The sequence below is a fragment of the Micromys minutus genome (assembly GCF_963924665.1).
Source record: "Micromys minutus genome assembly, chromosome: 27".
Classification (NCBI taxonomy): Eukaryota; Metazoa; Chordata; class Mammalia; order Rodentia; family Muridae; genus Micromys; species Micromys minutus.
The window spans coordinates 19,386,289-19,456,395 of NC_137962.1; the positions used below are offsets into that span (position 1 = coordinate 19,386,289).

A 70,107-nucleotide genomic window follows, 5' to 3' on the forward strand; every position below is an offset into this window, starting at 1 on the left:
ATACATGCATACACACATGCATGCACACATGTAGATGCACGTCTGTACATACACATACACAGGCACATACATGTATGTATGCACATGTGCTCATACATACTCATACATGTGCACACATGCACACATGTATGAAGGCAAGTGCACAGATGCATGCATGTAGTACATATACACATGCAGGCATGTATGTAAGTACTCATGCTCAATCACATGTCTCATGTAGAGGATGCTTCTCTGCACAGGAGGGTTGGTCGGGCCTGGGGACAGAGCTGGCAGTTGGCAGAGGCTGAAAGATAAACAGAAGCTACAAAGTGAGGCCCCGCTGGGGTTACTTTCGTCATCAAATCTTTACTGAGCCCCTGCTAGATAGACACCAGCTGCTGTTCTAAGTGCAGAGGGCAGAAGGGAGCTGCGGGTAAATCCCGGTGGCGCTCAGGGTCTCATATCGGGACGCTGAGAAGCAGACTGAGTCTGTTTGACAGTCGGCATGGTAGGGAGTGGGAAGAACACAGGAAATGGCCGAGGATGGACGGGCACCTGCCACCATTTTGCTTGAGGCTGTGCAGCCAAGTAAGGATGTCCTTGAACACAGGCCTGAAGTCAGCAAGGGATCTGTATGGCCATCTTGGGAGGGCCCATCCAGGAAGGGGAATAGAAAGCGTAAAGGTCTTCAGACAGTGTTTCTGGTGTATTCCAGAGTAAACTAGGGGATGACCTGGCCCAGGCCTTTTTTCATGTTCTGTTCTTTCCTATTCACATCATAACTGTACCTAAAGGCTTGTCTAATTACCTCCTTCATGTCTGTTTCTCTATCAGACTCCTCATACTGGGGCTTTGGTCTCAGCTAAATTCTCAGCACAGGGCTTGGCACACAGTAGGTACCCTGTAATGATTGCTGAATGAATCCATGACAACTGGGAAAAATAAAACAACAACAACAACAATAACAACTAACCCAGCAATTACATCAAACCAACCCCAGTGCCTGGCCTAGAGCAAGGGCGGCAGAGGACAGATGTCACACCACCTGCGTGTGGCCACACTGCTGGGCTGTGCTGGGCGCCAGGGTCCAGTTTGGTGATCCCAGCCAGTTTCCATTCTGATGCTGGTGACCAGGAGCTCCCTCTGCGCCTCCCTCTGCCTACAAACACCATGGTCTTAGTTTTCTCCTTTTGACCTTTTCACACAGGAATATAATGGATTTTGATCATTTCAACCCCAATACCCTCACCTGTTCCCTTCTCACACCTACAGGTCTCTTCTCTCTTTCAACTGGTCTCCCTTCCCACCTTCGTGTCTTTTTGGTGGCGTTCCTACCCACCCCCTAACTTTTCCTGCCACTGTGTACCCTGGACAGTGCCTGGTCTTTAAACAAAAGTTGATTATGTGTGTATGTGTTCGTGTGTGTATACATATATGTGTGCAAGCATGTATATGTGTCTGTGTGTCTGTGTGTACTGGTGGAGGTTGGGAAATAGCTTGTGGGAGTCAGTTTTTTCCTATGGGTTTCAAGAAAAGAACTAAAATTTTTAGGCTTTTGGGAAAGCCTGTACATAAAGTTCTGTCTAATAATCTGTTTAATGTCTGCATCTCTCTCAGACTCTATCTGTTGAGCCATCTTGGTGGGCTTGTATTATTTTATAAATGACTTCACATTTGTCACTGGGGGATTCTAGAGGATCCCCGGTGTGATTGTCAATGATCAAAACTTGCCATGCTGGGTGGTGTAGGCTGGTAATCTGGGCTACTCCACACACTGAGGTAGGACGATTGCCAAGTCCAGAGCCTGCATCTGGGCTACAGAATTCATTCAAGGTAAGCTCAGGCAACTGAAGGAGACTCTGTTTCAAGATAAAATAAGAAGAGGAATTAGGCTGTAACCTAGAGGTAGAATGCTTGCCTCACATTCACAAAAGTTAAGTGTCCCTGGTATAACACACACAGGCACACACACACACAGGCACACACACACACACTCACACACACTCACAGACACACACACTCACAGACACACAGACACACAGACACACACACACAGACACACACACACAGACACACACATGTACACAGACCACAGACACACATACACACACACAGACAGAAACACACACATACTCACACACACAGAGACACACATACATATACACAGACACACACATATACACAGACACAGATACACACACAGACAAATACAGACACACAGACACACACACAGACACACACTCACACACATAGACACACACACTCATATACAGACACTCACACACACAGACACACACATATACATAGACACACAGGCACATACACAGACACACAGACACACACACATACATACACTCACACACAGACACAGACACAGACACAGACACACACACACACACACACACACACACACACACACACACTTCAACTCTTCAGACAAATACTGCTGGATTCCTAGTGAATGCTGCACGTCCGCTGGCTGGAGGCAGCCCAGCACACATTTCATAGTGACAGGATCTTTGAGGGTTTAGTTTGCTTCATGAGGCAGAGGTAGAGGCTCACTTGGGAAGTTTGGAGGCTCCTGGGGTGAGGTGAGAAGGTGCGCTGGCTTCATTCCGTGTGCTCTCTGTGTGGGTGTTGTTGGTTAAGTCCCTTAGATCCTAAAGTGAGTCCCAGAGCAGACATCATGAGTTCAGCTGGTGCAATCTCTGGTTACTAAGGAAGCACGGCCTATGGCTGCCCCACACCCTCGGCAGCTTGAGCAGGTTCAAGTGCCAAACAAAGAGATCCTTTGACCTAGCAGCTTCCTGTGGACCTCATGCTGCAGAGCATGACAGGCACGGGCAGCATCACAGATTTGACCCCACACTTGGTGTGACATCTGTCCTCCTTCAACACAGTGAGAAAAGGAAGTCTGATCTCAGTCCCCGTGGGACCCCAGAGATGTACTTAAGTAAGGCCCACTGAGGCAGCAGGCAGGGAGGCCCCAACTCCTCTTTTCCTCTTTAAAACAATTTAATATCGCTGGGCGTAGTGACACATACCTTTATTCCCAGCAGAGGCAGGTGGAGCTCTGAGTGTGAGGCTAGCCTGGTCTACAGGGTGAGTTCCAGGACAGCCAGGTCTACACAGAGAAACTCTGTCTCAAAAAACCAGAAAAGGGTTGTTTTATGTTTTTTAGTTTTTTAAAAATTCATACAAGAACACTGCATATACATAGTTTTTGCCCCCTCAACTCCCCTCCAACTCCTCCCACATCACCTCCCCACATTTACGATCTCTTCTTTAATTGTTATTGTTACTGAGTCTATTTAGCTCTGCTGTGTATACATGTGTTCAGGGCCAACCACTTGGGACTGGACAGACTGTGTTTTTGGAGGAGAACAAGTCTCCCCCTTTTTGACAGGCATCGACGACCTGTAGCTCTTCATCTAGGGGTGGGACCGCGTGGAGTTTTTCCTGCCCACACTGTCAACTGATATTGTCACCATGCTGGTCTTTGTTCAGGCAACTGCACGGGTGAGAGTCACCGTGAAGCATCCTTGTCAGATAGAGAAGATGCCCCCTCCTGGCAGATGAACTGGTCCCCCGGCTCTCACAGTATTTCTGCCCCCTTTCATGATTCTCTCCAAGCCTTGGGAATTGTGTGGCAGATGTTATCAGTTAGGGTTGGCCTCTTCTTCTCTGCGTTTTGACCCCCCTAGTGGACCCCTGTAATAGTTTTCACCTCTTGCTAAAAAAAAGCCACCTTGAGTGTAAGCTTTGAGTATAAGCATAAGTATTCAGAATACAGTTAGAATTAAATCGGCTTAGAAACTGGCAATGCGGCCTCCCCAGCCATGGGTAGTTGGCCAGGTTTACAATTCCAGGTACACATTTCCTCCTGTTGAGTGGACTTTATGCCCAATTAGACAGTATTGGTCACCCTAAGATAAAGGTATCCCTATTGCTCCATCGTGGGGATCTTTCTGGCCCAGTCATTGTGATTGGAGGTTTTACACCTGGGTAGGCCTGTTGGTTGCTTTCCCCTTGATGGCATGCATGGAACCTGTCACCACAGGAACATGCAGGAAGTTCCTCCGGGTCCCGTGTCCTAAGTGTGTGAGTGTGCGATGTCTTCATCAATAGGGTCTTACCTTATTTATTGCCTCCTGGGAGGCACCACGGGGCAATGCCAACAGCCGGTATTGTGTTGAGAGTCTCTTGAAGTGCCCTGAACAAAAACTCAAAGGGAGGTTTCCCATGTTTGGCACCATTGTTTCCCTCCAGATAGTCTGTGGCTCTCAAAAAGAGCAATATCCTCACGAGCATCATAATTCCGTCAAATTGTTTATGTATGTATACACACGCACTGATGTGTTTTTAATAAACGTGAAATAGTGTTTTTAATAAACATGAATAGCCTTCTGTTATCAGTTAGGGTAAGCCTTCTCAACCATCCTTGGTGTTTTCTCTCTGTCTTCTCTTCCCCTCTCTTGTTGTTTCTTCCCTCTCCCAGATGAAGTCCCCCACCCCATTTCCCACTTCATAGAACTGGTGTCCAACTATCTCCCTCACTACAGCCTCCCCTTCCCCTGTCCCATCATGGGTCCTTTTGATTTTCCTGGCTCCTGTGGTTACTCCAGGTTATGTACATGTAAAGATTCGGAGCTAGACTCCATAGTCAGAGAGAGAACATGGTGTTTGTCTGACTGGGTCTGGGTTACCTCAGTTGGTAGGAAGTGTTCCAGTTCCATCCGTTTGCTCGGAAAGTTCATGGCTCCGGTTTTCTTTCCTGCTGTGTAGTATTCCACTGTGTCTGTGCACACACACACCACCATTTGTTGTCAGTTGTCTCCTCGATCTTAGCCATTCTGGTTGGGGAAGGAGAGACTCAAGGTAATTTTCACATTTCATCTGTCTGTCTATCCATCCATCCATCCATATATCATCTATTATCTATCTGTGTGTCTTTCTGCATGCCTGTCTGTGTCTCCTACCTACCTACTCACCTATCCATCTATCTATCTATCTATCTATCTATCTATCTATCTATCTATCTATCATCTATCTATCTATCCATCTATCATCTATCTATCTATCATCTATCTACCTATCTATCTATCTATCTATCTATCTATCTATCTATCTATTCATCTATCATTCATCTACCCACCTACCTATTAATCTAGTCATCTCTCCATTTATCTATCAACCTGCCTACCTACCTACCTACCCATCTATCATCTATTTATCAATCTATCATCTATCTGTCTGTCTGTCTGTCTATCTATCTATCTATCTATACATCTATTATCTATCTGTCATCCATCTATTTATCATCTATCTACTTATCCAACCATTTATCCATTTATCTATCTACCTGCCTATCCATTCATCACCTATCTATCTATCTATCTATCATCTATCTATATGTGTATGTGAATATGTGTATGTGTAGATTTATGTTAAGTTGATACATGATTGGACATTGGAGAGGTAGGTGGGGAAAAGGCTAGGAAAATAGGAGAGGAGGAGATTCTGGAAAAATATCAAGATGGAGCTGGAGAGAGCAGACCTAGATCCTGGTGGCCATAATTGATGATAGGTAGATATAAGTGTTTTAAGAGGTTCTATAAGGGCAGTTTGTATCTTTGTCTATTGGTTATAAGACTATTGTGTAGAGGGTTTGTGGATTGAGAAGTTAACATATAAAACAACCATGAAAAGCTATCGGGATTAAGAGTCATGTTTGTGCTGGGCAATGGGGTGAAGAAACACTCTGGGGCAGAAGCAGTAGGGCGGGTGGAGTGACCCACCTGGGAAGAGAATCCCCTAGAGGGTGGCCTGAGGACCAAGGGATGGAGTTCGTGTGCTCGGCTCCCTGCTAGAGCGGCGTCCACTGAGTGAGATTGTGGGGGCCGATAAAGAGATAAACCATGCCCTTACAGAACCCCTTAAAATATTCCTATCTACCTAGCGCCAATTATGGCCACCAGGATCTGCTCTCTCTAGCTCCATCTTCATTTTTTCTGAAATCTCCTCCTCTTCCATTTTCCTAGCCCTTCCCTCACCTACCTCTCCACTGTCCAATCATGTATCAACTTAACACAAATCTACATGTATGTATGAATGTGTGTGTGTGTGTGTGTGTGTGTGTGTGTAGCATGCACCTATGGAGGTAGAGGACACTTGAGAGAGTTGTTCCCCCTGCAACCACGTGGGTCCCAGCAATTGAACTCAGGTCCTAGGGCTTACCAGCAAGTGCCTTTCCCTCTGAGCCATCTCACCGGCCCCTCAAAATGGTTTTAATTTGCATTTCTCTAATTGCTAAGGGTGCTGAACACTTTGAGATATTTATTAAACATTTTATCTCTTCTGTTTGGAAACATAGCCTACTTTTATGTTTTTAACGGGTCATTTGTTTTCCTGTTCTTTGGTTCTTTATTTAATATAGTCTTGGTATTAACTCTCGGTCAGATGTATGGCTGGTAAAGATTCTCCCCCTCCTCGCTCAGTTGATTCTTTCCTCTCCTGTACAACAGAGGCTCTTCAGTTTTGTGAGGTCATCTTTGTCAGCTTCTGGCCTTAATTCCTGAATGAATGGGTCTCATCTAGAAAGGCCTTTTCTATACTTGTATCTGATAGCTATGGCTCCAGTCTCACTCTCCCACACCTGGGCAAAGCTTTCTTTTACAGTGCCTCTGCCTGTGGTGGGATATTTTGGAGCTGAGGTTTTAGTGGGATCCCAGTAGATTCCAGGCAGCTCAGTGTGCCTTCCATTCCTGTTGACCAAGCAGCTTTCTCTGGGGTCTCTTCTCTCCCCTCCTCTGCCTTCCCTGACCCCTCATACCTTGCTTAAATTTCTTTGCTACCTCTGCCTCCTCAAAGGCTTCTTCATGTCCCTCGAGGCGATGTTAGTGGCTGGGGGAAGGAAGAAGGGGATTTCATTCCTGGAGGGAGCAGAACTGTGCTTGTGCATGGTTGTCTGGCCTGGGTGGAGTGTTTGTGGGGTTGTGCTAATTGCCAAGAATGACTTCCTCATAGCATCTCTTCAGCCTTTGGTGAGTTTCTGTTTGTTCTTGTTTTGAGTAGCATCCTCAAAGACCCCAAATACCCACCCTCAGTGGTGCTTGGAGAACTGGAACAGGTCCTCGGTTGTCCCACTAAACACAACTCCATGAATCAGAGACGAGAGGCTCAGAAATCCTTAGAGAGCAACTGGATCATCTGCAGGATGAGGAGACCCTGCCTCAGGCTGGAGGTTGGACCACAGTTTAGGTGAACACTAATGTTAGGAAACATCCCTGCTAGACCATCCTGGGACAAACCCAGCCCCCCTGTTTCTGCTCTCAGTCTTCCAGACGTTGGAGTGGGTGCCATTCATTTATCCGATAGAGGGGCTTTGGCTGGCCCCAGCTGGAGGGTCCGGGTGGTTTGTTGGGAGGAATGGGGCCACAGGATTGGCTGCTGCTCTACAGATCCTGGCTAACAATACCTGCTTGGTGTATCTTGGGCAGGTGCTGTTTCTTGAATGATTTTTGGGTTGGGCCGAAGGAGGAACTGGGTGCCCTGCTTTTCTGTGCATTTCTACATCGTGGAGTGTCCTTGCCGCACCTCCTCCGCCAGTCTCTTTGCTCAGGGTCTGTGCTGCATCTGTGAGGTTGGATCTCGCTTTGGGAGCCGCGGCCTCCCTTGTCCTGCTGCCCCATGTTACCCTCTCCTCTGTACAAACTCTTCTCACTCCTTCTCCAGGAAGCCTTCCTTGAATACCTCCAGTGATGCTGATGCCTAGAACTGGGGCTCAGGTCTTGAGATGCTTGCTTGACTTTGGCTTCTAGGGCAGGGACTGGGTCTCCTACCTCAGGCTCTGCACGTGCCATGCACCTATTCCCCAGGTGTGTCAGAGCAGGTCAGCCGCAGCAAGTGGCAGACACAGTCAGACTGAGAACATCTTGCTCTCCAAGACCCAGCCCAAGGACGGGGAGGGGATAAAAGTCTCGTGCCAGGGCCCCAGGGCAGAAGCACACACACCGTGACCTTCTCCAGTTTGTCTGAAGCTGTGGGCCAGTTTGCCTCTGCCATGTCTCTCTCTCCATGCCGGGCCCAGAGGGGCTTCAGCGCTCGCTCAGCAAGTTCTACCTTCTCAGGGGCTCGAGGCAGGACTGGCTTCAGCAGCAGGAGCCTCAGCTCCTCCAGGAGATGCAGAGGAAGCTCTTGTGGGAGGGCCTGGGGGGCAGAGACCAGGCAAGGGGAACGGTTTGGGCAGGGACTTTCCCAGTGCCCTCCTGGGGGCATCCAAGCAGTGACCGTTGACCAGAGTCTGCTGACTCCACTGAGGATCGAGGTTGACCCCCAGTTCCAGGTGGTGAAGACTCAGGAGACCCGAGAGATCAGAACCCTCAACAATCAGTTCGCCTCCTTCATTGACAAGGTAAGAGTAAACAGCCCAGCCCCTGCCTCTGGGCCTCCCACAGACAAGATGAACTAGACTGAAGAAATCCACCTCTTCTGACACTTTTCCTAATCACTTCAGTGGCAAGGATGTCCTCCCAGGGTCTAGCTAGAGGCTTTCTGGTTTGCCGACGCCTTGCTATTCCATGGCTGGGGCTCAGGGACACAGAGAAGCTGGCTAGCGATGAGAAGTCTGATCTCTTGTTCTATCCAATCATGGATATGCTTAGGTTTTTATGGGAGGGACTTTAGGCTCCTTTGTACATGCAGGGGTGGAAGGCAAGGAAAAGGGGCCCATGAGAGGGTCTCTGAGGCTTCCCTTTCCAGAGGCTGTGCCAGGGGAGTCCTGGGAATCTCAGGACCCTGTGTCTGGCTGTAGGTGCGGTTCCTGGAGCAGCAGAACAAGGTCCTGGAGACCAAGTGGGCGCTGTTGCAGCAGCTGCAGGGGAACCAGAGCCCTCAGGGCCTGGAGTGCATCTTCGAAGCCTGCCTGGCTCGGCTCAGGCAGCAGCTGGAGGAGCTGCAGAGGGAGAAAAGGGCTCTGGACTCTGAGCTGAAGACCTATGAGGACCAGGAGGATGAATACAAGTCCAAGTAGGGCAGTTTCTGTGTGGTTGAGGGGTGGTCTGTGGACGTGCTCTGCCAGTCTGAGGGTCTCCTGAATGTCCAGCACCCAGTGCTGCGTGACTTACCTTCATTCTGGCTCTTGACTTTCTCTCTCCTCATTCACAAGGGTCACCCTATGTAATACGCAGAGGAGACCCCCTACTCCAGGCACAGAGAGACCGCCGGGGAAAATGTTGAGGACCCTCTTCAGAGGGTCGAGGCCTAGCCTCAAAGGTCCATGGGTCTGGTCAGGACTGGGAAGGGCTTATTTAAACAACGTCTTGATAGCTTTCTCGAGAAATTCCTGTTTAGCAGGCTGTGGGGCTGACGTGACTCAGGCGTGCTCTGGTCTTGGGCGGAGGACAGTCACTTTAGTATATTCATCCCCAGGTCCATGGTGTGATTCACAGCTGGTAGAGAGTTCTAGGCTCTCTACCTTAGCAGCCTGGTGGGGCAGATAGCCCTGGTCTGAGGGGAGTTGGGGTCTGGAGAGCGAGGGCAGTCCTGTTTCTCCCAGCCGTGGTGGTTTCTACTGCATTCTGGGAAAGGTCACATCCTTTTGTGGTCTTCAGGGTTGGTAGGGAAGCAGCAGAGGGGGGCCAGTGGGAGAGGAAGAGGCATCCAATGCTTCAGATCTGTGGAGTGTCCTGTTCCCATGATGAAATGCCTTTCTCCCTGCCCAGAGACTGCTTGGGAACAGAACACGTGGCCCGCTGCCCTCTGGAACGCAGACTGAGAATCTGACAAAGATAGGATGTACAAACTCTCTGGCAGAAAATGAGAGAAAGCTCAGTGGTGGCTCTTAACTTGAGGCCTCTAACGACAAGGACAGGGGGTGCAGAATGCAGGGGTGGGCTCTGACCTGTGCCTGACTCCCCCTTTTCCATTCACAGGTATGACCAGGAAGCGTACAAGCATGCCTCGGTGCAGAATGACTTTGTGGTCCTTAAGAAGGTGGGAGGGGCTCAAACACTCAGGAAGCCCCCACACTATGCCCTAAACCCACCTAGGCTGGGAGGCCAGAGGGTGGAGATGGTGACCGAGGACACGCTGACAGTATGCATGTGGTCACCCTCTGCCAGGATGGGATATTCACCTGGACACAGGGACTTAGAGGCAAGATCTGACTGAAGTGTTGTCTGCAGAGGCAGGGCCGGAAGTGAAGGCGGCACAGAGGGCTGGGGTTAACTAGGGATAGCATCCTGCAGATAGTGCTGACTGAGCGGGGTGGATGGGGAGAAGAAAGGGGTCTTCAGACAAACAGCACGGGTATCATGAGAGGAAGTGGGGGATGCACGGTTTCTGACTCTTGTCCCCAGGACGTGGATGAGGTTTTCCAGAGCAAGATGGATTTGGAAGGCAACCTGGAGTCTCTGAGAGAACACATCTGTTTTTTGACACGTCTGTATGAAGAAGTAAGGACTTGAGAAGAACGGGGAGAAATAAGGAAGGGGTCAGGATGGACAGGTTCCCTGTGGCCAGGAAGGGAACCACCAGGAGGGGAAATCTGTCAGAATAGCTTTGGTTTGTGGCCGCTCATCATTTTAAAATACCTACCCAACGTCAGTGTGAGAATCCCTCAATGCGGAGCCAGATGAAATCGTCATGGAACTTCCGTCAGAAGGCCGATGGGGGCAGCAGTCTCAGGAAATAGAAATCCCGTCCTGGGCTAGAAGATGGTAGAAGTGAGGGAGGGCAGGGAGGGCTGGAAATACGGACAGGTGAGCAACCAGTGAAAATGGGGTGGGAGGATTGTGGCAAGGGAGGTGATGAGGGCTGAGAGGGTTTTAGGGACAGGTGACCTGAGGCCTTGTGGGTATTTTTTCTTTACTATCCACACTTCAAAAGTCACCAAAGACTACCTCAGTGGTCTTTACTCTGCAAATCTGACCACCACTGGGTGAAGGGCAAGTGGATAGACATTCAGACCCTTCTCCCCTCAGGGAGACAGAGGACAGGGATCCATGGTGGTGGACACTGAGCTTGCCTCTCCCACAGGAACTGGGACAGCTGCAGACCCAGGCAAACGACATGTCTGTGGTGCTGTCTATGGATAATAACCGCTGTTTGGACTTCAGTGACATCATTGCTGAGGTCCGTGCCCGTTATGAGGAGATCACACAGACCAGCAAGGCCGAGGCTGAGGCTGTGTTCCAGACCAAGGTGCCGTGGCCCAGAGAGCAAGCTGGGAAGTGTGGGGTGGTCCTATTGGGAGACAGGCTTGGATCTCTGCAGGCATGTCTAGCATGTCCAGAGCTCAAGCAGTTGATTGGCACTGGGGAAACGCAGACATCAGGAGGCATCTCTCAGTGTGGGAAGACAGTGTGTCCCCGATTGTGGGGTCAGAGGTAGCTGCGACTCAACCAGCGTGCTACCTTTGTGCCCTCAGTACCAGGAACTCCAGGCATCAGCTCAGCTTCAAGGGACCAGCATGAAGGAGGTGCAGGTGCAGATCTCCCAGCTCCGGCAGGCCATACAGAGGCTGCAGAGTCAGATTGGGAGCCTCAGGAAGCAGGTACGGTTTCAGTCTCTATTGCTGCTCGGTGGGTGTCTTGTCTGCCACCAATTGTCTGCTTCCCAGTTGGGCTTAGACGGGGATGTGTGTGTGTGTGTGTGTGTGTGTGTGTGTGTGTGTGTGCGCGCGCGCGCGTGTGCATCTGGATAAAGGGTTGGGGCTCCAGATCATTTTGTGGCAGGGGGGTTGGAGACAGATCTTCAGGTCGTTTCTAAAAGGCTCATTCTCTGAGAACCCCTGTCCCCTGTGCTGTCCACTGTAAAGAGAACCTTCATATACTGTCCATATGTAGGCGGACATCTTGCTTTTGCCTTTCTTGGGGAGAGAATTATTTTAACTCTTGGCTCATCTCTTCTGACTCTTCCTACACAAGCACACGGGAGTGTAAGGTCAAACACTTTTCTGGTTCCCCTTTGGGACAGGCATGTGTGAGAGATGGTGGGAGCCTGAGAACAGGAGACGGGTTATGTATGTATAGAGCCTTCTCAGGAGATCTCAGAAGGTGGAGGTCTGAGGCGGCCTGCCCTTCCCGAGAGTGCCCTGACCTCTCAGAGGGGAACGGTGATGACTTACTAGCTGTCAAGTTTGTGTTTATGTTTTTCGAAGCAGAAGATTGGATTTGAGACCCACAGTGGGTGGTGAGCATAGAGTAGTCAGGTAAATATACGGGGCATGTATAAGATGCTCAGTGGTTACGTGGGTGGTCGTGGTGTCTGGACTCCCATCCTAATGATTTTACAGCAGGTCCTCCTATGCTCTGGGCCATCTCCACAGCCTCCCCTAAACATGCTCTTCATTTAAAATTAATTTAACTTGTATGGGTATTTTGCCTATAAGTATGTCTGCATATCACGTGTGTGCCTAGTACCTGTGAAGGCCCAAAGAGGGTGTTGAATTCTCTGGAGCCGTAGTTACAAACATTGCAAGCCACCACATGGGTGCTGGGAATTGACCCTGGGAGAGCAGCCAGAGCTCTTAACCATAGGACCATCTCTCTACCCTGCTGCCTGTTATTTTTAATCATCTATTTATTTTTGTCATTGCTTTTGTTTTTTTATGCATTTTGGTGTTTTGCTTGCATGTATTCCGCATACCCACTTTTAAAAGTAAACAACACACCAGGGCCAGCCCCGAGGAGCTGTAGCCTTTTACCTCTATATTTCTTTTTCCTGGAGAGCCCATCCCTTTTTCTGTACAGGCCCGAGAGACGGATATCGGCTCAGGGTTCTGGGTTCCCACTCAGCCACCTATCACCTTTCTGAAACACAGAGAGAAGATCTTGTTTCTTTTCTTTGGAGGCTTTCTTCCTTCCTGAATCTGAGCTGATTCTGAGTCTTCCATCCCTACCTCTGCTTCTGCCTTCATACTTTTCATAGACTATCAGCATCCAGGGACCGGATACAGGACTCACACTAAGTACCATGTGCTATCACGAGACGGTTAACTGAGTATTCCAGCCTTGCTTCCAAAAAGCTCATGTTCTGAGATTCTGGGTAGACATGAAGATGTTGGGGGACCCTACTCCATGGGCCCTCTGCCACAGGAAAAGACACTGTTAGGCAATGTTTTCCCTTAGGATGGGGGGGGCAGGCATGGGTGGTCATGCATAATTTTGAGTGCATGAAATTAGGATCTATCCGGGTATTTAAATTACACCCATGGTGGGTGTTTTGAGAGGCCCTGTTAGGTTTACGACCCCTCTCTCCCTCATTTGTACTCTCCTTCAGAATGACAGTCTGCAGTCGGCCATTGGCGATGCTGAGCAGGAAGGGGAGATGGCTTTGAGGGATGCCCAGGCCAAGCTGGATGAGCTGGAGGGAGCTCTGAGAACAGCCAAGCAGGACATGGCGCAGATGTTACGTGACTACCAGGAACTGATGGGCACAAAGTTGTCCCTGGATGTGGAGATCGCCACATACCGGAGGCTGCTGGAGAGCGAGGAGTGCAGGTGGGGGAGCCAGGGAAGCCTCTCTGCTGGAGGGGATTCTGAGAGATTTCCTGACTCTGTCAGTCCCTAAGGGCAACCAACCCTGCCGGGAGGAATCTAAAATGGGGAATTATGGTCTTTACAGCCTTTCTTAGCATTTCTCTCTTGTTCCTCCTCTTCCAGGATATCCAAGGAGCACACCACCCAGGTCACGGTCTGTGAGTATGAGGGGATTTGAGAATAGGGTTCCCTTGTGGTGGTGAGGACCGTGCTGTGACACCAGTGCATTTTCTTGGCAGCCATAGCAGAAGGCAGCATTGTGCCTGGGAGAACTTGTGGAGGCCAAGTGGTCATACCTGGGAGAACTTGTGGAAGCCAAGCCATGCCTGGAAGACAATATGGAGGCCAAGTGACCGTTCCTGGAAGACAATATGGGGGTCAAGTGACCGTTCCTGGAAGAGAATATGGGGGTCAAGTGACCGTTCCTGGAAGAGAATATGGGGGTCAAGTTACCGTTCCTGGAAGAGAATATGGGGGTCAAGTAACCGTTCCTGGAAGAGAATATGGGGGTCAAGTGACCATTCCTGGAAGAGAATATGGGGGTCAAGTGACCATTCCTGGAAGAGAATATGGGGGTCAAGTGACCGTTCCTGGAAGAGAATGTGAGGGTCAAGTGACCCCACCTGGAAGAGAATGTGGGGGTCAAGTAAACGTTCCTGGAAGAGAATATGGGGGTCAAGTGACTGTTCCTGGAAGAGAATATGAGGGTCAAGTAAACGTTCCTGGAAGAGAATGTGGGGGTCAAGTGACCCCACCTGGAAGAGAATGTGGGGGTCAAGTTACCATTCCTGGAAGAGAATGTGGGGGTCAAGTGACCCCACCTGGAAGAGAATGTGGGGGTCAAGTGATGGTTCCTGGAAGAGAATATGGAGGCCAAGTGACCGATCCTGGAAGAGAATATGGGGGTCAAGTGACCATTCCTGGAAGAGAATATGGGGGTCAAGTGACCATTTCTGGAAGAGAATGTGGAGGTCAAGTGATCCCACCTGGAAGAGAATATGGGGGTCAAGTGACTGATCCTGGAAGAGAATGTGAGGGTCAAGTTACCATTCCTGGAAGAGAATATGGGGGTCAAGTAAACGTTCCTGGAAGAGAATGTGGGGGTCAAGTGATGGTTCCTGGAAGAGAATATGGGGGTCAAGTGACTGCTCCTGGAAGAGAATGTGGAGGTCAAGTGACCGTTCCTGGAAGAGAATATGGGGGTCAAGTGCCCGTTCCTGGAAGAGAATATGGGGGTCAAGTGACTGATCCTGGAAGAGAATGTGGGGGTCAAGTTACCATTCCTGGAAGAGAATATGGGGGTCAAGTGACTGCTCCTGGAAGAGAATGTGGGGGTCAAGTGACCCCACCTGGAAGAGAATGTGGGGGTCAAATGACCCGACCTGGAAGAGAATGTGGGGGTCAAGTGACCACACCTGGAAGAGAATATGGGGGTCAAATGACCCGACCTGGAAGAGAATGTGGGGGTCAAGTGACTCCACCTGGAAGAGAATGTGGGGGCCAAGTAGACACTTGTGGCCGCAGAGGCTGGAAAGGCAGTTTTGGGTCTGGAGGCTGCTCTAGCATTGTGACTGGTGGCTTTGATATACCCCAGGGATCTGAGTACAGCCCCATCATGGGTTCCTGTTCTGTGTCTGGCTCAGGCTTCAGTTCTAGTTCTGGCTCCAGCTGCCGCACCATCCTGAAGAAGACAGTCGAATCAAGTCGGAAGACATCTGTCATTTGTTGAATAACCAGGCAGTCACATCCCTTCTGAGCCCAGCAGCCTTGCTCTGAGCCCATCCCCCATGTCCATTAGTATCTACAACCCAAGGCAACCCACTGAGTACTGGAAAAATCAATAAAGTCTGGCCTGCCTGCTGTTCTAAGTGCTCAGGGGCAGGTCCTGCTTTGCATACTCATTTGCATCTCATTTACATCTCATTTGTGTGTGTGTGTGTGTGTGTGTGTGTGTGTGCGCTTGTTATGTGTCCCTCGTGGTGCATAGACTCTACTCTCCAGCCAGAGTTTTTATGGCCTTGTCCATGGTCTTCAGGCTGGAAGACTAGGCTTTGGCAAGACTCAATCACTAGTTCAAACATGTTTCTGTAGGAGGGAGTGTCTAAAGGCCACTAACTAGCTGGAGACTGGAACTCAGGAGCCTACTTGGTCCCATCCTCTACTCACCTGCCTGTTTCTCTGCCTTGTGAAGTGTTACAGCACACAGTCCCCATCATCTTCTTCCCCTCCTCCCAAACTATGTTCAGAGCCACAGTCTGACTGGCTCTTTGACCGTGGCTCCTCTGACAAGCACTGGGCTTTCCACAGCTCTCCTGTTCTGTCCACTTCGGCCACCCCCAGCCCCGTCCCTCCCACCTGCGAGTCTGGGCTTCTTTCCAGCAATGAGTTCAGATCTCCTGTGTTACGAATGGGGGTTTGAGGGAGGTTGCTTTTTGTCCTGTCCCCCTTTCTGTGGCTCAGTGTTACCCAGGGCAGCCAGCCTGCTTCCTGAAACCCCGCTCACTACCACTTCAGAGCCTTGAACTGCCTGAGGCACTCCTGGCCAGGAACATCCCAGCAGGTGCAGTCCAGCCTGGATGCTTGGCGACATCTTTGAAATGGGTTCCAAGGGCATTCAGAGGGGAGGTCGTAGGTCAGAGACCATGGTTTCCCACGGTGAGCATAGATTCTATGCCATGTTCACCAGCAATTCAACTCTGCCCCGGCTTGCACACCTTACCAGGAAAACATAGGCTGTGAATCTCTCCAGCCCATTCTCCTTGGAAGGAAGGAAGCCTGTGACTATCTACAGTGTCAAGTCTGCCCTATGGCACCTTCCTGGGCATCACAGCCATTGAGTCAAGGAAGCCCCCTAGGGCTCTGGTGTGCCCTCAATATGTCCCTTGAACACACTACTACATTTCCCATGTCCCCGTGATGTCTGGTGGCTCTGGTCCTGACTTTAGCTGGTTCTCTCCGTCTTCCCAAGTCTGCATCAAGTTTTTTTTTCCCCCTCCTAGAAACCTTCTCTACTGTCTTAGGTAGGGTTTTACTGCTGTGAACAGACACCATGACCAAGGAAACTCTTATAAGCACAACATTTAACTGGGGCTGGCTTATAGTTTCAGAGGTTCAGTCCATTATCATCATGGCAGAAGCATGGCAGCATCCAGGCAAGCATGGTGCAGGAGGAGCTGAGAGTTCTACATCTTCATCTGAAGGCTGCTGGTGGAAGACTGACTTCCAGGCAGCTAGGATGAGGGTCTTAAGCCTACACCCACAGTGACACACCTACTCCAACAAGGCCACACCTCCTACTAGTGCTGCTCCTGGGCCGAGCATAGACGAACCATCACACCTACTGTCCCAAGTCTGAGCCGCTGGACCCTTCCTGTGTCCCACACATTCTGGTTGCTCTGTTGTAGTCCCTGGCCATATATTTGGTTTGGATGGGGGACCCTATTAGCCTGTGTCTCTATTAGCCTGGCACCACTTGGCTGTTTTTTTTTTTTTTTTTGTCCCCATGAAAAAGAAAAGGAATCTCATGAGGATTTGAAATGGTGTCACTAACCCCAGTGGATCCCTGAACCTATCTGAACTTGAGCCTAGAAATGTCTTCCTTCACTACCACCTCTCGTGGCACAGCCCCAGAGGGAGTAATTCAGCCGAGTCCCAGTGATGATGTTTCATTCTCCCTCTCCACTCCAGGGCAATTTTCTTTACCATAAAGGACTCAGCTTCTTGCACATGCTTTGGTGAGGGTCTTAGGGAGGGACCCACAGTCTAAATCAGCTGGGGGTGTTTGTTTTGGAGGTGAGTTCTTGAATGCCCCCTGAAAAGCATGTCACAGAAGCTAGCTCTGGAATACCCTTGACTTCTGGGGCCCCTACTGTACTTCCAATGGGGGACTTTTTAAAAAATTTCTTTAAATAAATAATTAATCTTGAGCCTACAGGGTCTTACTCTGAAGAACTGTCTTGGAACTACATAAACCAGGCTGTTCTCAAATGACCATCCTACCTTAGGTTTCAATAGTGTGATTACAGACATGAGCCATCACACCAACGAGATGGAGTTAAAAAACATTTTTTACTTTACTATTACTATTATTATTATTATTATTATTATTATTATTATTATTATTTGTGTGTGTGTGTGTGTGTGTGTGTGTGTGTGTGTGTGTGTGTGTAGGATGGTACACACTCATGTACTATGGTGTATGTGTGTGTGTGTATGTGTGTTTATGTGTGTGTGTGCATGTTAGGTCAGGTGATAACTTTTAGGACTTGATTTTCTCCTTCTCCAGTGTGTGGGAAGGGGATAAAACTTCAATCTCTAGGTTTATGTTGTAAAGTGCTTTTATTCACTGAGCCATCTCCCTGCCCCCAGATGAGAAACTTCTTAATGGCCTTGTTCTGGTGCACATAGTAGGTCCAGCCCATGCAGTGAAGCACACTCAACCTTCACGTATTTCCCACCCCTGATTCCTTTGTGTGTTGAGATCTGAAGTGGGTTATTTCCTGAGGCTTAACAAGGACCAGGAGGCCAGGGACTCAAAATGGCAAGAAGCTGGGACACAGCCGCCAGCTCCGCCTATGAGTGGGTTAACTATTTCAGTTCACCTGGGACCAAGGCGACTGTCAGTGTTAAATCAGACAGGCCAAGGAGGAGCAGGGCATCAGCTGCCCTGCCTAGAGTTGAGGAGACTCGAGACTTGGCATGGGCAGAGAGTCGTTTCTGGAACAGTTCGAGGGACCCCAGGGAGAAGTGTGACGCTGGGGGGTGGGGGTTAGCAAGAATCCGCATTGCTCTCTGCATCGATCTCCTCTTCCTCTGTTATCCTCTTTGGAGGAAGGAAACCAGAGCAGGGCCCAGCTGTGAGGAAGGTGGGGTGGCTCTGAGATAGGACGGAGACAAGGGAGCACAACCAGAGCTGGGGGAAGGTGTGCCAAGCCTACCTGTAAGGTGCTCAGAGCACACTGGGTCACACGGCTGGCTCTCGGGATGCTCCGAGACAACAGAGAGTCTTACTAGACTGGAAAGTCCTACTTGGGAGGCACCTTTCCCTGAGTCTTCCAAGCAGTTCAGCATCCAAGCTGTCAGGCATTAGGGACACAAGTTGCCATTATCAGCTGTCCTCACCCGCGCTTTTGGAGGCAGTAGCACCGAGTCCTCCATGCTCTTGTCTCCTGACAGCTGGGGAAATGCTGGAAGGTGAGTCTCCAGAGTTGGGGGCCCTTGGTGCTGGCAGTTGAAGAAACAGTAGGCTGTAGTTCTTCCTTTGGAAACCCCCTCCCTGGACCTTCCTCCACAATGTTTGTGGGAGGCTGCAGAAGTGGGTCAAGCTTAGGCACTTGGCCAAACCTGGGCAGGAGGCTCACCTCCTTAATACCCTGCAGCCATCAAATCGCCTAACTGCTCTTCCATTTCCTGGACCCACTGTGGCATCCTGGTATTAGCAGGAGACCTCGGCTGGTGACTTGATCCATGAACCTTTACATTCTTTACTCCTGTTTTGTTTACAGTTATTTCTATAGACCCCACTAGTTAAAAAGGCATGGGGTTTCCTCTGGGGAGACTCAAAAAGCCAGGTGGGGTGTCACTCAATGCCCTGGGACCGGGAGTTTAACGTTATCCTTGGCTACACAGAGAGGGTAAGGTTAGTCTGGTCTACATAAAACCAGGGTAGGCGTGTGCTCTGCAAAAAGACTTCCGAAGAACATCTGAAAGCAGCCACAGAGCTACAAGCTACGAATGGCAGAGGAGGCAAAATCGACCTCACAGGACCCCGCCCGAGGTGATCTGACTGGCTGGGAAGGGAAGGCTCTGTGTGAATCTCCCAAGAGTGCACCAGGGCTTCATAGGCATCTGTCACCAGCTCCCTGGTTCCCAGTGCAAAGCCTGGCACAGAACATTCTCAGTAGATAGGTACAAGAGTTGCATGCCTGAATGCTAGTCTTTGAGGCGGGGTATGTTTATATTTACAGCCTGACTCCCACCAGCCCAACCACACAGTGAGTCATAGCACTGTCTGACATCACCTTCCTGCCCAGAGGACCACGGCAGCAGCCTGGAGGCTAGGCCTCACTCACAGCTATCTCTTCTCCCACGCTGCCAGGGAGAGATAAGGAAGCCTGAGAAAGTGTTCTCAGCCGGGGGAAAGGAGATGGAGATTGGTTGGGGGGAGACAATGGCTCATTCCAAGGGTGTTGTTTTCCCAAGGGGCTGCTATGGTGGGTAATGCTTAGATGAGGTTCGGAGAGGTGGAGAGTATCCCAAAGGTACACAGGACAGTGAGAACTGGTCTTTCAGCCAGTTGGTGTCCTAACTCCAAGCAGGGAAGGCAGTCTTGTAGGTGGCGTTGAGGGGCTAGTTCTGTGGCTCTCCATGACCGGTAGAAGCTAGGTTCAATGCTTCAAGTGAATGGGGGGTGCACTTGGATATCCCAGTGGCCTTAGGGAAAGATCCCCAGCTTCCTTTGGAGCCTAGAAGCCACCATCCTTACTGGGGTCCTCTGTGTCTCTGTTGGGATCCCAGCTCTCACCTGGTAGATTCAACGCTGCCCCATTTTCACCTCAACCCGGCCTCTGCCCTTTCGCCCTCTGCTTGCCAGTCTCAAGGTCCGCTCCCACTGCATGTGATCCTGTATCTGACGTCTCTCCGGCTCGGCTTGTGCTGTGCTTAGTTCTAGAAGCCTGACTGGGAAGAGAATGGAGGGTGGTGTGAAGTACTGGGAGTATCCCTGTTCTTCTGAACTGAGCAGGTGGAGTCCTTGTGGACGGGGAAGAAGAACGTTGAAGGGGACACAGCACAAGCCATTTGGGGCTTCTTGGATGTGTGTGCATCTTTAGGTATTCCAAAATGGCTGTGCCCCACTGGGAAGGCTCCACCAAGGAAATGCTTAGGGCCTGTCACAGTTCCTTGCCTCCCTCCAGCCTCAGGAAAAGCAGTTGGGGTCCTAAGCTCCAAAACCCTGCCTGTGGAGACTAGGCATTTCTTTTCTTTCTTTTTCTTCCTTCCTTCCTTCCTTCCTTCCTTCCTTCCTTCCTTCTTTTCTTCCTTCCTTCCTTCCTTCCTTCCTTTCTTCCTTTCTTTTTTGGTTTATTTTCTTTTACTTTTTTGTTTTTGAGACAGGGTGGCCTTGAACTTTTGACCCCCCCCCCTAGAATGCTGAGATATAGGTGTGCAAAACCATGCCTAGTTAGAGCCAGAGTCATCCAACCCACATTGTGTGCCCAACCAGGCCTATGGCTGGGCAGGGACCCTCCTTTCGTCCTTGGATCGTCTTTGCCCACACAGGGTTCTCACCCAGTAGACACCTGCCAGCGTAGACATCTGCCCCACCCCTGCACTGTCACCTGTGCCCCCCACGCTGGACCTGCCAAGAGACAGGAGGCTGTGGGCTGAGAGGGTGGGACTGGAGCAGGCCTGGGCACTCTCTCTACAACCCATTGCCCAATGCACAATTCCCTTGCCACCTGCACAGTGCTGGGCCCTGGGGCCTTGGCTTACCACAAGGCCCTGGGACAAACCCCACAAAACAGAGCCCCATTGACAGCAGGCCATCAGGGCTGCGTAGGAGGAGACCAAGTCAGCCACTGGGTGGTGAGGGTAACTGTAGGAGCCCTATCATCCCGTTCCAAGTGAGAAGAACTTACAGGGTGGGGTGGGGTGGGGGTGGGGGGAGTGGGGGTGGGGTGCTTCCCACCTCGAGAGCAGCTCTTCAGTCTCAGTGATGGCTGGGTGAGGCCCTCCCACATCCGGGGTGGGGGGAAGGGGTTCCCCCGGGGCCCCTCCCTCTCACCTGTGGTAATCATAGCTGCAGTGTGTGGAACCCAGGGCCAGCCCAGCTGGGAAAAGATAAAAAGGCCTTTGGTGGCTCAGCAGCTCACCACAGCTGGCTTTCTCTTGCTCTCAGTTGCTTTCTCACTGACAATCATGAGGTCCTCTCTGTCCAGGCAGACTTTCTCCACTAAAGGAGGCTTCAGCTCTAACTCAGCCAGTGGAGGTGGCGGGAGTCGGATGCGAACTAGTTACAGCTCGGTGACTATGTCCAGGAGCGGCGGCGTTGGCAGCGGGGTCCGCTCTGGGTCCAGCTCTGGGGGCTTTGGTAGCCGGAGCCTCTACAACTTGGGTGGCAAGAATATCTCCGTCAGTGTGGCTGGTGGGGCCTCCTGTGGCCGGGCACTAGGAGGCTTTGGGAGTGGAGCCTATGTGGGCTTTGGGGCTGGTAGGCAGACCTTTGGGCCAGTCTGTCCTCCCGGGGGGATCCAGGAAGTCACTGTCAACCAGAGCCTGCTGACACCCCTCAATGTGGAGATCGACCCCGAGATACAGCGGGTTCGCACCCAGGAGCGCGAGCAGATCAAGACCCTCAACAACAAGTTTGCCTCCTTCATTGATAAGGTGGGTGGAAGCCGAACCTCTAATGGGGGTTGTCTGGGCAAAGGCAGTTTTTACTATATGCCAAAGGTGGGCTGGGTGGGGTGAGCGTGACTTCTGCTTACTAGAGGTTGGGGCTAAAACCTGGTGGCTGGGGTTTCTTCTATTAATGAGGGGTTCAGTTCCCACCCCACCCCCGTGTTGGAGGCTTCCCTATTATGTCATTAATACCGTTAAGCAAAAGACTTACTCCATTATTAAAAGACGTGCGGTCCCCAGTGTTTCTGTTAGGGAGGTGGCCTGTGATGAGATGTGTCATTTTATAGCTGTGGGCAGCCATGCATGGCTTAGGAATCCTACAAATCATCCAAGGCTGGATGGAGCCGTGGAATCCTGTTCTCTCAAGCTGAAGAAGCCTCGGGGTCAGATACAATGAGAGCATGGAGGGCAAGAGGAAGCCCTTTGCCCTCCCTTACCTGGCTCCCTGTCCCAGACAAGACACTCAGTTTGAGGTGGATCACAAGGAGGGTGGCCACTATACAGTCCGAATATTCCACTCTGGGAGTGTTCTGTCTCCCTGTCTCACCTCCAGGGTGACAGGGTCACTCTGGTGACACCTCTAGCATTTCTTGCTCTATTCCTTCAGCACTGTGTACCTTGGCTCTGAGCCTAGGCTGTGGAGTCAGGCTGGGGGATAACCCCGTGATTCGAGCTTTTAACACAGAAGGGCCCTATCCCCTTTTCTCATGTGCCGCCCTCAGGGTTCCACGAGGAGTCAGGGTAGGTGAGGCTTTGCCCATTTTTACAGCATGAAAACCGAGGCTTAGAGTGGTCCTGAGACTTGCCCAGGGTCACACAGGTATATGGAGGCAGGGGCATGATGGTGAAGAAGGTTGCAGAGTGCCACATTCCTGGGCACCAAGGTGTGTCTGCTACAGGGCTCCTGGCCAAGTGACAAGGCCTGGGGTGCTGTGGAGGTGGGACTTGTAGGGACCAGGCAACAGAGGGTAAGGGAAGCTGTGCCACCCACCTTTCAGCCTTTCCCCTGGTGACTTTTGGTTCTTTCAGGAGCTTCTGTGTGGGTGCTGGAAATTAAATCTGGATCCCATGGAAGAGCAGCCAGTACTCTTAACTAATGATCCACCTCCAGCTCTGTGTCTCTGAGACTGTTTATCCATTTATCTTTATTTTATTTATTTTTATTTACATGTGCACATATGTCTGTGTGAGGGTGTCGAATCCTTGGCAGCCAGAGCTACAGACAGTTGTGAACTGCTGTGTGGGCGGTTGGATTTGAGCCATATATATATAATGATTTTTTTTTTTTTTTTTGGAAGCAGGGTTTCTCTGTGTAGTCCTGGCTTTCCCAAAACTTGCTGGCCTCAGAGACTGGCCTGCCTCTGCCTCCCGAGTGCTGGGATTAGAGGCGTGTGGCATCACTGCCAGACCTCTGGTGCAGAATTGGTCTCATGGACACTGGCCTCATCCAGTTTCATCCGGGACAAGTGGGAAAGTGAGACAGAGCAGACTGAGGAGCTCAGCTGGCCAGCACAGATTTGTTAACCCTTTCGTGTCCTCTGTCTGTCTGGGCAGGACCACTTTCTCCCAGTGAGATGTAGGATGCTGCACCACCTCAGTAATGCTGGCCTGTGGTGTGCCTGGACGCCGCTCCCCAGCTGATGTCCACCCATCCTTCCTTCCCCTGTCAGGTGCGCTTCCTGGAACAACAGAACAAGGTGCTGGAGACGAAGTGGGCGCTGCTGCAGGAGCAGAGCCAGAACACAGGGGTCGCCAGGAGCCTGGAGCCTTTCTTTGAGAGTTACCTGAGCACCCTGAGGAGGCAGCTGGATGCCAAGCAGAGTGAGCGGGGGCGGCTGGACATGGAGCTGAGGAGCGTGCAGGATAATCTGGAGGACTTTAAGAACAAGTGAGGAACTCGCATGCTGCCCTATGAGACAGAGCGTGTACTGTGGAAAAGACCACCTTTACCTAGGCAGAGCTGCCCCTGCTGGGGTCTGGGCTGTGTTTGTGTGTGCGTGTTTTATCATTTGTTTATTGGTTGATTGTTGTTGTTATTATACTATTCAGACAGGGCTCCCCCCTCGGTGCTCCTCTTGCTCCGCCTCAGGGATTGCATGTGTGGTAAACTTACTGAGCTCAGTCACTTTAAGATGTCCTTTTGTATAAGGTGGGGAGGATGGTGTACTGACTGAACCTCATGTTCTTGCCATCCACACTCAGCTCAGCCCACGTCACTTTGTCCCTCTGTTTCTACCGCCTCCCTTCATGTCTCCAAGCAGACACGGTCATCTTGTCACTTTCTTCATAAATATGTTTACTAGGCGTATGTGAGGTTGGCCAGGGCGACCCCCCTGAGTAGGGGAAAGCTAGAGGCATGGGGTGGCCAAGGGTGAGGTTCGCTTTTATATCATGGCTCCTTCGATAGCAGTTAGGAGTTCATGGTTCACGGCCCAGTGAGCCTGAGGTTGTACAGAGCACAGCAATGTTATTTTTCCTCAGAAAACCAGCCGAGGTACGGGACACTGTTCTCCAGAAGCTGAGGAAGGCCACAGGCATGCCTGTGTATCTTCCCGGACTTGCTGGCATTCCAGGTTCCCTTCTTGAGAAACCCCAGCCCTGGATGTTCCTACGACTGTGCCACGGGTTCCTTATATCCTTACACAATCCTAATTCACACCCCAGCAGTGATAAGTTTATGTAGTTTATCTGCCCATCTCGGCTCGACTAAACTTAAAATACCACGATTGTGTCTAAAATGTTCAGTGTGGTAACCCCTCAGCCTCACGGGATGCCCAGTATGGAAATTTCAACTGCCCCATAAATATAAATCTAGAAAAACGAGTGTCTGAATTGAGATCCAATTGACCCTCCCACCACTTGGTTGACAATACACATATTTGGGACATTGAACTGTCATTTTAAAAATAGCTTTTCCCATGACTTGACAAGCAGAAGGTGGTTAGGAAAGATTGTTTCAAATGACAGCGTGTTGTTGAAAGTGGAGACAGAGGTCAGTCATTGTTGGAACACATGCTCTGTCTGGTAGAGCCTTCAAGGGCTCTGATCCAAAGAGGTGGATCCCTACGGTTCATGATAGTGTCTGACTTTGGTACCTCTTTTTTCCAAAGGGGGAAGGAAGTGTCCAAACAATAGCATGTCCCAAACTTCTTTTCTTCCATAAAGAACTGTTCCCCACAGATGTTTCTGAGTGGTGGCAGAGCCCCTCAAGGCTTCCCAGGGGCTGGGTGAGCCCACTGTCTAAAAGACAGAACCAGCCTGAGCCTGCCTGAGCCTTCCTTGTATTACAGGTATGAGGATGAGATCAACAAACGCACTGCCTTGGAGAATGAATTTGTGTTGCTCAAGAAGGTGCGTGGGGGTGTCTAGGCTGGGGAGGTGGTCCTTCGGCTGTCAGGGTCAGGATGGATGTGGGGTGTGAGCACCCTGTGTGTGAGCACCCTGTGTGTGAGCACTCTGGGTGTGAGCACTCTGCCTGTTCTCCCTGCTCTCCCTCAGGATGTAGATGCTGCATACATGGGCAGAATGGATCTGCATGGCAAAGTGGACACCTTGACACAAGAGATCGACTTCCTGCAACAGCTCTACGAGATGGTAAGATGGACAGGTGGACAGACGTGATCTGCACACATTCATGTACCACCGGAGAGTCACCCATGGAGGTGTGAACTCACTAGTGTTACTTAATTGGTAAAAAGTTTGGAGCCTGCAGGATGGGGCAGGGATGGTAGCACAAGCCTCTAACCCTAACATGTGGAGGTAGAGGCAGGTGGTGTGAATTTGATGCTAGCTTGCTTGGTTTTCATGGATGCTCTAGGACAGCCGTGGTGAGACACTTTCAAAAAAATTGTGACTCTTTTAATGATTAGTACCTCTCGTATGACAGAAGCTTTCAACAGGGCCAGGCCATGAGCCAGCTTTGTGCATCTTTCTTGAAAAAGCTCCACAATGTAGGTGCCATCGTGTCTATCTGAGAGCCAATGGTACTGTGTGTCAGAGTCACTAGTCCTTGGTCACAGAACTAGTCAGAGTCAGTGTTCCCCTTGGTGGCTCAGTTTGAAATGGGTCAGCAGGGATGGGCCAAGAGGGACTGTGCTCCTGGTTGGCTCAGTGGAGTAGTGGGTGGTTCAGAAACTCCAGGACAGATCTCAGGAGACAGGGAGTCTTACAGACTGGGACATTAGGGCTGAGCTCAGTGGGGATTCGCTAGAGAAGCAGATATTCCCAGCATCAGCAGGGACCTCTCAACTAATCTCTGTCCAGGGCAAAACCCCTCCTGTGCCAACCAGACAGGGGCTCATGCAACCTCTATTTCATCCCCCAGGTGCACAGGGCTTGCTGCCCGTTGGGGGCAGCTGTTGTTGTGCTTAGGGCTCCATTAAAAGGTGACTTGAATCTTGTGACAGTGAAGAAAGGAGGCATTGAGAAGTCAGGAAATAGGACTCTCATTATTCAGAAGACAGATGGGTGGGGAAGGTGAGCAGACATTTATTCATGCACCTCAGAGTTCCTTTAGTTCATGTTTTAGAGAATACCTTATCCTGGGTGCTTAGACAATCTTTGGAGATTTTCACATGAATGCTTTCAAGAGAGGTGCTTGAAATATACTTCCAAAAGAGGTGCTTGAAACATACTTTTCTTCAGTAATTAGATTGTTGAAAAAAGTGTGTGAGTGTACATGTGTGCTTGCATATGTATATGTGTGTGTGCATACATGTATATATTTGTATGTGTGTATGTGGCACATGCATGCTTGAATGTGTGTGTATATGTGTGCACATGTGTATGTATGTGTGCATGTGTATGTTTGTGCATACATGTGTGTGTGTGTGTGTGTGTGTGCTGGGAATGGAACCAAGAAGTAGGCAAGTGTATCACATCTTCAGCTCTTGCTATATAATCTATCCTGGTCTGGAATTCACTGTGTAGTCCAAGCTGATCTGAAACAGCAGCTCTCCTGCCTCAGCTTGCTCCCCAAGTGCTGAGATTATATGCTTGTTCTACCCACCTTGTGGTAGTAGAGTTTTTATACAAAATGAAAGAGATAATGCCCCTCTTCCTTCCCTATAATGCTCTCAGGCACTGGATCATCCTATCCATGGTACCGTGTTCTGTTCTGTATTTTATTTTCCAAACTGGGTTAATGTTCTGTTTAGACTTTTAAATTAAAAAAATTTTTTATGACTACTAATTTTTGAGGAGCTCATGTAGCCCAGGCTAGTCTCAAACTTGCTATGTAGCTGAGGATGACTGAAATCTTGATCTTTCTGGGCTGAGAGTACAGGTGTGCATAGGTACCTCTGGTTTATGTGGTGCTGGGAATTGAACACGGGGCTCTGTGCTTGCTAGATAAGCACTCCATGAACTAAGACAAGGCTAGCCCCTCCTGTTCAGGTCTTTGATGACACTTCATGTAAGTGACTGATGGAGGTGACCAGGGGATCAGGGTCAAGAATAGAACCCCAGGAGTCTCCATTGGTGACTTCCCAACACGCTATCATTTTATTGATCAAGATTGTGCTGTTAAAGGGCCCAGGCTACTTTAACAACCACTTAAACAAGATAGTGTGGTACTTTATGCCTGTAACATCAGTTTTTGGGAGACTGAAGCAAGAGGACCCGGGGTTCAAGGCAAGCCTGGACTATCCGTGTGAGGACCTGTTACCTGACCTCCAATCTATTAAATATACCATCTTTTGGAGCATATTACCCCCTGTCTTATTTTTTAAAATTAAATTATATTTATTTGTAATGAGTGTGTGCACGCAGTGGTCAGAGGTTGACTTCAGGTATCTTCTTCTAATAAACTCTAATGTGTGTGTGTGTGTGTGTGTGTGTGTGTGTGTGTGTGTGTGTGTATGCAAGGTCTCTCACTGAGACTGTACTGTTTTGAGTAGACTGGTTAGGCACTGAGTCTGGTTGGGAATTCACCTGTCTCTCTTCACTCCAGTGGTGTTATAAGGCACACACCAAGATGCCTAGCTTTTGACATAGTTGCTTAGGATTCTAACTCGTGCTTACATAACAAATGTTTACTTCTTGAGTAATTCCCCCCACCCCGTACCTCTCGTCTCATTTTTGGGATTTCTGGAGAGGAGTGGTCAGATAATGTCCACAGTAAGTTTTTGGCTATCCAGCAATATACTCGATTGTGAAAATGAAACATATTTGGTTTCATGTTTCCTCAGGTGACTCTTGGTGGGTCTGTGCCTCCTCCTATGTTTTATAATTCCTTAACCTGAAGGATCTTGATTCCTTCCCTCAGAGGAGCAGGGCTTTGCTGTTGGACTCCTCATCCTTGTTTCTTTGGGATGGTTCAGTGTTCATCTCCGTAGTCTTCCCTGGGCCTCCTAGGATCAGCCCTTCTGGGGCAACTCTGAGGTTGCCTAGGTCAAGGCCCCCTTTGGGTTTGGTATTTCCACTGTGAAGGATCCAAGGCAGATGACACAGTGGTTGAGTTGTTGGCTTCTGGGTCTTCTGCAAGGCCAGTGTTGCTCTGTTTTCTTGCAGTCTTGGTTTTTCTGCTCTTCTCTGTCTGCTTAGCCAGGTGAAGCTTTGTTCTCAGGTTTTCTCTCTGTTGGGATTCATGGTGGTATCTCAAGAATTAGAACATCCACGTCTCTGTCCTCCCTCAGGCTGGATGGTCTATTCTCATGGTTCAGGTTTGGCTCTGCTCTACCCAAAGCACGGAGCTGGCTCCCCTAGCACCCCTTTCTTTTGCTCTACCTCGCTTACTTAACAAGCATTTATGGGGCTCCTCCCACATAACAAGTAAGACAAAGTTCCTGCCCTTAGGGTCAGGTTCTTAACTAAGGAAAGCCCTGTTGGGACAGGCTCAAGGTGCCAAGGCACATAAGGAGGCTGTGGTGGGGGTTCTGTTGGAGGGCAGGGAGGGGAGGCACTCTGAGGACACACCTGCAATGGATCTTGGGGAAGAGCGGGCATTCGGAAGCAGGCACAGGAAGAGCTCAGCTTGGCAGGGCCTTGGCGTCAGAGGGCACAGTGTCTGTGGTGGCAGGAAGCTGGCAAGTTGGGCATTGAGTAGGTGGGAGATTTAGGTGAAGATGTAGAAAGGAAAGGTAGCTGTGGAGCATGCTGGGAGATTACTTCATGTCCGAGGGCTTCCTCATCCATCAAGGTTTCCTTTCAGGGCAAGAGGAGGGCCAGGCCAACAGTTCTTTTGCTGTCCATGATGGCCAACCTGGCACTCAGGGTTCAATTTCATGATCTGGGTTTGTCCATGACACCTCTGGAAGGCGACCTCAGAACCCTTGTCTCCGGCTTCTGCCACTTCTCTTTCCCACAGTTTCAGTGACCCATATCTCCCCACTCTTGTGCTTAGAACACAGTCAGCATCCCAAGCTGTCAGATATGGCTTTGGACTCATCTCTGTCCGTCTGTCTCTCTCTCCCTTAACTCTTTTTGTCCTGAGTCATTTCAGATTCTGAGGTCAGGTTCCCAAGGGTTAAAAGGGCTCACCTTACTGCTTTTTGATTTGGGACAAATGACTCAATCTTTCTGTGGAACTAGGAAAAGAAGTGTCCTGAAATCTAACTCATTGTGCTTGCTGAGGGGCCAAGATGATGCCTGAACCATAGTAGCTACTTAAAAAGGGAAGGGTGTTGATGTCTCTCTCTCTCTGTGTCCCATATTATCCTGGTGTGTGTGTGTGTGTGTGTGTGTGTGTGTGTTTGTGACATGCTAGGGTCACAGTGGGAATATGGAAGGTAATTTGACAGCTGGAGTTGAGGGCAGTCTGGTAGCAACTCAGGAAGCCAAGGGATGGCAGAGGCAGAGCCCTCCAGGAGCCAATGTCATAACCCAGTGAACAGATCACAGACCCTCAGCTTCCTGTCACCATTGCATCACCTTCCTGGTCACTAATGCGTCTTTAAAAAGGGTAGTGGCCATAGAAATGCAAGGAGGTCTTGAGAACACTGAGGTCGAGTGCGATGATTGTCGGAAGACACCAGGGCGTTGTCAGTGTCTGCGAATGTGCTAGCACAGAGCTGGGTGGCATAGGGCAGGAAGTCACATTTCCCTTGTCCCCTTGATCTCTCATCAGAAGACCTGAGGATCAACAGGGAAGATGTATGCCCACCTCACAATGGGGAGATGGAGGTTCTTTCTCCAGTGGTTGATTCTTTTTTGGATGACCCTCTGAGGCCATGCAAGGGTCCTGTTCCGCGTCCTTTGCCTCGGCCCAAGGCATAGGGCAGGACTCTGGTAGCGGCTGTTCTTATGTCTACAGGAGCTGAGCCAAGTACAGACCAATGTGTCCGACACCAACGTGGTCCTCTCCATGGACAACAACCGCAGCCTGGACCTGGACAGCATCATCGCTGAGGTCAAGGCCCAGTACGAGCTGATCGCCCAGAAGAGCCGGGCTGAGGCTGAGTCCTGGTACCAGACCAAAGTGAGCAGATGACTAACTTGGGTGTACAGGATGGGGTTGGATCTCCTCCCAGGGAGAGGCCTGGCCCACTGTGTCCTCAAGGGACTTCCAGCAGAGGGTAGGCCCTGAGACCAACAGCTATGGGTTCTCAATACTCACTGACACCTTTTATGGCCTCCAGTATGAAGAGCTGCAGGTGACAGCCGGGAAACACGGGGACAGCCTTCGGGACACTAAAAATGAGATTGCGGAACTCACTCGCACCATCCAGAGACTGCAGGGCGAGGTGGACGCAGCCAAGAAGCAGGTGGGTCGTGGCGTTAGCCTGGAAAACTCAAAGTCTGGCTAAGCAAGGGCAACCTTTTCCTTTTGGGGAGGAGCTCCCAAGAGAACCGGGGTTCAGCGAGGGGAAAAGACTTGCCGCAGGTCACTCAGTGGTATGTGTGGTAGGGGCATGACCTCTTTCAAAGGGACAAGTCTATGATACCTTACTCCAGGATGTCAGTGTAGGGGGCAGGCGGAGGACGGAGGATACTGAGTCTGCAGGTATGGCCAAACCATGTGGCTTCTTCTATAGTTAGAACACAGCTTTTGCCGGGCATAAGGTTGTACTATTCATTTCATTTCTTCCAAAGCCCTGGCGGATCTGCGGGAGGAATTGAGATTCATGTTTTTGTGTTTCTTTACGGCTTCTGTTAAATTCCCTTTCGGTTGCCTTGTCTCCATTTTCCCTACATTGTTTGGGTAGGGCGTGGGGCTCCTGGCTCGAGAGCAAAGGGCTGCATGGGATGATCCTGGCAACTATTCCCAATACCATTTTCTTCTGTGGGCAGTGCCAGCAGCTGCAGACAGCCATCGCCGAAGCAGAGCAGAATGGGGAGATGGCACTCAAGGACGCTAAGAAGAAGCTCGGAGATCTGGACACAGCCCTGCACCAGGCCAAGGAGGACCTGGCCCGGATGCTGCGTGAATACCAGGACCTCGTGAGCGTCAAGCTGGCCCTGGACATGGAGATCGCCACCTACAGGAAGCTGCTGGAGAGCGAGGAGAGCAGGTGGCAGCCCCTCTGCCCAAACCCGGGATCTGTTTGTGGGGCAGAGGGTGATGGTGGTCGTCTAGAGTGTCTGTCCTAGCTCCCAGTTTCTGCTGCTCATTTCCTGGATGGGTCGGCCACCTGTAACCCTGGGGTGACCCGGCTGGCTCAGCAGCGAGGTTGGCTTGGCCGGGTCAGACTCGATTCCTTCCTTTGAGAAAGATAGGAGGCTCTGTGCGTAGGGATTCCAGGGTCTGTCAGCGATCCGCCAGGAAGCAGGGAGAGAGGGGAGGCTTTAAAGCCTCCGGCAGAACGGCCTTTAGGCTCTGCTGGAAGGCTTTGGGTTCCGATTGCCCCACACTCCTACTTCTATGACTCTGGGTCTTGCCCTCAGGCCTTGGCACAGAGCTGGATGCACGTAGAGGCAAGGGGAGGGAGGGAAGGAAGGGTTTCACAAGGCTTTCCAGATCGCTAATTGCTCCGGGGCCCTTGTTTCCCCCTAGGATGTCTGGAGATTGTCCCAGCGCAATCAGCATCTGTAAGTATCCACCATCCGTGCCCCACACCTCCCGCTTCCGCCCGCTCCGCCCCGCCCCTCCCATGCCTCCTTCAGGTCCTAAGGGGCCCTTCTTTTAGCCTCAGAGTCAAAGGGCCTGGCAGCGAAAGCTTCCAGCGATTTGCCACATTACCCTACACCAGTCCTTCGCGGGTTTTTGGGCTCCGCCTGCCCCTTCCTGGCTTGACAGTTCCACTAGTCCTGAGCCTCTACTTTGTTTGCAGCGGTGACCGGCAACTCTACCTCAGTGTGCGCAGGCGGCGCGGCTGGCTTCGGGAGCGGCCTCTCTCTGGGCGGGGCTGGCGGGGCCAGCAAGGGCGGCTTCGGTGCCAGTGTGAGCTATGGAGCTGCCAAAGGCGGTCAGGTCTCTGGGGGAACCTCCATCCTGCGGAAGACCACCACGGTCAAGACCTCTAGCCGGAGATACTAGCAGCAAGGCTTTGTGAGTTGGGCCTTGGTCCTCTCGCTGGCCAAGGCGCCTAAGTGCACAATTTACATATATTTGCATATATGTATATTTGCATATATTTTACATATAATTTGCATTTGGGAAAGGGCTCAAGTTTACTCAGGTTCTTCTCCTTGGTTCTGCAGTGGAATGGGAGGGAAGTTAGGGTCTCCAGATGGCTGATTTGGGGGTGACCTGACAATTTAGAGGCGGGTAGGATGTCCAGTTCTCCTTTTTCACCTCAGCAGATTTGCTCTGAGTTCAGGGCAAGCTGGAGGAGGCAGAGGGGGTTGCCAGAGACCTGCAGCTCCTCATCCTCTCACCAGAACAGCCTTGTCACCTCACGTCCAAGTCCCTGTCTGTGTCTGATGTGTCTCAATAAACAGCAACTACCGCAAGCTGTGTGTGGCTCCAGTCCGTGGGGATGGGGGGAGGGTCAGGATGCTGGCTGGGCAGCATTCACATCTGGGGGTGCTGACCTAGTGCATTCAGCAGACCCCTTACTGCCACCTTCAGAACCAGGCAGACTTTGGGTAGATCTCACCCTTTGCCACTGTTGGCTGTGTAGACTTGGAGAGAGTCCTGATCTTCTCCAAGCCTAGTTTCTTCCTGGTAGAAAAGAGCGGCTGTGAAGTGGACCTGGGAGGCATGTGATTTAGGGAGCCTTCCCTTCCCTTCCTTAGACCTCAGGAGTCTCTGCACAGGCTTCAGGTGATTTCTCCCCTGCCCCCACCCCCAAGTAGCCACTAATATGAACACACATTTAATTGGGTTGGACGCTTTAGAGATAGATATATTGATCTCCTCCGGGATTCAACAGGGACATAGGGCTCTCCGTTATCCAACTTAGAAAACGAACTTCTAGGAGTTAGTTTGCTAACCCTGTAGTGACAGATGATGTCCTGGTGGTTAGGGCTTTGTTTTCAAGCCCTGTCCCTTTTCTGCTGAAGTTCCCTCCCCTCTCCCTGCCTCCTGTCTCCTAGATCACTTTCTTTCTGCATCTCCTCCTCAGACTGTACCCCATTTCTCACTGACATGCAAAAGGCTGAGGTCCAGCGGTTTCCCCTTCATTCCCTCTTGCCTATAGCTCAGCCAGAGCCTCCCCTCCTGCCTGGTTGCTGTTGAGCACTCTGGGCAGGGTCTTAGGCACTTAGGTGTGCTACCCAGAGGACTCAGGAAGGCAGGTGCCAAGGTTGGGGGAATACGAGCAGAGATTCTGAAGCAAACCCTCTTTGAGGACACAGGGTCTGACTTGGCAAGCGATGCCCCCTGTACCCCCAGCACCACTGAGCATTTCCTCCGGGGGTTCAGCAGCACTTTTAGACTTTCTGGGATGAAATCTCAGGCACTCGGAGTCTCTGACACGTGTCTTCAACAGCCTGCAGTTTAAACATTGTTGGCCCTATTTCTAGATGGGTAAAACAAAGCACAGAGTGGCTAGATAACCTTTTAGGAGCACGGACCTTCATGTAGAGTCCAAAAAAAATGTAGCCCCAAAGTTCAAGCTGGTCACTGGGTTATGCTGCCCACAGAGAGAAAGAAATCAGTAGGCAGTCTAAACTGTTACTTCATAGGGGGAGACTGGAGGGATTGAAAGCCATAATACATTAACAGCAGAGCCAAAAACCTGTGATAAACAGGGCCTAGAAACTGAGGGATATAGTTATGCCTAGTTTGTCCAAGCTCAGAAGTGACTTTACCGACCCGGAACCTTCCCACAGGTCACTCCCAGTTGAGCGATTCAGGGGTGGGGGGGAAGGAAGGCCGTGTGCGAGGGTGGGGCCGTGCTTTCTGTCCCTGTTGCCTGAAAGCTTCACGGAGTGTGCTTTGGCAGTGGGAAGTGTCGAAAGCCCCTGCTGTGCACACAGACTGATCCATGGACTTTTCTGGCCTTACCTTCCTCCCAGCTCCCTGGGTCTCCTGAGCAACTCTGAACCTTTGGTTGGCTCTGGTTTCCTCAGAGTGACTCAGGTAATGGAGCAATTGGGGTCAGGTGACCCAGTGGGGCAAGGGCACCCACCTGACCAGGGAGAGCGAGGCATTTTCCCACACTGTGTCCCAGGTTAGAGCCAATACTCAGCATCTGTAATCCCTGGTTGAATGGGAACGCTTCGCCTCCTGCACTCGGAAAGCTCCGAGCGAACACACCTTCCCACTCCTATTCCATGCCTGACAGCACCCGGCTTACTCCTCAGAGCCGGGCTCGGGCAGGTGGCCAAAGGAAGTCGGGTCACCAAGGACAGTAGCAGCAGCAAGAGCTGTGTGTGCACAGGGCTGCAGTGGGAGTGTGGCACCGGCTTTCATTTGTCACCTCCTGGTGGACAGTTGTCTTTGTTTGAGCCCCATGTAGAAAGGAAACATTTCTTCTTTGCCCCTCTTCCCACAGGAACTAAAACCAGTCTCGACTGGGAAGTTCTTGTTTGTGTCTACCTGCAGTTTCATATCTCTGGAGTGAGAATTCTGTGAAGCATTGGTAATTCTGATTTAATAAACTGAATGGGATGTGGATTGAGGTCTTTGATCTGGTTTTATCATAAGATCTGTGACTATATCAATTTGGAAGTAGCTAATTGGAGGGCACAAGACTGGACACTGAGGACCATGTTGTGACTTATTGAGGACCTGTTGGGACAAGGTCACACACAAACCAAGTCAGGGATTGTAGGGACAAGACTCTGCTGCTGTGGGTCATCAACTGGACATGGCTGAGAATTCTGCATGGGGTAGACACTCATATAAAACAGTGGGTACTCAAAGGTCAAGGTCATGAGCTCCGTGGTTATGCCTATAGCTCTGCTTCCTAAAACCCATTATATCTGAGCTGTTGTATCTCAGGTGAGCAACACGACCTTTCTGAGCCTCATCCCTCTGCTAGAACGGCTAAGTTGTCCAGAATGTGGCACAAGTCCTAAGAGAGTCGCTTCTATCCAGAATGCACTGGGCTTCCCTCTCCTTTTTTTTTTTTTTTTTTTTTTGGTCTGAAGGGATGGGGCACATGCTTTACATAAATGCCAGGGAGGCCTTCTGTCACGGCTTTGCCATTTGGATGACCGACCACAGGCACAAAATGAGGATGCTCTTGTCATTTCTCTGAAGATGCCCAGCTTTAGTCTTTTTTTTGTTCAGTACTTGACATGACCATTGACTGTGTCATTTCTCCAAAGTTCGGAGTATCACAGACTCAGATACAAGGTTCCAGAGACAAGGCATGCATGGGTTCCCCCAGGCTTCATCTGACAAATCCCCATCAGAACCTTAGCACCGGTGAAGGACAGAGATGAGATGTGGGAATGTGTGTAGACAGGAGAACAGAACGGGCGGTGGGGTGGCTCTTGACATCTAGAGTTGTTGTTACCTTCCTGACAAGGCATGCCTACTCCCAGACAAAGACCTGATTGCCAGTATCCCACAGTCCCCGTGCCCTTGGAATCACAGAGATTGGCTCACACTGGGGTGGAGGGGCAGTACCACCCCACTCTGCTGTCCTTAGTTCCAGGTTTTCCTGCACGTGCTGTGGGTCTAGGCTCTAACCTCCCCAGCCCTCCAGTAGGTCTATAGGGGCCATCTGGACAGCAACAGGGCAGAGGTGGATGGAGGCCTGGAGGGACTGTTGCTCTGTCCTTCCCTGTAGCTCCCTCCCTAGGGCCTGACCTGTTCATCCTCACCCTGAGTTCTCTGTTTGCCAAGGAGGCTTTTGGGGGACATGGGTGTGGCTCAGGCCAGTGGGGTCATCCACGTGCTGGTGGCTGCTCTTTCTCACATCTGCGTCGTTTCCTCAGGGATGGATGGAGGAGGGAACACAGACGTACTGGATTTCTCTCCCTGGACACAGAATGCCTGATGTTCTCCTATGCACTAAGCACCTTGGATTGTATGTCTTGTTATAAGACAGGGGTATGTCTTGTTTATAGATAAGGTGAGTTGGCAGGTCTCATGGGGGGTTAGGTGACCCACCCCAGATTGCATAGTTAGTTAGGGAGAGACCAATAGACACTGTCCAGGCCAGCTGGGCTCAGTTAGAAGGAACCCAAGTACTAGGAGTAAAAACTATGATTTTGCGTCTCACACACGGCGCTGGATTACCACCAGTCTGCCAAAGCAACCCTCAGCATCAAGAATGTTAGGAACCTCTTTCTGGGGCTACATCAGAAAAACCAAACATGCTATGTTCTGGGGAAGCCCTGTAAGTGCTGGGTTGGCTGCGGGCCGCATGGTAGAATCCCAGCCAGGAGCTCCTTTGGGTCTTGGTTGGAAAGGCTGCCAGGCTGGGAGTGTAGGAGAAGAGCCTTGTGTTGTAGATGAGCAAAGGTCAGGAACACATGGGGGACAAGGACGATGGATGCAGGCGTAAGAGCTGGTTCTGACAGCTTACTCAGCACCCCTCCATGATCACGATCTCTCTTGTCTTGAGAGGAAAGGTAAATATTTGCATTCTTTCCAATTTACGAGTACGGAAGGTTGAGCTCAGGGAGCAGCAGGCACAGGTCAGGGCAATGGCGGGCTGTGCCCCGGAACCCAGGTTCTTAGGTTCCAGTGTTCGTGGCATGAAAATGGGGGTGATCAGACTGGGTGTCTGTAGCAGGAGCCCCATGAGACTGGGAAGGAAGGAGGCAGGGCAGTGGGGCCTTGCAGGGCTGAGTCAGGTGGGCCGTGATACTGGAGGCCCTGGGGCACTGGCTCAGGGAGGGATGAGACCGTAAGCTGTGCCCTCCCAGTGACTTTTCTAAGGTGTGCTTAGTGACATGTTCAACAGGTGCAAGAGAGATGGGCCGTTGCCAAAGGCCCAGCCCAGAGATACTTCGGATTTTTCCCTTTATGCCCCTGCAACCAAGCCCTCTTCTCCAGCCCATATAAGCTACAAGGGCCAAGTGTTCTGACATTCAGGACCTAGCCCTTGCTTCAGTTCTGTTCTACGCTCGTTGCAGCTGCCTCCTCTCTCAGCCATGATCGCCAGACAGTCAAGTGTCCGCGGAGCTTCCCGGGGCTTTAGCAGTGGCTCAGCTATTGCTGGTGGAGTTAAGCGTGTGGCCTTCAGCTCAGCCTCCATGTCTGGGGGTGCAGGGCGCTGCTCTTCCGGGGGCTTCGGCAGCAGGAGTCTTTACAACCTCGGGGGCCACAAGAGTATCTCCATGAGCGTGGCTGGGTCCTGCCAAGGCGGTGGCTACGGGGGTGCCGGAGGCTTCGGTGTTGGAGGATATGGTGCTGGGTTTGGTGCCGGTGGTTTTGGCGGTGGCTTTGGAGGCTCCTTCAACGGCCGAGGCGGTCCCGGCTTCCCCGTCTGTCCTGCTGGAGGCATCCAGGAAGTCACCATCAACCAGAGCCTGCTGACACCTCTTCAGGTGGAGATTGACCCAGAGATCCAGAAAATCCGCACGGCAGAGCGCGAGCAGATCAAGACCCTCAACAACAAATTTGCTTCCTTCATCGACAAGGCGAGTGAGCCTGGCCTTTGCAGAGGGAGGTGAAGTGAGGATTTCTAAGCCCTGGGCCCTGGGTCTTACCCAGGAGGCTACCTCACACCTACTTCTGATTCTGGTGAAACCTCTTGTCTCTGAGACTGCTTGAAGAGCAGAGGAGATGGTCTTTGCTTTTTCCAGCTCAGCTTCCATTATTTATTTATTTATTTATTTATCTATCTATTTATTTATTTATCTATTTAGGTAAGACCTGGAGATCTTCCTATGTAGCTCAATTGTAGGCATGCATCACGGAGTCTGGTTACTCAGAAATCTATGGCTAGGGGCCAAAGCAGAGCTCTAGCCTGGCTGTTCTGGGTTGTTGGGCATCAAGGTTTTGGTTCCTTGAGGTGTTTGAGGCAAGAGTGAACCTCTTATAGGAGGATGAGTGGGCACACTGGCTTGAACGAGCCTGTAGTAGCTTGTGGAGGCTTTACTGTGACCCTGGGAGTACAGACTTAAGCTCCGGACTAAGAGTGGTCTGTGCTTGCTGGCTGCATCTCATCCCATCTCAGCTTTTGAGTTCAGAAGGTGGGAGTCCTGTTGATTGTATGCAACACAAAGTAGCCCTGCCAGGCCCCTCCTTTGGCTGCCTGGCTGTGTGCATGAGAGGAAAGGCTTCAGGAAGTCCTTGCCAGGAAGAATTCTAGCTGAGTCTTAGGACAAGTCTGGGCCATTTGTAGATAGACTTAATCCTATACAGATTCAGGAGACAGGGCTTTGCTATGTAGCTCGTATTGGCTTCAAATTTATCGTCTTCCTGCCTCAGCCTCCTGGGTGCTGGACCATACGTGTGTATCACCATGCTTAGCTTATTTTGAAAGGCTTTAGTGAATGTGTCTATCCTTCACTGCGGGTCGTTTCCCATGGACCACTATGGGTCCAGGAACATACTTGTCACGATGGTATCCTGGGCTCGCTATGAGGTGGCCTGTCTGCCCGGTCCACCTAAGCTGGTGCTGGCCTCAGGCATCCTCCTGCTGAGGCAGCTGAGTCTTACTAGGGGCCTGTGTCTTTTTTCAACACAGGTGCGGTTTTTAGAGCAACAGAACAAGGTCCTGGAGACCAAATGGAACCTCCTCCAGCAGCAGACGACCACCACATCCCCCAGAAACCTGGATCCTTTCTTTGAGACTTACATCAACGCCTTGCGGAAGAACCTGGACAGTTTGAGCAATGACAAAGGTCGCCTACAGTCAGAGCTGAAGCTCATGCAAGACAGCGTGGAGGACTTCAAGACCAAGTACGTGGAGAGAGGGAAGGCTGGCCCACACCCAGGCTTCTCTCCAGTAGGGACCTCAGGTTCTGAGGAATCCAAAGCTGGGCTAGAGAGCTCCTCTAAGCGGGCTTCTGTATTCAAACCCTACATTTTTATAGGTGGAAGCCAAGTGACCACTAGTTGCCTTAATCAGTGATAGTTTTAGGTTCCTGGGTTTGCTGTGTGTGAAGAGGTTCAGAAATATAATGGATCAATAGGAGTATTAACCTGGCCATAGATTGGAATATAGACTGGTAAATATCTTGGAAAGAGCCAACTGAATATTGATTAGTGTTGCTTTTATAATATTTATAAAATATATTATATATATTTAAATATAAATAATATATTTATAGGGGTAATATTCTCACCTTATGGTTTGTGGGAATTGAGCGGAGTGAGAAGTAGGTGGGACACACAGGGGACACTCAAGGGACACATAGGGACACAGAGGGGACACATAGTATGCAGTAACTTTTCTTTTGTCCTCTGTAGGATGAGGTTGAGAAAATGACCATACTCACACACACCAAGAGAAGGGAACTGACCCAGAATTTACAATCAGGACATTTAATCTGCCACAGCCTGAGGGACAGTCTTTTCAATAATCTGATCACTGTGATGTGGTTTCTCCTTTACATCTTGTCCCCTCAAAACAGTCTTTTCTTTTTTTATGTCTCTGAACAAACAGGGCCAAGGCTGTTAGCTCATGGGTAGTATGTTAGGTGAATTATCTAAGAACACTTGGGTGTTGCTCATGATCTGGGCATTTCCAAACTCTCAAAGTAGTGGACCTCGGAGAAATATCTCATGGTGATCTTCTGTCTTCCTGTCCCCATCCCCAGGTACGAAGAGGAGATCAACAAGCGCACAGCTGCGGAGAATGACTTTGTGGTCCTGAAGAAAGTAAGCCGGGGAGGCTGCCAGGAAGAGCTTGTAACATCCCTCCCTCTCTGCTGGAAATGGCCCTTGGCCTAAGTCATGTGTTTGGTCTATCTCCTTGCCTGTCTTTATCCTTCTTGGCTTTATTTGGTATTGTGGTATCAAAGGAAGTGGGTGGTGAGATCTAAAAGGAAGAAACTGTGTGAAGAGAACCCATCTGGACTGTGCTTTGTCCCTGTATTCAGATGGCTTTAGAGGCAGGACACAACACGTGTGCATAGTGACTTTGCACAGCCTTTTCAAAACATGTGAGGGAATTTAGAGGTGCCGGCTGACTTTTCTGTCCCCACTGCAATTCCTACCTCCCTGTTTCTTCTCCTGCATCCCTTCATCCTTCTCCCTCTTCTCCTCCTCTACCTCTGTAGGATGTGGATGCTGCCTACATGATCAAAGTGGAGCTAGAGGCCAAGATGGAGAGTCTTAAGGACGAGATCAACTTCACGAGAGTCCTTTACGAAGCGGTGAGACTTCTTCTGCGTAGAGGGAGACAACCCCTAGTCTGTGGGTTGGAAGTCATGGTTCTTAATAGATTCCAACAATTTATGTCAAGGCAATGGGCTCTTGGCAAGATCTTGGCAAAGTCATGGGGAGAAAGGACCAGAGTAAAGTGAGAGATTTAGTGGAGAGTTTCTCAGAATCAGGTGTCCTAGGGGAGAGGCCTAGAGCTGGAGGTTGCATGGGGGAGAACTCATTGTTGCCCAAAACGTTTCTGTTCCATTGCCTTCCACCCAACCTGTAGTATTTGGCTCACTACACACAGAATGTTTATGGTCTTGGGGATCTAACAGGCTCACTTCCCAGTCACTTCCATGGTGGTGGGAGGCTTGGGTCAGAGGTCATGAGAAAATGACTCTACTAGGGTCTGATGTGAGACACGTGCTTTGCAGGAGCTGTCTCAGATGCAGACACATGTCTCAGACACATCTGTGGTGCTGTCCATGGACAATAACCGGAACCTGGACCTGGACGGCATCATCGCTGAAGTCCGAGCCCAGTACGAGGAGATCGCTCGAAAGAGCAAGGCTGAGGTTGAGTCCTGGTACCAGATCAAGGTAGGTGTGTGAGATGCGTCCATCCTCCAGGGGCCACTGACCCTCACTTCACCGGGACTTTATGGCCCCTGGGGCTGCCCTTTCATCTCTGTTTACCCCCGCTGGCTCTGCTGTACAACCTTAGAGCCCTGTTCCCTTGGGTATCAGGTCCAGCAGCTCCAGATGTCAGCTGACCAACATGGAGATAGCCTGAAGACCACCAAGAATGAGATCTCAGAACTCAACAGGATGATCCAGAGGCTGCGGGCCGAGATTGAGAACATCAAGAAGCAGGTGTGTGTGGGTGCTTTCATGGGGAATAAGCAGATAAAGTACCAGAAGACTCCAGGCTTGTCTGTGGGGCCTCTGTACATCATGGTACTGAGTGCACAGCACGTCTTGCTTATGTGGTTGTGGCAACCCAAACACAGGGCTCCAGGCTAGTCTCCCCTGGTTTTTGCATGTCTTTATCATGTTGATCTGGTGAGGTTGTGGATGGGTTTGGCAGTCCTGCAGGGACATAGATGGGACTTCTCCCAAACCCGCAGACATGGTTTCTCTGTGTAGCCCCGGCTATCCTGGAATTCACTGTAGACCAGACTGGCCTCTCAGAGAGATCCATCTGCCTCAGCCTCCTGAGTGCTGGGATTAAAGGCGTGCATCACCATTAAAGGCAGGTTAGGGATGGGACGCTTGAGTCAAAAGAGACAGGAAGAAGAGCAGACAGGACAGGATTCTAACATCTTAACCAAAGGTGGCTGGCCCAGGTGTGAAGTTCTCTAAAGCAGGGCACCGATGTTGCCCATTAATGTCCCTGTCCACAGTGCCAGACTCTGCAGGCATCTGTGGCTGATGCAGAACAGCGTGGGGAGCTGGCCCTCAAAGATGCCTTCAGCAAACGCACAGACCTGGAGGCTGCCCTGCAGAAGGCCAAGGAGGACCTGGCCCGGCTGCTGAGGGACTACCAGGAGCTCATGAATGTCAAGCTGGCCCTGGATGTGGAGATCGCCACCTACAGGAAGCTGCTGGAGGGCGAGGAGTGCAGGTGAGGGAGGTTTGGGTATTTGAGTCCGGACTTCAGGCTTCCTTCTGACCGGGACCAGCAGGTCGACAGTCAGCTGTTATGGTGTGGCTGCTCAAGGCTGAGATACATAATCTCTGCATGCTGAGAGAGGTGGGGTTCTGTTCTGCGTGGCTCACGGCTCTCCCTTCCCCACAGGATGTCTGGAGAATGCAGGAGTTCTGTGAGCATCTGTAAGTACCTTCCCCACCCGCCATTTGTCCCTCCGCAGATGGGGACTGCTGGCATGGAGAATAACTGGGCTTTGCCTCTCCTTCCAGCGGTAGTTGGCGGCAGCGCCAGCATCGGCGGCAGCTCCGGCATCGGCCTTGGCCTGGGTGGCGGTTTTGGCTCTGGTTCCGGTTCTGGAAGTGGCTTCGGATTTGGTGGTGGTGTTTATGGAAGTTCTGGTGGTTCCAAGATCACCTCCTCTGCCACCATCACCAAGAGGTCCCCACGATAGGCGAGATGGCATCCTGATGGCCCTGAGCCCCGCAGGGTCGGCAGTTCCTCATATCTCTGTTGCATCCTTCACTTCCCCTCCGGTCTTCCTTCCTGGTGCTCATCTTGTTAGTCTCCCTGCCTCTGCCTTGGTCTCTCAGGTCCAGGATGATCTTCTTGGCCGTGGTGTGACCTCTGCCCTCCTGGAGCCTGGTAGCTTCTTCTCAACTTGGGCCAAGTGACCCCCCTGCATGGAATGGGTGTCTGATTTCAACCCCAATGGACAGAAGGGATGAAGGACAGGGACTCCTGCAGAAGTACAGGGTCACTCTGGGCCCTTCTAGTCACCCCTGATCCTGGACACCCATCCTCGACAGCGATGCTGATCCTCCACCACCTGGTAGCAATGGGCTCTGCTGGGTGAAGACAAGGACTGCTTGGTGTCCCGTTCGACCCTGCTCCTCTCTCTACTCCTCCTCAATAAAATGCTTTTTGTCATTCACTCTGAGTGCTCGGCTTTGCTTCCTGGGAAGAAGGCTCTAGAAGCCCATCTATTCAGATGATTTAGGTAAAGGTCTGAGGATCTGTCTATACAGATCAAGGTCACCTGTGTCTCCTCAGGTTCCTGTCTCTGAGGTGGGGGAAGTATGGCTGCCACAGAGGCAGGATAGGGACCCAAAGGCTGCCCATAGGTCAAGGGAACAGATTTCCCGAAACCCCCAACTGCATAAAGGATTGCTTGCTGTAGGACACCCTGGGGCGGGAGGTCTCAGTGCTGGACTTGGGATCAGCCTGGAGGAAGCGGCTGAGTCTGGACATAGGCAGCGCATCTGATAGTCCAGTGCCTTAATGTATGTGGGTAATGAGGCTTATGGAATCTCGTGGCCTCCGTGTCTAGCAAGTGCTCTGTAGTTCATCTTTGCTGGTGCTTGGGGTCTAACCCAAGGCCCTGCACATGTGTGCCCTTTGAGCTATACACCCTGGCCAGAGGCCTTCCTATTTTGTGCTGTTCCACATTTTGAGCTAAATTGCAGTGGGCCCGAGAGGCTTTTGGATCCTGGGTGTTGGATGGAGGAGAGCAGGCATGCTGGGTCAGGGCTGGGAGGCTTTGCTCACTTCTCCACCCCCTTGAGCTAACTAGGCTTCAGCTTGGTGCTGTCCCTGAGAGGAGGAGGAAGGGTGGAGGACAGGAAAGTGGGAAGTTTCTGGATTCGAGGTGCCTCTGGAGGTTCTGCTTGGGGCAGCGCTGCAGGGGTAAAGACAGTTTGGGGAGAGGGCTTGGTGCAGCCTTTGAGAACTCCCTGTTTCAGGCCTGGGTCTGGAGCACTGCTAATTTCTCCTTCCCCAGGGGACATGGCTCCCATTTGCATCCTGACCCAGCCCTCCCTCTGCAGGTGAAGACTTTCCCCTTGAATTCTGGCTTGACGGTGGCAGTGGGGGGAAGTAGAAGGATTTTACTGGAGCCAGAAGTTACCCATGGGGCCCTCAGGCAGACCCTGAGGCCATGTGGGGTTTCTCTCCCTCTGGGACAGAACAGAGAGCTTTAGTCTGGTGCTATGTCCTTGGGAGAGGCTCCTGGCCCAGGGAGCTCTGTCTTTCTGGGGCCCAGCCCTGATCCCTCCATTGTGTGTCCTGGGCTTGTTGCCCTGTGTGTCATGCGTGAGCAGGAAGCAGTTGTAGCCTGTGAACCTGTCAAGTGGACTGCATTTCTTCTCCCATTGTACTCTGCCCTGTACTCTGCCTATTCAGTATTTTTAAAAAAAGTTTCTGGGGTGGGGAAGAGGATTTAAGGGTTGAGAGTGAGGGCAAATCTCTCGACTTTCCTACCAGAAGACCAAAGGCTGCTCTAGCCTCTTCTCATGCTTCTGTTTAAGAGGAGTGTGGGAGTAACCAGTCCATGAGCGCACAGGGTCTGCCTGACCTCTGCAGGGGCAGCTGTTGATCTAGTCTACCAAGGCAGAAACGATGAGATGCATGCAAGCATGTCTGAGAGTGGCAAGCCATCTCACCTCCCTGGAAGCCATTGCTTTGGACTGTAGCTCCCAAGAACATTCATCTGTCTATTGGCTGCCACGTCATGAGAAATTCCCCTTCCACATTCATGCCTCAGTTTTAGATTTACAGAAAATCTACAAAACTTGCCTAGGTTCTGTCCACTCCTCACCTGGCTAGTGAAGAGGAAAACGAAGCTGGAGGAGTGTGGTACACACTGTGATCTCTGTGCCCAGGAAACTGGAGCAGAAGCCTTGCTGAAAGTTCCAGGTCCCGGCTTCATGGAAAGACCTGGTGGCAAAAGCCACCAGACAGGCCACCAGACAGACAAATTCAGCACACACACACACACACACACACACACACACACAAACTCAGCTCACACACACACAAACCCAGCAAACACACACAAACCCAGCATACACACATACATACACACACACAAACCCAGCACATACACACATACACACACACATACACACATATACACAAACTCAGTACACACATGAACACAAACCCAGCACACATACACACACAGAGAGAAACCAAGCACACACACACACACACACACACACACACACACACACACACATGCAACAACAAAAAAGCCAGAAAAAGAAAATGAAGGGAGAAGAGAAACATTCATTTGTCTGTTTCTGAGCAGTGTTGACTGCCCAGGCAAAGGGGATGCTGGGGGGAAGAAGCCCCCTCTACCTGATCACAGCCTTTGGCACGTTAAGGTTGGGAGTGAACTCTATTTACAAAGGGGAGCATGTGAGGACAGGAGTGTGGCCAGGAAGCCTTGGTGGGGGTTGGAAGCCTGGGACCCAGGCTCACTGCTGCCCGATTCAAAGGAGAAGTCAGATAAAGACAGGTACAGTAGACAGAAGCTCTCAAAAACAGGTTTTTCTAAGACAGGGTTTCTCTGTGCAGCCCTGGCTGTCCTGAAACTTGCTCTGTCGCCTGGGCTGAGCTTGAACCCAAAGTTCTACCTATCTCTTGATGGTTGGGATTAAAGGTGCATATTTGACTGTCATCTACCAATTACTCATCAATCACCCATCTATCCATCCATCCACCCACCCATCCATTCATCATTTCAACAAAGACCCACATTATGACTCCTTTCAGCCAAGAAGCCCTGGCTGGGTTCATCCTGATGTTCACGTCTGCACTTTTGCCTTTTGGTGGCTGTTTAATAAATGTTGATGGAATGAACAGCCAAGCAAATGCCTAGCCTGTGCTAAGCAATGGGGATCCCAACACAAATGTCTAGCCTGTGCTAAGCAATGGGGATCCCAACACAAACGGAATTAGACTAGTCTTGGGGGAGATTTTGGTATAGATAGTCATGTCTATTTCTCAGTGACTCAATAGCCTGTTGTAGATGGTCCTGCAGCGGTTTGTATTTTGATGTTAATTCCATTTCTCCAAGAAGGGCTGCCTAGCCACGTACTTCATTAGAAGCTTCTTCCCATTTTAATTAGTAAAATAAAGGCAAGAGCTGGTGATTGGGCAGGGGAAGGGCTCGGCAATGGCAGAAGTCTTCACACAGGTGATGGTGTTTAAGGACCTCAGAGTCCTCAGAGTCGGGGTGGAGTGAGAGCTCTCCCATCAGGACTCTGCTCTCAGAGAGGAAGCCTCTTCTTCAGGAAGTCTCTTGGGATGGGCTGCACTGTGCTGAATGCCAGTATGGGGGTCTCCCTCAGGCCTCTTTGGATAGATTTTGAGAGCATTCCTTTCTCTGAGTGGAGCCCTGACAGGTAGCAGCATTTCTCTCATCTCCTAGAGTTCTGCTTCGTTGGAATGCAGCATCCACGGGCTCCAGGCAGGGCTTCCCCCTGGGCGAGGTCTGTGAATGCCCATTCTGTGCTGGCTCTGTGGGAGGTCACAGGGACATGCAGATGAGGCTGACCTGAAGTGTGGTTGAACCTGAGTACGGAGTATGACTTTGGGAGTGCGGGGGAGTGGGCAGACATGTTACCCTCAGGCATACCAGAATTTAAAAGGGTGTTAAGAGCCATGGTTGATGTCAGCAAGAATCTGGGAGCATCATCTGGGAGACGGGTTCAAGGAAGACTCCTGAAGGAAGCGACTCTTGTCTAAATACAGAAGCCAAGGAAGCAGCCAGGTGAAATGTATGCAGGCCAGGAGCTGGGGTTTCCCAGCAACAAGAATACCAGAGTGAAGGCTTCCATAATGTGGCTCTGGGCTGAGTGCGAACAGGCCAAAACCAGCTCAGTGCTCCTGGAGACAAAGGACAGGAGTAGAAGCCAGTTCAGAACCAGGCGGCAGAGGGCTCTAATTTGGCTTATTGTCCAATTTGTCTAGGGCTCGGGTCTGTGCCCTAAGACTAAAAGTAAGCTCACAACAAGGTGCTTGAGCGTTTGAGTGACTTAAGCTCAGACAGGGGGGAGGGGCTCTGTGCTTGTCTGTGAGGCTAGGTCCTGCTTTGGGTGAGCACCCCTCTTCCCTTCTCTGCAGCTGCCACCTTGTGACTTGGGACCACTCTGCCTCCCTTTCTATCACTCTCTGGGATTGAGAAGTTGTTGTCACTCCTCTGTTCCCTGACAGAAGTGTTCCCTGTCCTTCCCAGTACTTCCTCAACATTCTCAAAGCCGTCTACACGCTAGGGGCCATGATGGTTGTTTCTATTCCTGTTAGATTACTTCCAGCGGCTGTGGCCACCTCAGTCCATACCCCGGTCACACCCTTCACATTAAGTTCAGTTGAATTTCCTCTAGTGCTTTAGTGAGTAGAGATTTTTGCTTTACAAACAATCTGTGAAAAAATAAATGTAATTTTTTTTCTCTTAACTTCTCCTCCTCTAGGTTAAATGATTGCTTCAGGATCTTTTTATCTCTTCCTTCCTTTTTTTTTTGTTTTTTTTTTTTTTTTTTTTTTTTTTTTGTTTTAACGAAGTAGCTAATAAATTCCTAAGGTCTATCTGAAACTTCTCCATAGGGCAGGGCTGTGGTCTGTGCTGTTGAGAAACTCCTCAGGGGTAAGGTCTGGTGGGACCTGGCACTCAGCAGAGTCTCACCAGAGCAGTCTCCACTCAAACCCTCACTGCCCTGGCATTAACACGGGAACCTCCACTGCTTTCCTGTAGCTCTCATAGCTCATCCCTGCAGGAGGCAGTGGAAGCCAGTTCTGCAGAGATTAAGACAAAAGGAAGGAGGGTGGAGTGGCTGTCACCTGTTCCCCCTTGATCCCCACAGCCTGTCTTCTCCACACAGCCAGCTCATGCCTTACTCATGTCTCCTTAGTTTGACCTCAGTGGCCCCCTTAGTGAGAAAGCCAGCTTCACGTGGCTCTGTGTGATCTATCTCCCAGCTACTCTCATTGCCCCTCCTACCCCCAGACACTCACCACAGCCCTACCTCAGAGCACCCATGGTTCTCTATGTTTGGAGTTCTTTTCTTTCTAATGCCTGAATGCTCTCTCCCCACTGTTTACTGGGCAGGCCCATAACACTACCCCATGAGGTAGTTGCTTCTTCTCTTTACTGATTGATTTCCGTGTATGAATGTTGTGCCTACATGTATGTGTGGGTACCGTGTGCATGCCTGGTGCCTACGAGGATCAGAATATGGGGGTAGAATCCTCTGAACTGGAGTTACAAATGGCTACGAGCTACCATGTGAGTGCTGGAAACTGAACCCAGGTCCTCTTCAACCATAAGAGTGAGTTCTTAACCATGGGACCATTTCTCCAGCAGCATCGCCTTTTATTGCTACACTTCTTCCATTTCTTCTTCTTCTTCTTCTTCTTCTTCTTCTTCTTCTTCTTCTTCTTCTTCTTCTTCTTCTTCTTCTTCTTCTTCTTCTTCTTCTTCTTTTTCTTCTTCTTCCTATTCCTCTTTCTTTTACTGGTCTTCCTTTTATCTTTCTCTCTCATAGTCATCTTTCCATCTCTTCTTCTTCCTCTTCTTCCTCCACTTTTCCTCCTCCTCCTCTTCTTTCACTGGTCTTCCTTCTCCTCTTTCTCTCTCATAGTCATCTTTGCCACCTCTTCATCCTCTTCTTTTTTCTTCCTCCTCCTCCTCCTCCTCTTCTTCTTCCTCTTCTTCTGTTTCCTCTTCCTCCTCCTCTTCCTCCTCTTCTTTTTCCTCCTCCTCCTCCACGTCTTCTTCCTCCCCTTTCACTGGTCTTTCTTCTTCTTTTTTCTCAGTCATCTTTTCCACCTTCCTTTGTTTTTTAAAGACAAAGTTTTGCTTCGTACCCATTCTGACCTAGAACTCATGATTCTCTCTCTTTAGCCTCTCATGTGTGGCTCCACACCCTGCCCTTCCCTAACATCTCTATTTCCTGACAGATGCATCACACAAATTTCTCTACCATCTTTCCCCTACTGATGTGCAAACTTACACAAACAGGGTTTTCCTGTTTTTTTCTTCTTCTGATTTTTGTTGTTGTTAAATTGATGTTTTCTTGTGACATGGGGGAATGACAAATGCAGGGAACAAGGAAGGAAATCTTGGAGAAACCCTGAGATGATGTCTGTAATCACATATGGTTTCTCTGGGAAGTAAAAAAAACCAGATGTTTGGAGTGTTGGGCTTTGACAAGGTCTGATCAATGCAGAGATCTGTGAATTTCACATTATTTTGTCCTTTGACAATGACCACAAGCCACACAGCCACTGCCTCCTGCAGGCTGAGACAAGGGAGAACCCTAGAGGCAGATGGGGCTGGCTCCTAGCTTTGTCATTAGGGAAGGGAAATGGCAGGGTCACTGTTTTGTCTCCAAGTGCAGCACAAAGCCAGGGACACCGTGGACACATGATAATCATGTTCTGTTCAGAGGAAGCTGTGTCGCTATTCACGGATACCACCCTCCCATCTCTCCCACTCAGGAAGCCAGAGCTTTGCCACCCTTTCACCTTACCTTCCCAGAGCTGAGGTCTACTCTGGCAGGGCCTGGGGCTACTGGTAGACAGACAGACCAAAGCTGATTCCCCGGTTGAGGGTCAAGTGCCTCCAGTTTCCTGTGTCACTGAACTGAGAGGCATTGTGCATGGGGGCGGGGCAGTGCCAGTGTTCCAGCCCGGCAAGCCTGCCTGCCACTTGAACGTTTGGCTTGTCCTCAAGGTGTGTTTGGTGCCTCGGGACAAAATTACTGCCCTTTGGGGGAAGCCCAACACACAGGCTTTTGGGATTAATGATCTGTTCTTCCCCTGAGCCCTGCAGCTTGGTCAGACTCGGATAAAGGGATTTGTTCTCCCCAGGCCTTCAGTCTCCACACACCTCTGCCGACTCTCATGTATGCTTCACTCCTTTCTGTGTCTCCAAGCTCCTCACCATGAGCAGACAGGTCTACAAGACACCTGGTGGTGGGAACCAGGGCTTCGCTAGCTGGTCAACCATAGAGTTTAGCAGCAGTAGCAGCAGCAGGGAGACCTATGTAGCCCTTTCTGCAGCAGCAGCAGCAGCAGCAGCAGCAGCAGCAGCAGCAGCAGCAGCAGCAGCAGCAGCAGCAGCAGCAGCAGCAGCAGCAGGGAGACCTATGTAGCCCTTTCTGCAGCAGCAGCAGCAGCAGGGAGACCTATGTAGCCCTTTCTGCAGCAGCAGCAGCAGGGAGACCTATGTAGCCCTTTCTGCAGCAGCCAGTGGAAGGCTTAGGGGATCTGGAGTGGAGCAGTAGTCTTTGACAATAGAATCCTCTACAGCCTGGGTAGCAGCAGGCCCATCTCCATCAGTGTGGCAGCTGGGAGCTTTGGTGGAGTTCCAGGAAGCCATGGCACTGGCTCTGGAAATGGCTTTTGTTGTGGCAGAGGAATGGGTGGTGGTATTGGAAGAACTGGAGGCTTTGGATTTGCTCAGAGTCTTTGGGCCTGGGGCAGTCCAGCAAGTGAGCATCAACCAGAGCCTCCTGCATCCCCTCAGTGTGGAGACTAACCCCAGACTGTAAAAATGGAGCCCCAAAAGTATAAACAGATGGAGGCCCTCAACAGCAAGCTCATCTGTTCCCTCAATGAGTTAATGGAATGCCGAGTCTTGTTCCTGCACAGGAGAGTGACTTCGACATTTAGACAAGGTTTAAATCTATCTACATGGGCCAGACCAGAGGGTGAGGACCTAGGCACAGCTATGGGGTCTGGGAAGATCTTTAGGGCTGATGTTCTTGCCACTTTAGTCAGGTAGGATGATTATGCATATGTGTAAAGACCCACACATCACCCCATGCTGCTCATCTGAACCTTTGCTCAAGTCTCCCACCTGGAGCCTTCTGTAGGTCTGAGCTTGCAGAAGTGGAGTCGGAAGCATGGCAGTGAACACTAGCCAGGAAGGGTGTGACCCAGAGTCAGAGCACTGGGAATGGAAGCTACCCTGAGGCTCTCATGCTGTCTGTCCCCCGATACTATCATGCTGGTGAAGCAGGCTGATGTCCGAAAGGATTTAGAGAGTTATAAGTTAGGCCCTAGTGTCAGGGGGTTGTAGGAACTGGTTTCCCTTTGCATCTCTATTCAGTCTAGTTGAGAAAAGAAGTGCGTGTCTTGCTGTAGCTTACTTGGGGCTGTTTCCCTCTAGACTCAAGAGAGTGTCAATTAGAGGTAATTTTTAGTGGCTCTGGCTTGGAGGGCTGCATGGCTGTGGCTAGAGGCCTGGAGGGACTGCCATGGTTGTGGCTCATGGCCTGGAGGGTTACCATGGCTGTAAATTCTGTGACAGAAGCATTGTTGTTGAGTACATTGTGCTTTCAGGAGTTGGGATCATGTTAAAGTCCCCAGGACACCAAGTGGTCGCGTACAGATCTGTGTCTTGTATGGAGAGACTCTTCTTCCTCTATGACTTTTACACACCAGAAGAGAGCATTAGATCTCATTACAGATGGTTGTGAGCCACCATGTGGTTGCTGGGATTTGAACTCAGGACCTCTGGAAGAGCAGTCAGCGCTCTTAACCCGCTGAGCCATCTCTCCAGCCCCTCTATGACTTTTAAAATCGTGTTTTATCTTCAGTGCTCTGGATGATGAACTTCCTGACCACATTTTGTGCAGGTAAAGGAAGAGCCCCACTTCACACCTGCCTTTAAGCACGTGGACCATGAGTGAGATGCCAGACCTACCCGCACTGATTAACGAAGGCCCTCCATGGCTCTGAAACACTGCCTAGTGTTGCTGCCCCATTGTCCTGTCGGTGTGCTTCCTGTAACCACAGAACAAGGCCCTGGAGATGGCATGGGGGCTGCTTCAGAACCGGGGCCCCAACTCCATCACTAACATCAACAGCCTTGACTCTTTTTTTTTTGAGAGTTTCATCAACTGTCATCCAACTTGACTTGGATGGCATCACTTTAGAGAGATGCCAGCTGGATTCAGAACTGAGGAATGTGCAGGGCACAGTGGAGAGTGACAAGGGGGAGCGGAAAGATGTTGTAGGCTATCCCTCCCAGAGTCTTTCTGTCCAACGTGCAATGGTGTTACCTATCCTGTTTCCCCTCCCTTACATGGAGGGATGGGAATGGGGACAGCTGGATTCATCAGGTCCCTGTCCCCTTCCTCCTCCAAGCATAGATATCTTCTAGATATAGAGCTTGTTGCTAGAGAGATGGGTTTTTTAGAGCTGAGGCATTTCCTCACGAGCCAGGTGGAAGAAGATCCTGGGTCTAGGATGTGAAAGACTCTGAGGCAGCTCTTGAGAAGGTTGACTTTTAGATCTGAAATTTTGCCTGGGACTTAGTGGGGTTTTTTTCCTGGAATGTGGGACTTCAGTGTTAAAACAGGCAGACCTGTGTGACTGGGTCCTTTTAGTACTACAGAAGCAATAAAGAGTGTGTGTGACCTAGGAAAGGGCTGGCACTGTGGGGGACATGTTAGGTTGGTGATGACGGCAGCTTCACAGTGGACAAGGTTACAAGCTGTGAATCCCTTGCTTCCCAGGCTGGTACTCACGTGTTTACTCTGTCAGGTGCTGGGAGGAGTTCTCGAGCTGCGTTGGTCAGCAATGGTCAGATGTAGCCTCCTCTAATTTTGGTAGTTCGATAACAAAAAGGTAGACAGATACGTGAATAAATGAATAAGATAATTTCAGGTTGTGATAAGGATTCAGAGAAAAGGAACGAGGGGCCCAGTTGAAGAAATGACAGGACTGAAAATGGATTGAGTGGATGAGAGCAGTGAGCTGTCAGGTGATATTTATTCAGACAAAGGTGGGAGGGTAGCGTTGTTATGGGGGGCTCCTGGATAGACAGGCTCCCACTGTTCATGAGATAGCTGAGGAGATGTCTGGGTGGTAGTTGAAGATGTGTGTCCTGAGAGAGGTCCACCAGATTGGAGATGCTCATGTGAGCGTCATCCATATTTGGAAGACAAGGGTAGTTTTGACAGCCACAGGGGCTGATGGGCTCATCCAAAGAAGAAGGAAAAAGGAGTTCAGTTGAGATTTACAGAGCCTGACATGAAGAGTCATGGTGAGGAGGGCGGCCAACCAGGTTACAGAGAGGCCCAGTTTTCTGGAATGCTTCTATATGAGATGTTAAGGGGCTTCTAAAGTGTCCCCAAGAAAAACTCAGAATCAGCTTAGCCTTCCTTGGGATAATGTCCATGGCAAGCCTTATACCCAGAGAGTGGCCTCTGCCCATTGCTGGTTTTTCCTGGATGCTAGCCTATGCTTCCTGCCCAGGCTCACCTTGATGGCATTTATGAGAAGCCCCATTTTATAGGTAGCACCTAGGATCATGTAGGAAGCCCAGGCAGACAGGATCATTTCTTAGAGGTGTCACTGATCCAGCAGAACGGCCATGGCAGGTGATTTTGATACCAGGGCATGAGACCAAGGAAGCAAATGTCGTGATTGGCTGTGTGTTATCTATTCCTCTCCTTTAAAGAGCGGCCGTTCTATGCTGACTTTTCTAGGGTTCTTAGGCTGCTGGGCTTCAGCTTGCTCTCTGGATATGAGACTTGCCTGGACATTATCCCAGGGAAGGCTAAGCTGAGTTTTTTCCTGGAGCCACTTTAGAAGCTCGTGTAGATGCATTCCGGAAAACCCGGACTTCTCTGGAACCTGGCTGATGGTCCTCCTCACCCTCGTCATCAGAATTTCCATTCTTCAAATAGGCAGGGCCAAGGCTTGCTTGTGTGCAGTGATGGGGTGACGGGATTCTCACCAGGGCCTTGGAGTCACAAATCTCTTGGGCTCTCTGTTTTATGCCCCATCCCTCTTCCTTCTCTGTGGAGTGTAAATCCTCTTGTTAATGACAAGAGGGATCGATTTCTACCCATGATTCCCTCTGTCTGATAGCTCCCCCCTTCACCTCTCTGGGTGAGGGTGTACCAAAGAGCTCCTTTGTTCTAGGAACTGGTCCTGTCTTCCTTTGACATTGAATCCATTTTGAACACTGAGGTATTTGTATCTCTCTCCTGCCAGTATGCAGGCCTCAGGCCAGAACAAACCTCAACAGTGCCCACACTTGAGCAAAGAAACTGGCACTGTTTCCCAAAAGGCTACCTCAGCCTACCGGTGCTTGTGAGGGTGTGTGTGTCAAATCTGGGAGTAATTTGGAGTAAGTCTCTGCACCCCTGTTTGGGTGAAGCTAGGTAGGATTTCTGTCAGCCAGCTATCAGAAATCTCACCAGGTGGGGTTCAGGCCATTCCTCTCTCTGCCTCCTTAGCCCAGAGTTTCTCTCTCTGCTGACAAAGGCCATGCATGGGGACACCTTGTGGTAACAATGTGATGGTAGGGAAGACTCAGTTCTGGAAACACATTTTCATGTATTTTTGTGTGGTTTTGATCTATACCCCTCATAAGCCTATACACTGACTAAGGGGAAGCTAATCAGCTGAACTGGAGGCTGGAGGCCGGTTTTGTCTCCTAAGAAGCCATGGTTGAGCATCTGATGTGCTTGGAAGCCTGTCCCAGCTGAATGGTTACAGCTCCATCAAGGAGGCAGGAAAAGATGGCTCTGTGTCACTAAGCTGTGCTTTGCAAGGGATGTGAGTCCCCTTCCCCAACAAAAAGGGTGAGGCCTAGTGATGTTTTGACTGCTATAAATGACATCTAAGAGGCTTAGGTGTGATTAGCATCCCAAAGCTTGCAGGTCTGCCCCTGTGGGATAAGGTGTGAGGGCAGGCACTTCCCTGCTGAGGAGCCAGCAGAGGGACAAGAACTCGTGGCAGCCACCACTTCTGGGTGTAGGGACAATACCCCTGCCCCCAGGTGGAGGGAAATGCTACAGCTGAACTGAATAGAGACCTTTCTGGGTTTGGGAGAACTTTTAGTTTTTGTTTATTTGTGTATGCATGTATTTATCTTGACTGAATCTTAGTGTCCCCAAAACTTACTATGTAGCCCAGGTTGTCCTCAAAATCACTACAGAGCCCAGGGACCCTCAATTTTGCAGGCAGCCTTCCTGCCTCTGAGTCCCGATTCGCTGGGATTACAGGTGTGAGCCACCACATCCAGCTCAGGAAGACTGTTGGAAAATGAAAAATTCTCATAATTTTTTGTTATTTACTTATGTATTTATTATATATATATATTTAAAATGTGTGCACTTGCATGGATTTATGTGTACTACATGTATACAGGCCAGAGGAGGGTGTTGGGTCCCTTGGAAATGGATTTATTAGGTGGCTGTGAGCTACCTGACATGGGTGTTAGGAACTGAACCTGGGTCCTCTGCAAGAGCACAGGTGTTCTTAACTGTGGAACATGTCTCCAGACCTCAGAATTGCTTTTCTAGTCTGGACAAAGCCATATGAAATAAACTAGGAAACAGCATAGGCTTATGCGAAGACTTTCCCACCTTTGAAGCTGTATTTATTTTTATTTATGTACAGAGGCTGTTGTGATAGAACCAGGGATTATGTCTGGACAGACCACATCAGACCAATGCAGCTCTGTGGGAGAGAGGTTTATTGTGGGGTAAGGGGACAAAGGGGGGGAAAAGAAAGAGAAGGAAAAGGGTGAAGGTCAGGACGTGTCTGCCTTTTACTTAGGTAAAGGTGGGAGGTAAACCAAAAGGGCTATGGGAAAGTATGGCAATTGACATGGTAACAGATGCTTGGGTCCCTGTCACCTATGAGTGAAGTCACCGTCATTGCTGGCTTCAGAGGTGATCTGCAAACAGCTGTAAGGCTGGTTCCTGATACCAACACAGGTGTCTGTGTGAGTGTATGTTGTGTGTGTGTGTGTGTGATGTGTGTGGTGTGTGTGGTGTGTGTATGTGTATTGTGTGTATGTCATGTGTGAGTGTATGTGTGTGTGTAGTGTGTATAGTGTGTGTGAATGGTGTGTATAGTGTGTGTGTCATGTGTGAGTATGTGTGTGTGTGGTGTGTGTGTAGTGTGTGTGTCATGTGTGAGTGTATGTGAGTGTGTGAGTGTTATATTGTTTATGGGCCAGAGGAACTGGGTTGCCTGGAACTGGAGTTACAGATTCTTGATGTGGGTTTCAGGAACTAAATGTGGCACTTAATCCTGGAGCCATCTTCAGCCTCCTTATGCAGGGATATTGAAAGCCTTACAAAGGAGCTGGGAGGGCCTTGTGCTGGTACAAACCACATGTTTACGCCACACTTCTAACAGGATTTCCTCTCTGCCCTCAGTCTTTTCCATGCTCTTTGAGAGCTCCTGGCTTGGCTTCTAAAAGCACCCCTCCACCTCATGTGGAGCTGAGTGATGTCTGCAATACTCTTACAGCATGTCTGTTCTCCACACCAGAGTCGAGGGCACTTGAAGGGATCCGACTCACCCAATGTTCCTCACTGGCTGGTACAGACCTCACCAGACCAGTGCGATGTCAGAAAGGGCAGCGGTCTCTTTGAGGGAGCCGTTGAATTGATGTTTAACAAAAACAGTGAATTCAGTGACTGACCTGTGTGAGTGTGTAAACAGCATACTGGACATTGCGTTTGCCTGACACCTGACTTAATCCTTAGGAGTGCTACAGGAGGTAATTACTGGTGCTTAGGGAGGCAGAGCTGATGGGAGGTGGCAGACATGGGCCTTAGGTCCTACCCTTGTAACCACTGTGCTATGTTGCTGAACAGGCTGACTGAATCCTTATGGGGTCACCTGGTATGTTCTGCAATGCTGGAATGTGGGGCTAGCATGTAGTGAGAGCCATAAATCAAAACTGAGGTTCATCTGCCCAAGAGAGGGGGGCACCTTCAACTTCAAAGAGATCTGATCTCAAACAGAAGAGATTAATGAATGTGTGTGTGTGTGTGTGTGTGTGTGTGTGTGTGTGTGTGCCTTTACAATGATGGATAGCTTTCTGTTTATCTACAGAGACATCCATGAGGTTTAAAAGCATTTTCATGAACACAGGCTGATGCTCCAAGACAAATCTAGTGGTCACGTTCTGCCGGTGCATTCTTTAGATGTTAAAGTAGATTTTCCACACAGATAATATATTCAGACTTGCTGAAGTCTGTGTAGACTCTGTGACTTTGCCCTGGAACTGGAGAATTTGATTAACCTCTTGGGTTAGGGAGCTAATTATTTTGAGCAACCTAATTAACCTCCTGTCCTTTTCTGTAAGATGGGATTGCAATTCTGACCTTGCAGAGGTTTATCAGAAACAGAAACAATTCTTGTAAATAACCCAAAGCAATGCTTTGTCTACAGCAGGTACTCGATCCACGTTAGCCATTCTTATACTATTTAAAAATTATTTTATTGCTATTTGGTGTATGAGCATTTTCCACCCTGAGTGTATGTAAATGCACCATGTGTGTCTGGAGCTCTTGGGGACCAGATGAGGGCCCTGGATCCCCTGAAGTGGAATCAGAGATGGCTGTGGTCACTATATGGAGGCTGGGAATTGAACTTGGGTCCTCTGCTTGTAACTGGTGAACCAGGTCTCCAACCACCATTTATATACCCTTTCATGGACAGGAATGATAGAAATAAAGATTCGATCTTTTTCCTTTTGGGGCAGACAGTCTCATGTCTGATCTGGAAATCACCACATACCTGAGGATGATTAGAGCGCCAAATCTCTCCACCTCTCTACTCCCCAGCACTGGGGTCACAGGCTTGTGATGCCATAACTGGTTTTAGGTGGCGCTGAGATTCAACTCAGGCAAGCTTCTACATCCAGCTCCAGGGGTGAAGATATGAAAAAGGGAAATTACTTTTTACTAAAACATTATCTTTCTATCTCTGGGAAGTATGCAGTGCTCAATAAATCTCCATTGATCAATGGATTAATCCAGAGACCTGTGATGGGAAGCCAGCTTGGCTGGATGTGGAACAATGTCCCTCCCACTAGAGACACTATGATTCTTTGCAACTTATTGCAAAAATTATCATGGCATTGAAATTCTGTTTGTCTGTCTGTCTGTCTCTCCTTGAGACAGGTATCTAGGTATCCAGGCACTGCAGTGTGGCCCCAGTCTTTCCCAGAGCACGTAGTAGCCCATGCTGACTTTGAACCCCTGACTTTCCTGTCTCTGTCATCCCAGTGCTGGACTTAAGGCACAGTCCACCGTGTCCAGTGCATACATTTAAATGTTTCCTTGGCCTTCAGCTGGGCTGCTCTCAGAACTCCTCCTCTTCGGCCCAAGAACTGACAATATTTAGGAGAGCTTCCTACTGAGATCGTGGCCACACAGATTCTGCCGTGTTTTGAGCATCTGCCCTGTGTAAAGGTTTTCTGCTTTTGCCTTTGAGAGTTCCCCTGTAATCTATGAGAATGCTGTGCCAACCACAACTTGGCAGACTGAAAATTGAGATCCAGGGGGCAAAGTAACTTCCCATATGCTACACAGTCAGAGACTAGAAAGGCTGAGGTTGTAACCCAGACCTCTCTACTCCTGAGACTGCTACATTTCTCACCCCTCTGAGGAATGAAGTGATGGAGGAGAAGTATCCAGCTGAGTTCCAGGAAGCCCAGCCTACTGTGGCTTTTGGAAAGACCCAGCAAGACACATAGTTGGAGAGAGATGAACAGGAACAAGAGCTGGTTCTCAGAGACCACATCCATTTTCCACACCCCCGTGTCTTTCTGCCAGCTTCGTACAGCCAACCCTTGGTGGGTGACTGTAAGCTTTCTTCCCGTTTTTGAAGCAAGCCCTTCTTTCCTGGGACATGGTGTTACTGTCTCCATTCATAACATGGGTCTGCCAGTCTTATTCATCTTGGATGGGAGGCTGACTGGTGTTTCCCAAGTACACCTAATACCATGTTAATGTGACTCATGACCAGAGATTGGTTGGGGAGCTCTGATTAAATAAGGTCAAAGGATTGCTTTCTGATCACGCTGTGGGGGTGTCTTAATAGGTGAAAGGGTTCACAGGTGTCATTATGATTCCAATGAGCTACAGAATCTTCATTCCTCAAATTTGTTTGGCCATGGAACCTCTTAGCAAAGTCCATCCTAGGGAACCTGTTCTGTCTTGGATAAGCCCTGGGAGAGATCCAAGAATCAGACAAAGATTTGGGGTGAGTTCAGGTATGGAGCCCTAATGAATAGAAATTATAAGTGCTACCAGCTGAGGTTTAGTAATGAGGGACTAACTGTGCTTTTATATGAAGCTCTAGGCATCATGTGAGCTCATTCTGCCTTAGCATACGTGTTTACCAGTGGTTGATCAAATAATTTCAAAAGTGATACATTTTTATCTCAACGAAGTATCAAGGAGGGAAAAATGCGAGTTTTAATTCAGAGGTGTTATTTCTAGAGCAATAGTTCCACCCTCCCTCCTTTTCCTGACCCGACCCTTTTTCTTCCCCTCCTCTTCTGAAATGGATCCATGGCCCTAAAGTGTAAAGGTAGCATTGTTCCCCCTTTCCCTTCTTTCAGCAGTCCCTGGGTGGAGAGGTCTGCCTGTTCACCTTGACCTAGAGGTAATAACTACCTTATTTCTCCACCCTCAATTATCCTGACACCTCTTAAGCCTCCTCAAGGCAGGGGAATAACCAGAGAACAATTTGGTTAAAAACCAACAACTACCCAGGAATCATTTGCCCTTGTTTTATGGGTGGGGAGTAAGACTCCAGCATGAGCAGTCATAATCTTCTTACAGAAGGTTTTGGCATGCGAGGGATTAGAACTCAGGCTTCGGTAGTGAAGCCATTCAGACACTCCCCCTGCCAGATCCCACAGCAAATAAGGAAACAGGTGTCAAACGTGGCAATCAGGATAGTCTTGGCAACTTCACTGAGATATTGGGAAAACAATCCTAGCTTGTGGGGCAAGGCACTGACGCACTGGCATGGATCGGGAGATCCTAGCTCAACACAGGCTCCTGTGATCTGCCCTTTGTCTCCCTCCATCACTCCTTTGGCAGGCATCCTGGTGGCTTCAATGGCTACACTTAAGGAGCTGATGGCTGTTCCTTCTGTGCTGGAGATTCTACTTTCAGGGTGAAGAAAAACTTCACTGGAGGGGTAGAGGTTGGCATCTGGTGGGTAGGTGAAATAAGGGTCTCACAGAGGACCCACACAGTCCCTCATGCTTCTGTGGGTGACAGGTGCAGGTGCAGACTTGTAAGGCAAATCTACTCGGGAGGCTGAGGCAGGAGGATGGCAACTTCAAAGGCTGCCTGGGCTATAGAGCAAGTTTCACAGTTGTAGAGAGACTATCTTGTGTACTGTAAGGATGTATCACCTGTCAATTAAAAAGCCCATGGCCTATGGCTTAGGCAGGAAACAGAAGGTGGGGCATTGGGCAGTCAAAAGAATTCTGGGATAGAGCCAGGTGCAGGAAGATTCACCAGGAAGATGTAAGGAGACAGAGGCATGCTCACCCGAGCACAGGTAACCAGCTACGTGGCAGGATTTAGGTTAAAATAAATGGGTTAGGTCATGATTTTAGTCAGTGAAGAGCCTCGCTGTGTGACCAAGGCATTTATAAATATATTTTGAATCTGTGTCTGAAAGTGTGCCCCATCCCATGATATCTGGGTATTACTATTGGTCTGGCTTTTTAGGCTTCAGGTGTGTGTGAATGATCTCTCTCTGGACCCCTTCCTCATGGATCCAAATCCTCCATCTTCCTTGCTGATCTGAATATTCCTCTCTCCTTCCTCTGGTTGGCAGACATTCCACCCCATTTATCCTCTGTTCTCTCCAGCCATTGGGTGATCAGCTTTTATTGACAGTGCAGAGAATAAATGGTAGGAATTGTTTACACAAATCCAAGACAAGATGGGAGGGCAGAGAAATCAGCATTTGAGTAACAAAAGGGCAGACTACAGACAATGTACAAAAGCATTATTCCTACACGAAGTCACCTTGGGTGATCTGATGAGACGCTGTCTTATGATTCTCACTGACCCCTTAGTGGTCCAGTTATGTATCTGCAGTGCCCTATGTTCTGTTCCCAGGACCTATCCCTAGACCTGAATTTTTGTTACTGAAAATTATAAGCTACAGAAAAAAAAAATCTCACAATTGTGGTGTTTCTTTTATAAATAAGGAAAGAAATGACAAGTACCCTGTTCAAGGTCATTACATAGAGGTAGAGACAGGATTTGAACTCAGCTCTTCCAAGTTCTGTGACATCAGACAGGTTTTCTGTTTCTGTCAGACTGCTTGGGTGGCATTTTATCACTTCCAAAGGATTTTTAGTTTTGTAACATGCTGTGGGACTCACTGAGGATCAGTGAGGCAGGCAAGGGTTTAAAAAAATCAGAACAGACTTCTGGTGTTGAATTGTGGTCCCGGGTTACCCAGGCCAGTTGTATCTGGTATAGGTCTCCTGCATTCCAGCCATCTTTCTGATCATCCTTGGTTTTCTTTCTTGTTCTCACCCTTTGATGGGATAACTTTGTTGCAACACAAAGTTATCTTAACAACCAGAGTAGAACATAACAAATCCCTTCCATATCCCTGGAAGATACTAATAGCAGCTAATCTTACACTGTGTGTCCAGCTCTATACAAAACTTTGATTACACATATTCATTTAAGGTTTGTCATGTAGGGCTGTCAGAAGATCACTTGTGGAAGTTGGTTCTCCCAGGGCTTGAACTCAGATCCTCAAGCTTGGCGGCAAGCTCCTTTACCTGCTGAGCCACCTCGTTGGCCCCCAGATCAAACAGTGTATATTTAACTTGTTTAATGCTCACAGTGGCCCTGTGAAGTAGTTGCCATTATCAGCTTCATTTTACAGTAGACGAACCGGACACACAAAAGTAAATTTCCTTATATCAAGGAGTCAACAAGGAGCAAAACTGAGACCCAACCAAGCAGGTGGCCATGTGTGAGCTTTGGAGCACAGGAGTGAGGATTGTTGGCAGGGTCCTTGACTCCTGTCCTTCCGTCTTCCGATCATCCTGCAGACAGTACAGACAGCTCTTTTCTGGCAGATCTGGGTCTGATTCTCCTGCTGTGACCTACCTTGTAAGTCTTGTGTGGGGCTAACATCTGGAAATCCTGGCTGTATCACGTGTGTGGTGGCTAGGTGTGGGGGGACAGCGGAGCTCTGGAAGTTAGAGAAGCCATTCATCTATGTACCTGTGTTGCCACCAAGGGTTCTCTGTCCCCCTGCCCCTGGCCCAGATGAAACTTGGTCTGAGTTTAAAATTTCAAGCTGGAGATTGCCACTCCATATGAGGTTCAAGGGGTCATGAAAAAATTGGCAATGAAAGGCTTCTGAAAGCATAAGGATTATTAGATAAAACAAGTTAGATAAAAACTAAACCCTAACCGAGTTTGAGCTGTTTCCGGCCGTGCTCCCTGTGCTGTGTGGTGACCTTCACCGCTGTCTCACTTCTGAACACACCATGAGTGTGCTGATCTGTGCATGCCGTCTTGCCGCACAACGCCAAAGGACGCAGCCCCAAGCCCCTTGGTTCAGAATCAAGGCTCTTGTACATCACAGTCTGGAATATTTCACTCTATACACAGGTTTTCTGCCTTTATAGAAACATGCCTGTTGAGTGATGGAAAACAAACACTAAATATTTCCTAACTCCGGTTCCTCTGCATGCATGTATCAGCTGAACTTATCTTTAGCGTGTGTTATGTTAAAATATTTGATTTTAAAAATTCATGTTTGAGTTGCTGAATTGAGCTTCATTTAATATGTTCATTGGTGTTTGGATTGAGATGAGGGCAGAGTCGCCAACGTTTTCTGAAATGGTTCTAAATGTACTTTTGCCATTTTGTATTGAGTATTTACAGAAAGAGGTAGTCTCAGCATTGATGATTATAAAAAAAAAATCAAAAAGCCCCCACTTAATTCTGAAAACCGTTGAAGATGCTCTGTGCCCTGCCATGTCAAATGTTTAGCCAAGATCATCCTTCTCTCTCTCTGTCTCGTGTGTGTGTGTGTGTGTGTGTGTGTGTGTGTGTGTATTCATACATATATAAGAAAAGTCCATCCCATTAGAATGCAAATTTTCTTTTATCTTTAACACGTGGTAAAATTATATGTATACTAAACAATCATTATACATTTTTTCCCCAAGATTTATCAGTAAAGGTTTGATTGTGTATTTACCTTTATACCTTGGGTCATGTAAAAATCTCTCCAGTATAAAACAGCCTGCAAGTAGAAAAGGTTCAAGACATTTCAGCCCAGATAAAGATCTCCTAAATGAACTGGATCCAAAGGATTCCCAGGGGTGCTTGCTATGGGGACAGACACCCAAACCCTGCTGTATATATTCATCCAAAGAATGTTACCCTGGGGTGCTGGGAGCTGGAAAGCCAGAACGGCTGCAGCCAAGCCTTTTCCCAGAGAAGCACAGAGCCTAGAGGGTGCTGCCATAGGGACAGAGGGAATACTGACTAGACCAGAAAGCAGAGTGGGAAGGAGATCCCAATACCTGGATCTTTGTTTCGACTAAGGTGAACTGTAGCAGGTCTTTTGCTACTTTGTGAATTCTTTAGTCTACCTTTCTCCATCCTCCTCCTATGCTTTCAACCCCCTAACAGTATATAGGAGAGAAAAGAGGATAGGGGAGAAGGGGGATGTTATTGTTAAACTAAATCCTGCTGGTTAGGGGCTTTGAGTGCCTTGGGGCAAGTTTGGTCTTTGCCATTAGGATATCTAACTTCTTGTTGTTTCTTTGTGCATGACTACTTAACAAACTGTGACCAGTAGCAATCGACAGCAACTAGCCATCAATTCATCCACAGCAACTAACAGTCTACCTCTTGGGGGCCCTAGCATTTATACACTCTCTGAAAGCTCTCTAGAATGTCCAGTATCACACAATTGCAGATACTATCTGTAGCTGGTAAAATCACACCCCTTTTAGAGCACGAGATGAAACCTAGTCCCCTGCTGTGGACAGTCTGAAGCAGCCCTATATCCCATACCTGGGATTAAAACAAAAACATGTTCTTATAATATTTCTGTGTTTTGTAAAGAAACCAAACCGCCAAAATTGTTACTACAGTGCATGCATAATTCTTATCCCCAGAGGAGTCAGATCCTTGAACTGACTCTACTACCCAGGGGAGCTCTGTATTCTGTCCTACCATGCTTCTGGATCCCAGAACCACCTGCTACTGGGATGGTGAGATTAAACCTGCTCCGAGACCTTCCCTCTCTCCAGCCTCATACTTCTTGGCTTCAAATCGTGGGCTTCTATTCCCAAGGGACTAGGCACTTCAGCTCTACTTTAGTTTCTCATAACTAAACTCTGGATCTGCTTAGACGAAAGCATTCGACTATAGAGTTAGCAGATGGGACCCCATGTGTATCCATTTCTCATGGTCAGCTCCACTCTAAGTGCTCTCTGAGACACAGGGCACAGGCAACAAGCCATGAGAAGGCAGTGTCTGGCAATGAGAGAAACAGCTTGGGCACCATGGGAGTGCCACAGGACCTGGCTCATAACAAATTGTTCAATGGATTTAGGCCTGGGATTCAGTTCCCTGGAAGAAGCTGACCAGTCTTAATGGCCCATGTCGTGGAGATCAAGGGCCCTTAATCCTTTAGGGTCTAGAGCCAGCTCAACTTGCTGTAATGGGTTCTGCTTAACTCTCAAAAACTGTTGAGGAAATCACATGTTGGGAGGGAGGAGAGAGCTCTGCCTTCTGTCAACCGAGGCAAGTTTGGGTGATTAAGCTAAGAAAGCAAAGCCATTTTGGCCCAGAGGATTATCTTTGAGGTGTGCTGGGAACCAAGAAGTAACTTGTTGCCTGTGAGGCAAACCAAACCGGAGATGACTCCCAGGTAATTGCTAACCTCTCCTTCTGCCAAGCCAAGCAGCCTAGAATATAAGGGCCAGCTTCCCCTGTAATCCCCATCCTCTCCTCAGCCCTTCGCTCTGCTAAATTCATCGCTAGCTCACTGCCACCCTCCTCACTATGAGCAGACAAGCCTGCAAGAAATCCTTCAGCTGTGGGAGCCAGGGCTTTTCTGGCCACTCAGCTGTGGTGTTGGGCAGCAGCAGGAGCAGCTGTGTGGCTCGTTCTAGGACAGCCGGTGGAGGGGCTTGTGGGTTCCGAAGTGGAGCAGGTAGCTTTGGCAGTCACAGCCTCTATAGCCTGGGTGGAAGCAAGAGTATCTCTATCAGTGTGGCAGCTGGCGGCTTCAGTGGAGGACGTGGCAGCTGTGGCAGTGGCTTTGGAAGTGGCTATGGAGGTAGCTTTGGTAGCAGCAGAGGAATGGGAGGTAGCTTTGGGGGAGCTTCTGGATTTGGGGGAGCTGGTGGCTTTGGTAGGCCTGGTGGCTTTGGCCCTCGCGGCTGCCCTGGGGGAATCCAGGAAGTGACCATCAACCAGAGCCTCCTTCAGCCCCTCAATGTGGAGATTGACCCCCAGATTGGGCAAGTGAAGGCTCAGGAGCGTGAGCAGATCAAGACCCTCAACAACAAGTTTGCCTCCTTCATCGACAAGGTAAGGGCAAGGTTCAGAAGCATTGTGGGTGTTTGGGCTTCTAGGGGTTGGTCCATGAAGTTGCCAGGGGCATGTCTGGCCCTTCGCCTGTGGTGTGACATTCTGTTTCCAGGACATTGAGAACACTTTTCTTGTTTTTTTTTTTTTTCTTTCTGCCACCATCCCAGCTGTAGTGCTGTAATTTCCCTGTAGTGTTGAGATGAGGGGCCTGTGTCTGCTTTAGTTCTGAAGAACTTAGCCACAAACCCGGAACAGCTTACTTTCTCTTTGAAAAGTAATTACTTGATACTTTCAGCAAGATACTTTCAGCTAGCAACTAAGTAACCAAGCACAAATCTTGGGATGGCTTCTCCATGTCTTCAACAGAGCCTTACCTAGCCAGGGATATTATGCCTCTGCCAGTGGTAAGCTGAACTGCCCATGATGAGGCAGAGGAAGGCATGCTGGGTTCAAGGCAGAGATGAGCCCAGGATTTGGAGTGAACCTTGGTTCGCTGCAAGATGAATCTCTGAGGGTTCATTGACTATTTTTACTACCTTCACAGAGGTGAAAGAAGTTTATATATAAAAGTCATTTTAGCCACGCTGACCCACTCTGGATTTGTTTTGAAGGATCCCAACAAACATAGGTAGTACTGGGTTTGGCTTTTCACTTTGCCACTTCATATGCACCTCGATTTTGGTGACTTTATGCTGTCCAAGTGGTTGTAATGATTAAGGAACACAGAATATATGAGAACAGGAGGTATACAAAGTACGCCACACATGCCAGTTCTCCCTTTTCTCATTCACATCTGCTCCAAAGTCTGAAGCACAGAGGCCGCTGTGGATGGAAGAACTGGGTCTGCTTGCCGCCTTTCTACCCTTTGCCATGTGCCCAGGTGAAAAGCCGTTCTCTTTCCCTCTCGGTGCAGGTGCGCTTCCTGGAGCAACAGAACAAGGTCCTGGAAACCAAGTGGGAGCTGCTGCAGCAGCAGACCACACACTCTGGCTCAGGCCCCCAGAACCTGGAGCCTTTCTTTGAATCTTACATCAGCTGCTTGCGCAAGCAGCTAGATTCACTTCTGGGGGCGAAGGGGAGCCTGGAGGGAGAGCTCAAGAGCATGCAAGACCTGGTTGAAGACTTCAAAAGGAAGTAAGGGTCCCAGTGTGGGGTCTTTCCTCATTTGAATTTTCAAACAGACCTTTAGTTAATATTTTCTGATTTTGAGTCAAGTCTGACCAGGTAGAACCTGGGCAGGTGGGAACTCATGCGTATGGGGCTGATCTTCACATATGTCTTAGTCTTTGGAAGGTTCCCCGTTTACATCAGCCCAGATGAACAAGAGGGTTTCCTGAGAACTCTATAGAAATCACCTAGGAAGGTTATCAAAAGGGGTACACCCCCGTGTTCCAGTCGCTGCTATTTTGAATCCGTGGGTTTGGGTCAGGGCTGAATGCTTTCTGGGCCCTGATCCAGGGCTGTACTGTGCGAGTTCAGTGAGCCTGGTCTCTTGGTTCCATAGCTTTGCTCTGCCTCCTCCTTAAGATTCCAAGCTTGAGTTCACACCTGAGGTCTGTGAGAAGTGAACAGGGCCTCCTACTGTGGGAGGGAGCTTCAGACATCCCCAGCAGTCAGGACCCACACGGAGGGATAACCTGCTCCTGGGAGTTCTTCCTTCTACTGCTGTACAAGTGGGTGTCACCTGCTTGGTGACAGGCTCCAGGCAGTGCTGTGAGAATTCAGGAGCTAGAATAGTGCTTGCTCTCCAGCTTGTATAAATGAAACATGGCAGGGTGCCTGAGCTTTTCCTTCATATATGTATGTATGTATGTATGTATGTATGTATGTATGTATGTATGTATGTATAAATGTATGTATGAATGAACATATAAATGTATGAATGAAAATACAGATATATGAATGAATGTATGAATGAATGTATGAATAAATATATAAATAAATGTATGAATGTATAAATGTATGGGGAAAGGGCAGGAGCACATGTGCCACAATTTGCTGTGCAGGAGACAGAGGAAAACTTTTCTCAGCCCCCCCCCCAAAGCTAGGTTCTCACTGTGTAGCTCTGGCTGCCCTGAAGATAGGCTCTCACTATGAAGACCAAGCTGTGCTCAGACTTGGAGACCCACCTGTTTTGAGTGCTGGGATTAAAAGTGTGCGCCACCACGGCCATCCCAGGGGGCAACCTCTCTCCTTCCACTGTGTGTATTCCAAGGATCTAACTCAGCTCACCAGGCTTGGTGACACATTTTTAACAGAGAAGACTCCTGTAGCTGGGATACAGGCAGAAGGCTTGAGTTCCACTCTTATCCTAAATCCCTCTACAGTTCCACTGTGGTGAAGGGAAACTGAAACAGACAGAAATACCAGGTGGGGACAAGCACATCTTCATTCTCCTTGTGAGTGCGTTGACTCTGGGAAGTTGGTCAAAGAGCTCAGGCAAGAAGACAGACCCTTGATTCAACCCCAGGTGTAAACACTTCAGCCTCTGGTCAAACTTAGAGAAGGGAGCAGCAGCCCCAGAGCTCTGAGAAGTCTTCAGGCAGGATGTGATATTTTAGGACTCTGCAAAACAATTGTGTAGCATCCTTGTTAAAAAGTTTTGAAGAATTTCAAGATGATGGTAGGAGAGCATTAACCCCAGGGTAGGGACACTGTGGGCTCTGTGTGACTGCACCGGCATGTGCCCATGCTCTGCCTCTGGACAGAGATTCTGCAGGAAGATGTAGGGCCCTCCCTCACCTTTTCCACGTCTGTATTTTACATATGGGTATTTTGTCTGCATTGATGTTCGCACACCAGAAGACAGCACTGGATCTTATGAGTTTACAATTATAGCCAGTTTTGAGCTGCCGCATGGGTCCTCGGAATTGACCCCAGGAGCCCGGGAAAAACAGATAGTATGTTTAACTGCCCAGCCATCTCTCTACTTCTGAAATGTTACGTTCTCAACTTGTGGCTCTGTTCAGGTACGAAGAGGAGATCAACAGGCGGACTGCTGCAGAGAATGAATTTGTAGGGCTGAAGAAGGTGAGCGAGCGGTGGGGTAGACCCAGAATCCCTTTGTCCTTCACACAGAGCAGAGTACTCCTGTGAACCTGGCTCACTTCTTTCCTTACATTCTTAGGAAATGTTTGAAGGAAGCAGTTCGTCCTTAAACCAGACTGTAGCTAGCAAGCTAGTTAGGAATGTGAACTAGTGAGTGTTTATGTGTCGCATTAATCAAAAAATCTTTTAAGCCTACACTATACCCTACTTTGTTTCTGTTCTCTTTAAAAGGTAAAGTGGGAAGCTCCATTTAGAAGGGCCAGGCTAGCATGAGTGAGAGAGAGGAGAGCTCAGAGGGAGGCTTGGGTAGGAGGGAGCAGGGGGCTCATTCTCTGGTTCCCCTCTTTCAGGATGTGGATGGAGCCTACATGAAGAAGGTGGAGCTGCAGGCTCAGGCGGACAGTCTGACAGATGAAATCAACTTTCTACAGACGCTCTATGACATGGTGACTCTTCAGTTTGCTGCTACTTCGAGACTTCCCATGAGCAAGTTCACAAGCACAATGTCAGGGGACAGGCGGCATACCCACAAAGCCAGCCACAGGGCTCCCAACTCATCACTGCTCCACTGGGGGGGGGGTGCTCCCTTTGCTCCTCCCACCTGCAGGGTCTGGGCCCCTCTTCTCCCTGAGCTCCACAGTCCCCAACACAGTCACATAGCCCTCTGCCCTGTGCTCCAAGGAGAAGCCACACTTTGACTCATGAGCTGGTGTTTACAGGCAGAGACACCGTTCATCTTTGCAAATCTTTTCCTTTAGCCCCTCCGCTGGCATGCTGTAGGCTGTAGCCTGGCCTGAAATAAAAGCTTAAATTTCTACTGCCCCATCACTCAGCTCCTTTCTCAGGCATCTCCGCTATGAGAGAAGCCCCAGCATCATTTGTGATCATGTTCCCCGTAGGAGCTGTCCCAGATGCAGAGCCACGTCAGCGACACATCTGTGGTCCTGTCCATGGACAACAACCGCTGTCTGGACCTGGACAGCATCATCGCTGAGGTCAAGGCCCAGTATGAAGACATTGCCCAGAGGAGTAAGGCTGAGGCTGAGGCCCTGTACCAGACCAAGGTAGGACCCTCGCATGCATCCCTAAGCTACTTAAGCTCTGATCATCCTTATCAAAAAATTTGCCCACGCTTTACAAGGCTGTGCTGATCCTTCGCCTCTGTGCCCTGTCAGCTTGGGGAGCTACAGACCACAGCTGGCAGGCACGGCGATGACCTGAGGAGCACCAAGAGCGAGATCATGGATCTTAACAGGATGATCCAGAGACTGCGAGCAGAGATTGAGAACGTTAAGAAGCAGGTGCGGCTAGACTCCATGGAGTGAAGGTTTGGGGCCTGGGAGAGAGGAGGCAGCAGCTGAAAGCCTCTGCACAGGGGTTTCTTCTTTCTTTGGTGATGTCACAGCCTCCAGGAGCCCCTGCTTTCCAGCTGTTTCTCCTGAAGGCTGGGCTGCTTGGAATGTCAGTTCCGTTCTGATCTGCACAGCTAATCTGACCTTGGTTGGCCTTAACACTCAGCTGCACTGTGCTAAGGAGCTTTTTTTTTTTTTTTTTTTTTTTTTTTTTTTTTTTTTTTTTTTTTTAATGTAACCCCAGTGGCTTCTTTGTATCACTGGAGTGAGGTGGTCAGGGACGGGGTGGGGGGGTATTTATTTGTTTATGTTTTTACAATCTTGCAAAAGAGATCAAAGGCTAACCAGACCACTGTTATTGTGCCAACTTAGGGAAGCAGATGTGTTTCTTTTCTTGATGAATCATGAGTTAGTTTTAATGTTGCAAC

The 70,107-nt window shown here is 49.7% G+C and overlaps 4 protein-coding genes across 4 annotated transcripts in view; all 4 read left to right on the forward strand.

Annotated features, from left to right (window-relative positions):
• Positions 1-8,041: 8,041 nt before the first annotated feature.
• On the forward strand, positions 8,042-15,249 carry LOC308438157 (uncharacterized protein; the record flags this gene model as incomplete). The annotated part of the gene is made up of 9 exons (XM_080939452.1): positions 8,042-8,392; positions 8,792-9,006; positions 9,912-9,972; positions 10,338-10,433; positions 11,017-11,181; positions 11,408-11,533; positions 13,261-13,481; positions 13,644-13,678; positions 13,760-15,249. 9 exons carry the CDS (start codon positions 8,042-8,044, stop codon positions 15,247-15,249), a joined length of 2,760 nt encoding a protein of 919 aa, XP_080795578.1.
• A 6,188-nt stretch (positions 15,250-21,437) lies between these two features.
• On the forward strand, positions 21,438-32,334 carry KRT79 (keratin 79; the record flags this gene model as incomplete). Its single annotated transcript, XM_080939585.1, has 9 exons — positions 21,438-21,905; positions 23,591-23,808; positions 25,211-25,271; positions 25,419-25,514; positions 30,172-30,336; positions 30,497-30,622; positions 31,149-31,369; positions 31,852-31,886; positions 32,129-32,334. The coding sequence occupies 9 exons, from the start codon at positions 21,438-21,440 to the stop codon at positions 32,332-32,334; spliced, it is 1,596 nt and encodes a 531-aa protein (XP_080795711.1).
• A 4,787-nt stretch (positions 32,335-37,121) lies between these two features.
• On the forward strand, positions 37,122-42,562 carry KRT4 (keratin 4; the record flags this gene model as incomplete). The annotated part of the gene is made up of 9 exons (XM_080939602.1): positions 37,122-37,784; positions 38,837-39,051; positions 39,912-39,972; positions 40,374-40,469; positions 40,896-41,060; positions 41,208-41,333; positions 41,864-42,084; positions 42,259-42,293; positions 42,381-42,562. Exons 1-9 carry the CDS (start codon positions 37,296-37,298, stop codon positions 42,560-42,562), a joined length of 1,590 nt encoding a protein of 529 aa, XP_080795728.1. The 5' UTR covers positions 37,122-37,295.
• Positions 42,563-64,748: 22,186 nt separating this feature from the next.
• Positions 64,749-70,107, forward strand: part of LOC308438242 (keratin, type II cytoskeletal 2 oral) — a gene marked incomplete at both ends in the record, with an annotated part of 8,185 nt that continues 2,826 nt past the window's right edge. The window contains 6 exons of the mRNA XM_080939579.1: positions 64,749-65,279; positions 66,193-66,413; positions 68,249-68,309; positions 68,678-68,773; positions 69,227-69,391; positions 69,503-69,628. Coding sequence (XP_080795705.1) covers positions 64,749-65,279; positions 66,193-66,413; positions 68,249-68,309; positions 68,678-68,773; positions 69,227-69,391; positions 69,503-69,628 — 1,200 coding nt within the window. The remainder of the gene's footprint in view (positions 65,280-66,192; positions 66,414-68,248; positions 68,310-68,677; positions 68,774-69,226; positions 69,392-69,502; positions 69,629-70,107) is intronic.